The 72089-nt window shown below is 38.6% G+C and overlaps 2 protein-coding genes, 1 long non-coding RNA gene and 1 pseudogene across 7 annotated transcripts; 2 read left to right on the top strand and 2 right to left on the bottom strand.

Moving 5' to 3' along the window:
* Window positions 1-8136: 8136 nt before the first annotated feature.
* LOC311627117 (heterogeneous nuclear ribonucleoprotein H2-like) lies at window positions 8137-9599 on the top strand. Its single transcript, XM_084893360.1, has one exon. The coding sequence runs from the start codon at window positions 8168-8170 to the stop codon at window positions 8912-8914; it is 747 nt and encodes a 248-aa protein (XP_084749486.1). The 5' UTR covers window positions 8137-8167; the 3' UTR covers window positions 8915-9599.
* A 923-nt stretch (window positions 9600-10522) lies between these two features.
* LOC311627508 (PAT complex subunit CCDC47-like) lies at window positions 10523-13050 on the top strand (annotated as a pseudogene). The gene is made up of 2 exons: window positions 10523-11646; window positions 11951-13050. The product of its transcript is annotated as a PAT complex subunit CCDC47-like (transcript).
* Window positions 13051-26407: 13357 nt separating this feature from the next.
* Window positions 26408-50135, bottom strand: DCUN1D5 (defective in cullin neddylation 1 domain containing 5). 4 transcript variants are annotated; one of them, XM_084895176.1, is made up of 8 exons: window positions 49710-50135; window positions 47513-47604; window positions 41205-41275; window positions 40701-40792; window positions 30821-30929; window positions 30627-30731; window positions 27921-28023; window positions 26408-26734 (listed from the first exon to the last, which is right to left on the bottom strand). In XM_084895176.1, the coding sequence occupies exons 1-8, from the start codon at window positions 49793-49795 to the stop codon at window positions 26679-26681; spliced, it is 714 nt and encodes a 237-aa protein (XP_084751302.1). In that variant the 5' UTR covers window positions 49796-50135; the 3' UTR covers window positions 26408-26678. The 4 variants fall into 4 exon arrangements, with proteins under 4 accessions (XP_084751302.1, XP_084751303.1, XP_084751304.1 ...); XM_084895177.1 differs by lacking the exon at window positions 47513-47604 and having other exon boundaries at window positions 49710-49962; XM_084895178.1 differs by lacking the exon at window positions 40701-40792 and having other exon boundaries at window positions 49710-49760.
* A 10888-nt stretch (window positions 50136-61023) lies between these two features.
* On the bottom strand, window positions 61024-70735 carry LOC311627940. The gene is made up of 3 exons (XR_014795952.1): window positions 70658-70735; window positions 62125-68052; window positions 61024-61924 (listed from the first exon to the last, which is right to left on the bottom strand). It is a non-coding gene; the product is annotated as an uncharacterized lncRNA (long non-coding RNA).
* Between the last annotated feature and the right edge of the window lie 1354 nt (window positions 70736-72089).

Raw genomic sequence — 72089 nt, 5'->3', positions numbered from 1 at the left:
TTGACGCACCTCCTTTCTCCTTTAACATTACACCCAACCACTGCTACCCCACAGGCCCACAGGCCTGGGGAAAGAACCAGGCAAGGCAGAAATGTCATTTTAGGTTATGCAACTTCTCATTAATCTTATTATATTGTCTGTGGGGTTTGTTTGTGGGTTTTGTTTGTTTGTTTGTTTGGCATTTTGAACATTTGCATAGGTTACTGTACTCTTTGAAGGCAAAGGACCAAGTACTTAAAAAAAAAAAAAAAAGGTGGAAGGGGCTTTGCCCAAGAGGAAGAGTAGAAAGTAATACACCTACAGTAATACTTACTTAAATTTAACTGTTTACCCAGGGTTAACATTCAAACCTGTAAGGAATGTTTGTGAGTTTATTGGAGCCAAGCTGTCAACAATTGATAGGAAGCAGAATCTCAATGAATTAAGATAATGCTCCAGAGAATGGTGATTATTATTTTTTATTTTTTTACCTAGTTTTATCACTTTCCATCCAAGGAAGAAATGTAAGTGAAGAAGGCATTACATAAAACCTATTGGTGACAGATTAGGGAGGTGGGAAAATTAAAGTAGGAGGGTAACTCTGGGATTGGATAAAAAGTGAAATGATAGACACTTGTTTCTTTTACTAGACTCTTAGGTACTCTGGTTCTCTTATACATGCTTTTTACATACACAGCACTCAAAGAGCTCACAGTTTAATCAGAAAATCTGGATAATTAAATGAAATTAATAAAGCTTCAGTGGTAGCCGAGAGGAAGTACTTAACATCTTTGGTGTGGTCAGGTCCGTACTAGCTGAGATTCTAGGAGTGTGCCTAGTAGTAGATGAAGTCTCTACATCACATTAATTTAATATCTGATTAAGGCAGAACTGATAAGACTGCACTTTTTTTTAACTTTTGAAAAAAACATTGATTTCAGAGAGGAACCAGTGGGAGAGATAGAAACCGCAATGATAAGAGAGAATCATTGATTGGCTGCCTCCTGCACACCCCACACTGAGGATTGGCCCACAATCTGGGCATGTGCCCTAACTGGGAATCAAACCATGACCTAGTGGCTCATAGGTTAATGCTCAACCACCGAGCCACACTCAGCCGGGTAAGACAGTATTTTAAGACTTCCTTTGCATTGCTTTCAGGACTGTCTGATTCATGTATTTTTTTCTACTAATTGAAGACTCAGAGGTTACATCCTGTCATATGATAACTTCCAGATGGGGTAAGTCAATATCCTAAGAGTAAAACCATACATTTCTTAAGTGAAAAATAAAAAAGCAGCACTCAAAATAACTCAAATATGCCCTAGCCAGTTTGGCTTAGTGGATAGAGCATTGGCCTGTGGATAGAAAAGTCCCAGGTTTGAGGGCACATGCCTGGGTTGCGGGCTCGTTCCAACGTGCAGGAGGCAGCCAATCAATGATTCTTTCTCAATATTGATGTTTCTACCTCTCTCTTCCTTTCCCTTCCTCTCTGAAATCATTAAAAATATATTTTTTAAAAATAACTCAAATATAAAACATATTATCATCATGGACAAACTTTTCCGAAAAGCTGGCATATGGATCAAAATTTAATATATTATTGATGCTACCCATGGAATTCCCAGCAAAGATTATTGGTAAAATGTATGAATATATAGAAAGAAATGCAGCTACTAATTACTTTCAGATTAAAATCACATTAAGCCTTTAAGAGAATGACATACTAGTATATTTTCCATCCCAGAAAATATGGCTATTTATGAAAAAACAGGAAATAGCAGAGGATTGTGTATCCAGTTTCAGTAAACAAGAGATTTTCTGAAGCTAAACAGGAATGCTGATCAATGACCTCATTTAACTCTACTGCCAGACAACCAGCCTAAGGCAAACCTGCCTTCTCTTATGACAAAACCTAAACTGTGACTCAAGAGCTAAATGATAATGGTAAATTAAACAGAGTTCACCATGATTTAGCAGAATATTTTAGTCTTCTGAGGGAAACAGAACTAGCCTTACACAATATCACAAATCAAAATTATTCAGAAGGTTCCTCCTTGGATCTTTGTTGATCAGATTGCAGTAAGTCCTCTAGAAAGAAAAAGCTCTCCATCTGAGGACTACCCACTCGTCTGTCCACAGATTTTAAACAAAATGTAATTGCATTTGTTGCAGATATTTTAGTTTTGTTTAAATGAAGAGAAATACAATTCGTCCTTTTATAAAAAATAAAATAGGGGAAGACACAAAATTTTATTTAATACTGTATTTATTCAGCTTCGGTCCAAAGAAGGGAAGAATGTAGGTAGGAAAGGAGAGAGATAAAAATGAGAGAATTAAAGCTAAAAAGAAGCCTATTCTCAATAATGCATTTAAGGAAAACTATTTAACTTGAAAAGATTGAGTTGAGAAAGGAGCAAAAATGGGAAGCAAAGAAGTTGTTAGAGGAGAAATACTTTCATGGATGTACATCTCACAGGGAGTACACATGGTAATTGGGTAAGGAGAGGATGAAGCAAAAGTCTAGAAACAGTAATTAGAAAGAAGGTATGTAAATACTTAGGAAATAAATAGGTGTTAACTATAAATAAGCATGGATGAGTTCACTAGAATCATGCCATTTTAGTGGATCTAATTTCCTTCTATTACAGGGTTATTAAATCAATACATCAAGGGAATACTTCCATTGATTTGGGATATATCTGACTAACTCTCTCCTAAGTACTTTTATACATTGAAAGACAAAAATTTAAATTGGATGTTGGCCACAGTAGATGGGTGGAGACATAGTTGAATTACCATACCCAAAGCATATTACTTAGCAGATTAATGTCAATTCTTAGGTTAAATAAATGAAATTAATAAAGCTTCAGTGGTAGCCGAGAGGAAGTACTTAACATTCATCTATTCTCCAATTAGAAACTCTTATTGAGTAACTACTATGTTTAGCCTTAGAGATACTAAGAAGACCAAGCTATGATCTCACAGTCTATGAAAGGAGAAGCAGTTCTATCGCATATAACTGCTCAGCAATCATGAGAGTAATCAGCATTAGAGGAAAATCTTTAGGGAGAAGACACAGTGTTCTTTGCAAGCCTTATTTTATTCAACATTTTAACCAGTAATTTATCTAAAACCAGAAAGGACTTATCACTTTTATAGATGTCATAAAAAAACTTAATAGAGATAACTGTACACTGGTAGATAAAAGTAAGAAGTCAAATAAATTGCAATGGTTGGAATGGAGGCCTGAAGCCATGATGAAATAAAAAGAAATAAATTCAGTGATTTACATTTAGGTAAAAACTATAATCAGATAAATATAGGACCTGGAAGACCCAACTTGACAGTAGCTCATGTGAAAGGAACATGACTCTTAGTCAAACACAAAGTCAACATAAACTTAGCTGCAAAATGTAATGGACAAAAACACTAGTGTAATTTGAGGCTTTATTATCAAAGCACAGTAGCCAATCCAAGGAGCATTATGATGCTACATTCTGTGGCGGCAAAAATGATTCTACAGTGTGACATATTAGAAAGGACTCCACAGGAAGCAACAAGGAGGAGTTTTTGTAAAAAACCCATTCATTTTATATTTTTTAAAATATGTACGGAAACGGAGCTCTAGTGTCTACAAAGATGTAATGAGACATGTGATTGTTTTCTTTAATAATAAATATTGGGTCGGCAGCTAAGTAATTGCGGGTTTCACACACATATGGCTTCAGTTGAATTTTTAGTTTGCAGACGTAGTACAAATGTAAAACACATTTTGTTATTTGATAGTTGGCTATTCAGCTGTTAATCAGTAAAAAAAGTTTTTTGATCTGTTTTGTGGTTTTCGTTTGGCGTTCGTTGAAAAATGGAAAATCAAAAGGAACATTTTCGTCATATTTTGCTTTTTTATTTCCGCAAAGGGAAAACGCATCGCAAGCTCATAAAAAGTTATGTGCTGTTTATGGTGACGAAGCCTTAAAAGAACGGCAGTGTCAAAATTGGTTTGCCAAATTTCGTTCTGGTGATTTTTCACTCAAAGATGAAAAACGCTCTGGTCGTCCAGTTGAAGTTGATGACGCCCTAATCAAAACAATAATCAATTCGGACTGTCACAGTACAACACGTGAGATTGCAGAGAAGCTTCATGTATCACATACATGCATTGAAAATCACTTAAAACAACTTAGCTATGTTCAAAAACTTGATACATGGGTTCCTCACGAACTGAAAGAATCACAGTTAACGCAACGCATTAGCAGCTGCAATTTGCTAAAGAAACGTAATGAAAATGATCCATTTTTAAAACGACTGATAACTGGCGATGAAAAATGGGTTGTTTACAACAATATCAAGCGGAAAAGATCGTGGAGCAGGCCAGGTGAACCAACTCAAACAACATCAAAAGCTGATATTCATCAAAAGAAGGTTTTGTTATCAGTTTGGTGGGATTACAAAGGAATTGTCTACTTTGAACTCTTACCACCCAACCGAACGATCAATTCTGATGTCTACATTGAACAACTAACGAAATTAAACAATGCAGTTGAAGAAAAGCGGCCCGAATTGACAAATCGAAAAGGTGTTGTATTCCATCATGACAATGCAAGGCCACACACATCTTTGGTCACTCGGCAAAAATTAATGGAGCTTGGTTGGGATGTTTTGCCACATCCACCATATAGTCCTGACCTTGCACCATCTGATTACTTTTTGTTTCGATCTTTACAAAACTCCTTGAATGGTAAAAATTTCAATAATGATGATGATGTCAAATCGTACCTGATTCAGTTTTTTGCTAATAAAAACCAGAAGTTTTTTGAACGTGGGATTATGATGCTGCCTGAAAGATGGCAAAAGGTCATTGATCAAAATGGGCAATACATTACAGAATAAAGTTATTTAGTTCCATGAAAAAATTGTCTTTGATTTTCTTTAAAAAATCCGCAATTACTTACTTGCCGACCCAATATAATGGTTCGATGAAATCCCAGAGGATGAAATGGGAACAACTAACTTTTCTGTTGGGATTTATTCTTTACAAAAAAAACTGTTTATACATTATTGGAGGCCCGGTGCATAGGCGTGCGGGGATTGAGCCAAAACCAGCAGTCCAATGCCGCTTGCCGCTCCTTCTTATCCCGGCCCTGCTGAGGCTGCCACCACCGCTCGGTAGGCTTGCTGCTGTTCTGCTGTGGTCTCCAGGCTGCAGCAGCCAGCCATGAGCCCTGTATCTAGCTCCCATCAGTCAGCTGAGTGGGCTCCACTGTGGTAGTGCGATGACCACCAGGGGGCAGCTCCTGTTTAAACATCTGCCCTCTGGTGGTCAGTGCATGTCATAGCAACCAGTAGACCATTTGAATGGTCAACAGGACTACGATTGATTGCTTAGGCTTTTATAGATAATTTGGTTCTCATTATGACCCTGAGAGTTAGGCCATGGAGGCACAACCAATTGCTATTTTATAGGTGAGGAAAGAGGTTCAGAAAGGTTGGGGCTTGCCTAAAGTGAGCACATTGGTATCCAAATTCCAGTTTTTTAATCCTAGACCTGTGCTTTTCACATAATACCATAACATCCTTCCACTCAGAAGCACATTTCTTCTCAGTGTAAGGAAAGCCTTTCTAATAATATGGGCCACAGAATGAAAAAAAAAAAACAGACTATCTCACAAATTAATGATCTCCCTTTCCCAGAAAAAGACAAACAAGGGCTGGAGGACTTTGTGTTAAGGACATTTTGGAGGTGATTTCTATTCATAGGTACCCGGAGGCTAAAGCAAACAACAGTTAACATTGGGAGGCGAATGGACTTGGATATTCAGCAGGGATGGATTCTTTTGTGATTGCAATGGCCCCAGGTGACTTTTCCAAGCTGATAATCTCTACATTGTATACCAAACTTTACCTTTGATCTGCCTGTATGCATTGCTAAAGGGAAAATGTATATTCAAGTAAATAAAAAGCGGACAAGGCCAGAAGAAGTGTGTGCCTCTTCAGGAAGGAGGTCTCCACCTGGCCCCCAATGCCTTCTAAATTCATATTTCTTGCATAACATTTTTATTTGTGCGTCAGCCTCTCCTTCAGATCCTGAACCTAGCCACAAAGGCCATGGCACATAGGGGAGGCAGTTCCCTAAATCCACTCCAATAAGTGTTTACCATGGGGAAAGAAAGGCAGGCAGGAGGGAAGGAAAGGAAGGAAGGAAGGAAAGAAGGAAGGAAGGAAGGAAGGAAGGAAGGAAGGAAGGAAGGAAGGAAGGAAGGAAGAATAAGAGGGAGAAAGGGAGGAAAGAAAGAAGTAAAGAAGGTTGGTTTTAAAAGATTCAACTTATCCATGGAATCTATTCATTCAGCCAAGATTCACTGACCTCTCACTATGTGGTACTAGATCCTGAAATAGTGATAAGCATACAAGATTTGAAAACAGAAACATTGGTATTAAGTACTAGTTCCCTCAGTTATTATCTGTGTGCCTTTATTAGTATAAATTTTCCCATCTGTCAAGTAAGGGTTATAAAAAATCCACCTCAGGAATTGTAAGGATTGGATGAGATAATATTTCTAAAGTACTAAGTACATAGTAGGAGCTCAATAAATATTAGTTATCCTCCCGCCCCCTTTAAGTATGAGAGGTACCTGAAGTTCCTTAGAGGGAATTTATATGAATTGAATAGAGCAATAAGACAGGACCTGGAAACAGAAAAAGCAGAGGGCAAGCAGAAAACCTCATGGTGTGCACCTGACTTAGCTGGCCTGATGGTCACCATGCTGGCTCAACTGTGTAAGAATATAATGGTGTTTTAATTCATAAACCTAGAGTACAGCATGCTCTGAAACTTTATCTGAGCTTGAATTCTCAATCTCATATTTGTCTTTTTATTGATTTTTGTACAATGTTGAGCAAGTTTTACTAGGTATCTTATTCTTAGACAGTACTGGAGGAAAAGAGATATCTGTCAGTTGGATACTCTTTTTTTTTTTTAATTGATTTCAGAGAGGAAGGGAAAGATAGAAACATCAATGTTGAGAGAGAATCACTGGTCAGCTGCCTCCTGCACGCCCCCTATTGGGGATTGAGCCTGAAACCCTGGCATATGCCCTTGACCAGAACTGAACTCAGAACCTTTCAATAGACAGGCTGACGCTCTATCCACTGAGTCAAACCCACTAGAGCAGTTGGATACTCTTATAAATAAAATGGACACAGGGAGTTTGCTTTACAGTGATTTATGCATCTAAAACATTATCCACCTAAACATGCTTATAATCAAAGAAAAATAAATCATTTGCTGAAAAATGATGAATTTTCCACTTAGTAGATTAATCAGTTGCACATTTCTGTTTTGAAAATCAGGATTCTTGGCTATATCTAGACTGGCTTAGGATGTAATGTTTTGGATAATTTTGCCACCGTCATGTTCTGGCCAGAAATAAGAAGACATCAGAAGACAATGGCTCAGCTGGTTATGTAAGACTTTTGGATTGATACATAAGCTCACCCAGCTACAGAAACCAAGTTTGAAAACAAAGACTTGTTCAGCCTTGCTGAGCTATTCTTCCAGAAATAAGACCAGGTGAAGGCTTTATTTTTTTTCCCCTCCTATTTTGTTTTAATATATAAATTAAATATTTGCCCAGTTCTCATTAACCAAAACTGAATTCTTATTGAATACAGCCTGGTTTACTTACATTCATTTTTTACTATGAACCCAAAAGGGTAAAAGATACCAAAGAAATCTAAGTAAATATATGCTTAGATGTTTCCCCATGGTAAAAATATATATTCAATATACACAAAACTTCATATGTATTAAATAGCAATATAAAATACTATATTTGATGATTAAAACAATAAACATTTACTCTGTACCTCACTTATTATATACCTATGTTTGCTCAAGAAACTATAGCCTGGTGGAAGTGTAGGATGTCAGAAATAGAGAAACTTGTGGTTAACAGTTAATGTAAGATGGGTTTTGTTAAAGTTTGGGACTGGAGGACTATACAGACACACACAGAGAGAAATTTTTAGCTTTTAGAAAAAAAATATGCCTTATTGAGTCAAGCAATAAGCTCTCCAAATAACTTAAAAATCCTATAATGCAAAGTTTAACAAGAAATACAAAATAGGAATTCACTTTCTAACACATTAAGAAGTCAGAACTCACTATGACCCACCACGAAAGCTTATGGCCACGCAGCGGCCAGGTCCCTATGACAGACCTGGGGCCAGCAGAGGGTATAACAGCATTGGCAGGGGAGCTGGCTTTGAAAAGATGAGGTGTGGAACTTATGGTGGAGGTTATGGCAGCTATGATGATTATAATGGCTATAATGATGGCTATGGCTTTGGGTCGGATAGATTTGGAAGAGACCTCAATTACTGTTTTTCAGGAATGTCTGACCACAGATATGGGGATGGTGGCTCTACTTTCCAGAGCACAACTGGACACTGTGTGCACATGCGGGGATTACCCTACAGAGCTACGGAGAATGACATTTATAATTTTTTTTCACTGCTCAACCCTGTGAGAGTACACATTGAAATTGGGCCTGATGGCAGAGTAACTGGTGAAGCAGATGTCGAGTTTGCAACTCATGAAGATGCTGTGGCAGCTATGTTGAAAGACAAAGCAAATATGAGACACAGATATGTAGAACTCTTCTTGAATTCTACAGCAGGAGCAAGCGGTGGTGCTTACGGTAGCCAAATGCTAGGAGGCATGGGTTTGTCAAACCAGTCCAGTTATGGTGGCCCAACCAGCCAGCAGCTGAGTGGTGGTTATGGAGGTGGCTATGGTGGCCAGAGCAGCATGAGTGGATATGGCAGCCAAGGAGCAGTGAACAGCAGCTATTACAGTAGTGGAAGCCGTGCATCTGTGGGAGTGAACGGAATGGGAGGGATGTCTAACATGTCTAGTATGAGTGGTGGATGAGGAATGTAATTGATCCTTATTACTGACTCTTGGTCAACGTTATTTTAAAGAAGAAAAAGAAAAAAACCCACAAAACTTAACAGTTTTGCAATACCAGCTTGTGATTTATGCTTACTCTAAGTGGAAATCAGGATTGAATTAAAGACTTAAAGGTTCATTATTTTTGAACACAAATATTCATCTAGGATGTAACAACTAAGTTGAGTAAACTATAACTGTTAAACAATTTTTAGCTTTTCTCAAGTTGGTTCTATTGTAGGATGTACTTCAGTAAGTATATTTAGGTTAAAGAAGTTGAATTATGTTAAATGTTGCGCTTAGACCACATCACATCGAACACTATTTGTGGAAGCATGTTCAAAAACATGCTTTTTTTTTTTTTTGTAAAACTCAATAAAGGAGCTGTGTCTACAATTAAAAGTGAAACATTTGGCATGTTTGTTAATTCTAGTTTCATTTAATAACTCGCAACGCATGTAAGTTTAAGCTTTTTTTTTTTAAGTTAATGGGGAAAATTTGAGACGCAATACCAATACTTTAGGATTTTGGTCTTGGTGTTTGTATGAAATTCCGAGGCCTTGATTTAAATCTTTCATTGTATTGTGATTTCCTTTTAGGTATATTGCACTAAGTGAAACTTGTCAAATAAATTTTCCTTTTAAAAACTGAAAGAAAAAAAAAAGAGTCAAAACAACAATTCTCAACTTTTAAATACCTAGGACTTACCTGGGAACTACTTCTTCAATCACAGACTCCAAAGTCTTAAAACTCCTTGAACAAGCAATATAAATTCTTATAAAAATATCTATGAAACCCAGCCAGCATGGTTCAGTGGTTGAACACTGACCTATGAACCAGGAGGTCACGATTTGATTCCCAGTCAGGGCACATGCCCAGGTTTCGGGCTCGATCCCCAGTGTGGAGTGTGCAGCAGGCAGCCAATTAATGATTCTCTCTTATCACTGATGTTTCTCTCTCTCTCTCTCTCTCTCTCTCTCTCTCTCTCTCTCTCTCTCTCTCTCTCTCTGTCTCCATTCCTCTTTGTAATCAATAAAAATATATTAAAAAATTTTTAAATCTTTATGAAATAACTTTTTAAAAATCAAAATAATTAGCCATAATCATTATCACATTTCCTCCTTTCATTTTATCTAGATGCTAACATTAACTGCAAAAGTGATGAATTGGGATCATTTCTAAGAGAAACTTTCTGACAAGAGTATAATTTGGATGGTAGAATACATTATTTAAAAAGGGAATCTTTTTTTCTGGTATAGTTAGGTTATGACTACATGGTATCAAAACAACCATTTGAGTGAGGTAAGGTGATTCTACTTAGCGAGCATTTCCTAAGGAGAATCTATTGTGTGTATAATCCTATGGTAGATACTTGATGGGGATGAGGAAAGGAGATGGGGTGATTGCCTGAGTGAGGTCTAAGGCCTTGAGCAACCTCAGTCATTGCCTTAGAGAAAACACATAAAACACATGCATAGGAAACAATAAATGTATGCTATAGACATAGGCATTGGATTAGTCTTTAAACAGACCTTAATGTGCTCTGGATTGATCTAGGAAAAGAGCAAGAGTTGGAACCTGAAGAATAGAATTTGCATGGTTAGAGACAAGAGGAAAACAGTATTAGCAACAGCACAGCACGCTATTTTGTCTCCCAGGCTGCTAAGTGACCAGATTGAATTGAATTGCTGATTTGGGGCCACGAAACCACAGCTTTACTTTTTCAACAGTAAAAACAAGTAAACAAAGGAGGAGGGAGAGAGAGGATAATAAGATATAAAAAAATAATAAAGGGGAAAATAAATTTCCGTATAGAAAGAAGAATTTCTGCAGGTAGGCAGACAAAACATTTCCTCACTGAATACCCCTGAGTTTATTGAAATTAATAATCAGAAGAAAATAGCATACATTTATTGAACACATATCACATATCAGACACCATATTATTCCAAGCACTTATATGCTCTGAGAACACTGTGAGGTAGGAACTCTTTCCACCATATCATCAGGGTTCATAATAGCCCACAACCCTCTAAAACTAGAGATTTTAAGTCAAAGATTAATTTCATTCAGGCATTTTCAGTACTCCCTATTTTTGTGCATCAAAGAAGTTTACTTTAGCAAAATAGACCCGAATGGATGGTAGAAACTACATGAGGTGTGGTGTGGCTGACTGAGCTGCCTGGTACAGCTTATCCTAGAGGTACCAGGGGCAATAAAACTATGGTAATTGCACAGGTGGCAGCAGAGAGTCAAGAGGGGCACAGGTGGTGGCTGCAGGAGCACTGGCCAGTTTCTAGTCCCGGATACAAGTGCAATGAGATCTTGCATGCTGTGTCGTTCTTTGGTGTTTAGGGTGGGGGGAGGGAGTTTCTCTGAAGCCAAGTTTGATGTTTCAAGGCTGAGGAACATGTACTTGAATATGATGACAGTGACTTTGCTGAACTTGAGGACATCACAGAAGATGCTGTCACTGAATCGGAGTTGGGAGGGTCGGATGAAAACCAAGGAGATTTTGAAGATGCAGATAACCAGGAGGGAGATATTGAGAGTGGGTCATCTGACAATGAAGAATTTGAAGGTTATGAAGACAAATAGAAACTTCTAGAAAAATAAAGACCCAATAATAATTGTTGATGTTCCTGCACTCCTTCAGAATAGTTGGGAGAATATTATCTAGAAACTAGAGGCTTGGTGCACAAATTTGTGTACGGGTAGGGTTCCTCTGTCTGGCCAGCAATTGGGGCTGATGGGGGCCAGTCCCAACCAAGGCAATGGGGGCCAGCTGGCTGGGGAGGGACCAGGGGAGGGCTCCTGGGCATGTCTGGCCCTTTTGCCCAGTCCCCATCAGCTGGATCCAGCAGCAAGATAACCTACCAGTTGGAGCGTCTGCCCCCTGGTGGTCAGTGTGCGTCATAGTGACTGGTCAAGTGGTTGACTGAACGGTTGACCAATCAGTTGACCTATCAGTGGGACACTTAGCATATTACGCTTTAATTATATAGGATTTTGATGGTGACCGATCTGCTTCATTGGGAAGAATAAAAGCAGTCCCCTTGCTCAGGCCTGGTTTGACACTCAGAGCTTTCCGAAAGGAGCTTTGCCTTGGTAGAAGCATCAAGCACAGGAAAGCTGAAACAGGGGAATGAGTATATCTACACCCTGGGGCCTTCTGGTCGTGGTGCTGTGAAGGGATGCCATCAGCTCAGGCTCCTGAGGAGACAGGACTTACTGAATGTCCTGGCCCAGATGGTGATGCCCGTGAGTGATCAAGTGCAAACAAAAGTGACCATGAATGATGAGGCCCTGGACACCTAAGTGCTGTTGGCACTCAGAAAGCCTTGGTAAGACTGCGGAACGAGATGGGGTGGGTATTCTGACAAACCTACATCTGGAGCAAAGTATGGATTGCCAGGCTCCTTGGCCATGCTGTCAGGTTGGAGAAGTCACAGGGAATGCCAGACACAAAGGTTCACTTGCGAACACACTTGCTGATCAGATTGAATCCATTCATTTTTCAGACTGGTCCTTGGGTCCAAAAATTATGCAAGAGGAAGGTCAGCCTTTAAAACTACCTGACACAAAGAGGATTACTGTTTGCATTACATGTGCCTGGCTCAGGCGGCATTTACCCAAAGGATACGGGGGCTTTGCTACCTCTGATGAACATGGAGATGTATTCCAGTGACAAAGCCAAAAAGTTCTGACTCAACAGAGAAGGCAAACAAAAATCAGATAAGAACAGAGCTCAAGTCCAAGAGAACATCTAGAAGCTGAAGCAAGTGCAAAGACAAGAAGTGGCACAGTCTCAGTGTGAGGAGAAGAAAAGAGCAGAGAAAAGCAAATCATAGATGAGAAACGGCTCAGGCTGGAGGAAGCTGTCTTGAGTGGGATGTGAGCAAAAGAAATTGGAAAAGAAGCAAATGAAAATGAAACAAATTGAGGTGGAAGTCATGGAAAGTCTCCCCAGAAATCTGAGTCCCGATGCCACATGTAAGCTCTAAATTCACAGGAAACGTAAAAAAATAAATAAAAATAAAAAAATAAAAAATAAAAATACCACTTCATTTCTCATCTTAAAGTTCACTCGCCCTGGCCAGTGTTGCTTAGTGGTTAGAGAGTTAGTCTCCCCGCCACCCCCCCCCCCCCCACACACACACACACCGAAGGGTCATGGGTTCAATTCCTGGTCAAGGGCACATACCAGGGTTGCAGGTGTGATCCAGGCAGGCCCTGGTTGGGGCACATGCGGGAGGCAACCAATCAGTGTGTCTCCTTCACATCACAGTTTCTTTCTTTCTGTCTTTCCCCTTGGCTCCTTCCCTTCCTCTCTCTCTATAAATCACTGGAAAAAATATTCTCTCGTGAGGATTAACAACAACAACAAATTCAAACACTCCTAGTTGCTGAGAAATCCTATTTCCTCATCTGCTACTTTTTATTTGAAGTTATTGGAAGGACATTGTTTCAGTAATTTTTTTTTTCCAGGCAATAAAATTATTTGGATTATTTTGCGAGAGAAATGATATATGAATTATGAGTAGTCTTAAAATATTTTTTAAATTACAACATGAATCATCAGTCCTTTCAGTGTTTAAAACTAGGCAGTTGAAATGGCTGGCTATAAAATTAACTCTAAACAAAGATTCCACAAATAACTGTTGGAATTGCACAATAAACACTGCTTAGTGTTTCTTCTTCTTCTTTTTTTTTTTAAAGGCAAAAATATAACTATTTTTCATGAACAGTGTATTCAATCAGTTGAAATGTAAATTTGGAAATTCTCATTGGAATGTACCATGCAAACTTCACATACATATGCCTTATGTATACATTTAAAAATTATTACTATTAATGAGAAGCAAAGTACATAGACTTATATTTCAGTCTCAGAGAAAGAGACGTCAAGTAATGTGGAATAGAGGAAACACAGAGCAATATCAGAAAAAAGCCATTTAAGAATTGAACAAGCAAGGCCAAGCATAGTGAACTAGTGACCTAATGCAAAAATGTATCTATTGCCATTATACATTTATGGTAACAATTCATGTGGATTCAGGGGTTATAGCTTCTATTACTTAAACTTCAGCAGTTAAACACACACACCACCACCACCACCATCACCACCACCACCACCACCACCACAACAGATTTTTGCAGTGGAGTTTTTGGGTGACTCTTTTGGATAATATTAACAATTCCAAACATCTCTGATCTTTCCCCAAATTTGCCAAGCAAAAAATTAATTACTTAAATGCCAATTCCACCCCTTTTTGTAATTACAAGTTTCCCACTAACATTAGCAAGACTGTCTTCTTGGAACATTGGTTTCCCCACATATGTACCAAGCCAGTTGTTTCTTCATCAACTGACGAGATTCAAACGACCAATTGGCTTTTTAAAGTTGAAGTTCATTAAATGGTCAGTTATGTGTGAACCATAGTTGTAGAAATTTTAAGGTGACACATGCATTAGACTAGTTTCCAATCACGTTTTAACAATCAATAAATTTGGAATTCTATGAATTCAGTTATGTATTTCACACGGTTAATCATTGCAGTATTGACGTTAATACCATTTAAAAGTACTGAACCACATTTTAGATTCTATGGCATGCTTTGTCATGCCTTATCTTATGGAATTCATGAAACACTGGGATCCATCCAGGTAAATCACCTGACTTCGAACCCAGAGCTCTTTCTACTGCTAATAGGTAAGGGTTATGGGAAGGCAAAGAGAACAGTGGACTCTCAGTTACTAATGGACAGATTTTCTAGTTTATAGTGAACTGGTCTTCTCCAGCCTGACTTTTGGAAGGGTCAGACCCACAAATTAGACGTAGACTGTCAGCTGATTTTCAATAGAAACTGTGCAAGCCAGAGGGAGTGGCAAGAAATATTCAAAGTGGCTGAAACCGGTTTGGCTCAGTGGATAGAGTGTCAGCCTGCGGATTGAAAGGTCCTGGATTCGATTCCGGTCAAGGGCACATACCTTGGTTGCGGGCACATTACCAGTGGGGGGTGTGCAAGAGGCAGCTGGTCGATGTATCTCTCTCATCGACGTTTCTAACTCTCTATCCCTCTCAATTCCTCTCTGTGTAAAAATCAATAAAATAATTTTTTTTAAAAAAGGAATATTCAAAGTGATGAAAAGCAAGGACCTGCAACCAAGATTTCTTTACATAGCAAATCTAATATATAGCAAATAATAGTAAAACTATTACTTAGAATTGAAGGACTTAGAAAGATCTTCCCAGACAAGAAAAAGCTAAAGGAATTCACCAACACCAAACCAATATTACAAGAAATGTTAAAGGGTCTTTAAGAAGAACAGTAACGTGGCAATAAATACATATATCAACAATTAAAACAAAATAAACAAGCAGAACAAAAGTTATTACAGGAATAAACTGTTTTTGCATGCTCACAACTGTAAATGTACTTTTGCCCACCCCTGTATGTCTCTGTATTGGGATTGTACCTAGAATTGCATTTATCTTGGGAAACTCCTTGGAACACTGCCATATCATGAAGATTATCTATTGTTACAGAAGTACAAGAGCATGGTCAGTCTATTCTTATTGGGTGTGTTGTTGATGTTATTCTTATCTCCTCTCCTACTACATTTATATTACATAGTTGTAATTATTGCAAATTTTAAAAATGAAATAAAAAAATAAAGACAACACTGTGCCAGGTCTATGAGACTACTCTGGTACTACTCAAACTTAAGTTCTATTCAGTCCTACAAACATTTCTGACAACCTACTATGAATCAAGCACTATGCTAAGAGCTGAAGACATGGTTTCTTCCTTCACAAAACTTAGTCTAATGGGAATGTAGATACAGATGGAGGCACAAGTAGGTTTATGCTTCTTCACATGGAAAACAATATATTAATGAATAATAATATAAGGATAAACTCCTGTGTCTTGTGTACTCACAACTGTAAACTTACTTTTGCCCCTCCATGCACATACATTTTTGATGTACATGTGTGTTTGGTTTTTTGTTGTTGTTGTTCATTTGATGATTTGTTCAGTAAGCAAACTCTGATTTACTGGCCATGTGTGCCACTGGGCACAAAAAATTAAGCGAAACATGCTCCCTGTCTTTCAAGTAACTTGCAGTTTAGGAGAGATGACAGACTTGTACAAGTTTTCATTCATTCATTTATTCATTCATTCAATAAACATGTTAAGGCCTTATTATGTAGTGGACACAGAGTAAGGAACACACAACTAACATGATCCTTGCTCACAGAGCTGCTTCCCCTTTGAGGATTGTATCTCAAAGGTTGAGCCTGGAAACTAGCGTATTTTTTATCCTTTGTAGTAAGTAAAGACTCCATCCATAGACTTCATTCATTCATTCTTATAACTATTCCAAATCTTTCTTGGCAGTTATTTCATATCACCTTTCCCAGACCAACTCTAGATAATAAACTCAAAACAGAATTACTACAAACTTTCTAGTATAAAAATGTAGAATGATAATAGAAATTTTCATCTCATCTTATTCCATACTAAAATGTCAGGGGTTTTTGGTTTGGCTTTCATACAAAGTAAAATATATTTCTAAAGAGGTTTAGAATTTTCTCCCTCTATTCCTTTGTCCACATGTTTGATAGGCCATGGTGCAAATTTGGAAGCAGTGGTTTTCAAAATGTGCCAGTCAGAGAGCAAGGGGTTCCTTTGAGGATTCTCAGAAGTGACAGTAGCAGTGAGGGTGGTGAGTAGGGAGGAATTAGAGCATCCTACTTTAACCAGAGCATGTCAGTTATCTTTCTGTGTTAAATATTGCACTTCTAAGTAAAACTCCTTTTGGAAAAGAGTCCTGCTATTAAAAAAAAAATTAACAACTGGTTTAAGAGAATCAAACAATGTAATAAAACATTATAGTCATTTGGCTTTATAATTTTTAAAATATTTGTTTTTTAAAAACAACAGAAATCTTTGCACAAGGTCAAATTGACCCACTTTTAAAGGCAGCTATAGCAGCAAATGCTATTGAGCAGTTATTATTTAGCGTAACTGCACTCTAAATTTATCACCTCGTTTATATTTAATATCTTTTTTAAGAACCATTTCATTATACTTCTCCATATTAATAGAGTGAATAAAACAAATCAGTTTATATAATTGACATTAAAGACTAATTTCCTAAGAGATTTGTAATTCTAGGTATATCTGATTTAATGAGTCGGTCTTTTGCCAATGGTTTGATTTTACTATGTAAGAACACTTAATGAACACAAATCCATTCTACAAAGCCCAAATTGATGTTTTTCCAGACTGCACATAGCTATTATTTACTGCATCCATTATTTCATTTTGTCCTCAATCTTACCATGTTAGGACCATTATTCTCATGTCATAGATAAGGAAACTAAAGAACTATCATGTAGAAGTAGGGATCCGCCTGAGCTGGCTTGGCTCAGTGGATAAAGCATTGGCCTGTGGACTGAAGGGTCCCGGGTTTGATTCCGGCCAAGGGCACATGCCTGGGTTGTGGGCTTGATCCCCAGTTGAGGGCATGCAGGCGGCAGCTAATCAATGATTCTCTCTCATCATTGATGTTTCTATCTCTCTCTCTCCTTCTCCCTTCCTCTCTGAAATCAATAAACACACACACACACACACACACACACACACACACACACACACACACACACACATATCCTATATAATAAAGGGCTAATAAGCAAATCAGCCAACGGCAAAATGACTGGTCACTGTGATGTGCACTGATCACCATGGGGCAGACACTCAATGCAGGAGCTGCCCCCTAGTGGTCAGTGTGCTCCCACAAAGGGAGTGCAGCTCAACCAGAAGTTGTAAGCCTTAAAGTCAGTTGGACATCCCTTGAGGGCTCCAGACTGCCAGAGGGCACAGGCCGGGCTCAGGGACTCCCCGGCCCCTCAAGTGTACGAATTTCATGCACTGGGCATCTAGTAAATATGTAAGTAGTGACTCTAAAATGACTAAGGGAACAGAAGAACCATGTATAGACAAACTTTCTAGGTGAAGTGGGGGAAAAAGAAGGGTGCCTTCATTCCAGAAAGCTCCATTTCATCTCAAACTTCTCAAATTGATACAAGCAAGACAGGAAAGGTGTCCATCTTTTACCTTTATCTTTCTTCTCCACTTCACTGACCACAAAAGGTAGAGCAGCCAACATTTATGGATGCTAATAGGTTATCTCTACTAAATGCTCTTAATTGGGGGGTGTAAAGACTATTAAAAAGAGCAGTGGGAATGAAGATGGAGAGTTGTAATCATCCCCATAACCACTTTTAAATTATTTTAAACTTTTAAAATGTTTTTATGTTTGTTAATCATCCCCATAACCACTTTTAAATTATTTTAAACTTTTAAAATGTTTTTAAAGTTTGTTAAACTTTTTAAATGTTTTTATGTTTGAACCTTCCTGCAAGGAGAAAACTGTAAAAAGGTGTTTACGAAGGCCCTAATTCCCTGGCTGTATAAATACCTTTTTCTTCTTTTTTCTTTTTCAATCATTTATTCATACACTATAAACTAATTTAAGAACCGGGTACTGTGATAGGCACTTAGAGGTACCAAAGATAAATGAGTTAGGATTTCTAATATTGAAGGAACAAAAGACATTTAAATAGATATAGCACAAATATTGAGTGCTGCAAGGTAGTACACCAAAGCTTATTTAGGCAGGAACTATATTTTACTCATCTTTGTAGCCTAATTCTTATTGTAATTGACAGTTCAAAGTTAGCAACTCAATAAATTTCCTAAATAAGTGTTTTCATGTCCAAGATTTCTTCTGACAGGCTTCAAATTTTCTTATGTGCATATCTCTGTATCGGATATTAAATGTAGTGCTACACTTGAGTTTCCCTGGACTTCATATGCAAATGTATATTAATATCAACCACCAGTTCTACATATACTAAAATCAACCATTAGTCTTATTTTATGCTTGCCTACCAATAGGAATACACAATAGAAAACTTGTCATTTGAGAAACTGGGATTTAATATAGGTGCTGTTTGGCTATAAAGCCATTCACTACTCTTGCCTCTTGCTTCTAGAAGCAAGCCTGCCCTCTAGTGCTAAAACTGTCTAATGGAACCAGAATAGCAATTCCCAACCACTAAAAAACAAACAAACAAACAAAAAACCTAGCACTTCAGATATATATATTTTTGCCACCTCTTTAATTTACTTAAAAAGTTATCTTTATTGTTGAAAGTATTTGAAATGTCCCCTTTTTGCACCCACTGACTCTCCAACCAGCACCCGTCCCCCTGCCCAAGGCCTTCACCACACTATTGTCTGACACACTATTGTTTGTTTTTTAAGAATATATGCATATCAGATATATTCTTAAAACCTAAAACTGTATGATCTCAAAACAAAATGCCATTCCATCTTTAAATTTTCCATATGCTTATATTATCAATCATGTTTTTTTTAAAGCAATCATAACATTATAGAAAGCAATTTTTGTGTAGAGAATGTTAACATTGCACTTGTATTTGAAAAATCACATTAGTCCTAATTATATTAATAATTATCTTTTCAATTTAGTTCTATTTCCTGACTTAAAATAGGGCAATACACTGATCACACACAGACACACACACACACACTCACACACACACACACACACACCCATCTCCCCTGAACTCCAGACTCAAATATATGCAACTGCATACTCTACATTTCCTTTGGGACATCTAATAGGCCTATTTACCATACATGTCCAAAACTAAGTTCTCATTCTTCACCCCACAAATCTGCTCCATTGTGTCTCTTCTATCTTAATCAATGTCACCTCTTCCTTGGAGTCCAAATCAAAAATCCTGGAATCATTCTTGATCCTTCTTTCTCATGCCCCACATCCAATCCATCAGCACATATTATTGGCTCTATCCAAATATACTGAGAATATGACTACCCATTTCCATTGCCCTCAGCCTCGTTCAAATTACACCATTTCTCACCTGGATTACTGTGTTACCCTAATAGTACTATCAACATCTAGGCCTGCTTTGCTCAAAACCCTAACAGCTTCCCACCCCACTCAAAGTCTAATCCTTTAGAAAGGCCTACAATGCCCTATATAATTACCTACAACCAGGCACAATCATTATCCCTTCTCTCTCCAACTTTACTTTCTAATTCTAGCAATATTCTTCTCGTTCATTATAGTCACAGTGACTGCCTTGCTGTTTGTTTTTTAATATATTTATTTTTTACAGAGAGGGAGAGGGATGGTTAGAAATATTGATCAGCTGCCTCCTGCACACCAACTGGGGATGTGCCCACAACCAAGGTACATGCCCTTGACTGGAATAGAACCTGGGACCTTTCAGTCCACAGGCCAATGCTCTATCCACTGAACTAAACTGGTTAGGTCTGTTTCTTGAGAACACCATGCACACTACCAGCTCAGGGCTCTAGCATGGAATAGTCCTTCTGCCTGCAAAGCTCTTCTCGCAGATATGCATATGGCTAATTGTTCACTTCATCAGGTCTCTGCTCTATGTCACTTTATCCGTGTTCACTCTACTTATAATAGCAACACTACAGACCCCTTCCAACCATGTTACCATATGATAAACTATGTATTTTACTTATTAAAATGAAAATCCCATAAGGATTAGAATGACCTATTCTGTGCTCTAAGATACTCAGGCCTATAACACCCCCTGGCATATAATATGTGGTTGAGCTTTATTGAAATACTTAGTCCAAGAGGATTATGAATAAGTCTGATTATAAAAATAAGTGGTAGAAAATAGGAAATGCAAGATATTTCAGTTTATATAAAAAGTTTTGTTGAAAAAAGGGAATATTAGCTATCGTTTTTACTCAAAATATCGAGGTGTATTCATTTAACATTTACTAGGTGGTGTAGATACAGATACAGAACTTCCTAACAAGTCTGGTAGGTATTACTATTATACAGATGATGAAACTGGAAATGACAGCAGTCAAGTGACATATCTGAAAGTCACACAGCAAGGATGGTGCAAAAAGGAAACCAACTCAGGTTTCTCTGATATTTAAACTCTCAATATTCATAGCTTCAAGGAATGATATAAATCCAAAATAGGAAAGAGTTCTACATCTGTAGATGAAAAATGTTATGTATGCATTTGCTATAAGCCATTTCATTTGTATGATAGGAAAATGCAGGTAAAGTACTAAGTAAATAAACTTCACTTAATTCAATATTCACAAAAATTAATTTTCTAAGTTTAATAAGATACTAAGTCTCAAATAAAAAATTGTTCAAGTAGGTATTTTAGAACCATCTTTCATGGTTCAAATGCAATTGGTAGCAATAAAACAAAAGCAAATTTTCTTCTCACCTTCAAAAATTTAGCCACAATCTATTTTCTACATGGAAAAATGTTATGGGTAATACTCAGTAATAGTTAATGTACACACACACGAGTTATAGGTAAATCTGGCGTGGCTTATTTCTATTAGCTTTTAAAAACAATTATTAAGATGGTTATTAAATATTTCATAATGTCCACTTTAACTTTTATTTTTATTGATTTCAGAGGAGGAAGAGGGAGAGATAGAAACATCAATTATGAGAATCACTGGTCAGCTGCCTCCTGCACGCCTTCAACTCGGGACTGAGCCCACAACCCAGGCATGTGCTGAGAATTGCAGTGACCTTCTGGTTCACAGGATGCACAACCACTGTGCCACACTGGCTGAACTCCAATTTATCTTAATACTTAAAATAAGTATTAAATGTTTTCATGTCCAAGTGTTTTCATATTCCATGAAGTATATAGAACAATTTTCATATTTTAAAGCTGTAAAAGCCAAAATGCAGAAGGGTAAAACTTATTTAAAATGAAAGAAGTGTTTTTTTGGGGGGGAAAAACTAAGAAATGTTTAGTAAAACTATTTATTGTAACTCAGCCATTTATGAATCATATTTCCATAAAATATAGGAAAACTGCAGTAATATTGGCCTCATAAGACAGGATTCTGTATTCATATTAAAATCTAACATTATTATAAAACGTTCTAATATTTTGTAAACAAATTACACAAAAGTCTAAAAAATGGGGTGTATGCCTTCTCTGAGCACTGTCTGCACCTTTACCCCTTGCATCCTTCCCCCAGGCATGTTCTCTTTGCCTTTGTTTTCCCTTGAGCTCCAAGGGTCCTTCTTTCGCCTCTGCAACTTGTCTCCTGAGTCCATGCAGCCCAGCTGGTTCACTTGTTCTACAGGCTCCCTTCTACCCGTGTGACTTTCTAAATAGACTTTTGCTTGCATTTGAAAACAAACAAACAAAAAACGTCAAACCAGTAACAACCAGAAAAGAATAAAGGAAGCACTATCTATAGAGGATACAAAAGATTATAAGGTGAGAATAGCAAATGTATGATTTTTACTAAGATTGGCATTTGGAGCACAGCCAGTGTAGCTCAGTGGTTGAGCAACCACCCAGCAGAACACATGCTTGGGCTTCTGGGTTCCATCCACAGTGCAGGGGCTGGCTGGAGGATACCAATCAATGTTTCTCATCATTGATGTTTCTCTCTCACCCCTTTCCCTTCCTCTCTGCAATCAATAAAAATGTATATGTGCGTGTGTAAAAAGATAAATTGTGCTTTAAAAACTTAAGGATTTGCTCTAGTAAAAGTAAACATTCACTAGAACAATTAATGAGTGAATTAGTAATAATTCCCCTAAGGCTTGGGCAGAAATCCACCATTCTACAATCTATAATCTATATAAATTTACCATACAAGTTAGACTGCCTTTTTGGTTTCCACTGTACTATTCAGAGGTTAACTAAGTCTTGTTAACCAAAAAGAACATCTTAAACAATCTTTTTTGTCTGGTAGTTACAAAATATCTATAAAGTAATAAAACCACTTTTACTTAAAAAATTATATGATCTAGAATATTTAATAATTCAGACTAGCCTTTTCTATTGAGGAAATCAATATTTTGCTGTTATCTTTTTTACTGAAGAGAAAAATGAATCCTTCTTGAAAATGTTTTCTTGTAATAATTCCCAGGATCACGCAAGAAGTAACACTTCCTCAGGCAGGAAGAAGTCCTCTTTAAGAATAAGAATTCTGCTATAGAAATGAGATAGAGATATTATTTTGTCTTCCTTTTAAGTCTAACAAAATGCATTTAAATCATTAAAATGTTCCCAATTTATATGATGCTTTAGACATTTGGTAAGCACATGATGTGCTATAAAATTTTAGTCCCCCAAAACTTGATCACACTATAAATTGTCACAAGAGTTTTAAGAACACTTCTACAAGACTAAGTAAGATTAAGTGAACATTCTACTTCCTTCTCAAGCTGAGCACATCATTTCTATCAATCCTTTCATAATTTTACATTAGGCAGGAAGAACATGTCCTGTTGAAGAAATCCATAGTTCAAACTAAATGTTTTATTGCTAATACACTTCATGTTCTGAATCCAAGTTATCTGTAATAATAAAAGTGTACTATGCTAATTAGACCAGACATCCTTCTGGACGTCCTTGCAGATGAAGCTGGGGCTTCGAGGGAAGCCCACTTCCCAGGTGTCAGAAGGAAGCCAGTGCTGGTAGCTGGGGGAAGGCAGGCCTACTCTTGCACAAATATTGTGTATCGGGCCTCTAGTGCTATATAATTTGTATGCTTTAAGAACTCGTTACCTTTAAATTCTACTTTCTTCCTTCTCTCACCACACAAATTGATGACAAATATTGTTAAAGATAAATTTTAGGTTTACTAGATGAAAAGGCATTTGTGCTTAAGAGAAATAATCCTGAGTCAATCTAACATCCCATGGAAGGCCCTCAAATTTCAGTTTCAGAAACACTCGTCCAGAGTACTTCAGAGTAAAACCCAAACCGATAAACTCTATCTGTACATTACACACAAAAATACTGCTACTGTCAAAATGTTTTATCAAGAATTTTACTGACAGCATTTAAAAAACAAGAAATTATTAGACAATAAAAGACAAACATTGTAACACAGACAGGTCAGCACACAATACACCATTTTTTAATGTCCGATTCAGGACATTAACACTATGTTACCTGTATTCCTTGCAACAACTTCTCCATCCTCACATTTAAGAGTCAACACCTGGTTCTACTTTCTTCAAGTAGTATTATTACATTTAAATGCTATTCTAAAAGAAGCAAGTTGTTTTCAATATAAGCACCATGGAGTATCTCAACCCACACACAGGAAATAATCCTAACAAATTTTAAGGGAAGGCACTTAAAGCTAACTAATTAAAGAACCACAACATTTAGATCTCTTTTATGTAATGCAGGTTCCTTAATACTGTCCTCATATTTCCCAATAGATCAAATGCTGTTCAAATGTAAATTAAGAAAGCTAAGACAAGAAGGGACAGCAAACAGTCTGACTGATACATGAGGCGGAATAAATTTGCCTCCAAAGTAAGTGAATGTTATGACTCTAAGGAGGTAAGAGAACTAGAAGGAGCAGAGAGTAAAGCAGGCATGACCTGGGTAAGATTAGGCTCCTGACTTAAGGGAACAAAGTTTCATTTTAGTTTTCAGATTCAAAGAGTCTTAAAGGTATCTTTGGATAAGTAAGCAAAGTAAACAGTTTCATATATATGTACTTTTTTAAAGGTCATCTATATAAGTTTTAAGTGTTTCTTTACTCAAAGAGTGAAGATGACAAAGACATTACCATTAGTTCAGGCTATAAAATAACAACTTGTATGATTTCACTTAAATTATGCATTCTGGAACTCAGCAAAAATGGGCAAAATTCTTCAAGTTCAGCAATTGTTCCTTGGAGATAAGAGTCAAATTATAAAGACTCAAATGATTAACAATCCAAGTTATTTACTTATAATAAACCTGATATTAAAGTATCAAGTATGATAAATCATAACACTGTTGGTATACTCAGTTCTAGTGCGTGATTCTAATACTTAAAAAAATTGTTTTCCGGTCCTGGCGGGTGTGGCTCAGTCAATTTGATACATTGTACATCCCACGTACCAAAAGGTTGCCAGTTCTATTCCCGGCCAAGGACACACGCCCAAGTTGCAGCCTCAATCCTGGGTAAGTGTGCAGGAGGCAGCTGATTGATGTTTCACTCTCACATCAGTGTTTCACTTTCTTTCTCTCTCTCTCTTTCTCTCTCTCTCTCTCTCAAAAAAAGGTCAATGTGTTTTTTTATTTTTTATTTTTTTATTTATTGTTTTCCACTATTACATCAGTGTTTGACAAAGTAATTTCATTAAGGCAAGTAAAACAGCAATTAGTTTCTCCCAGCTTATTAACGAAAACACAAACCAACTATAAAAATCTTTAAAATGCTAATATTTTCCCTTAAGCAATCAACACTAAAAATCACTCATTAAATAAATTCACCACCAAAAATAAACCTTCAGCTTAAATCCCAATAGAAATGGCCTTATGAAAAAATATTCTGTTTACTACTCTCCACTCATACAAAGAAACTAGAAATGTTATTGAAGTTGTGACTAAACTATGAATGTGAATAATTTTCATATCACCGAGATATTGGGATGGTTTGAAATGGAATGTACCTCTGTTCTGCTACTAGTGCAAAACAATGCCTTTTATGTGAATTAGAAAAGACTGTCCTTTCGTCAAGACACTTTACTGCCAACAGTCGTAAAACTGTGGTTGTTAGCAATACTGACTGTACTAATGTAAATGGAATCCTTGAGTTGTGCACAATTATGTTCTCTCATAATTCCTTATTCTGTTATCTTCTTTTCCTATATCTGTCTTAAATAGATCTACAACATCAGGGCTATGGTTCTCTTTAAGAGAAACAAAAAGGGCCCTCAATACAACTCCCAATAACACAAAATGACAGTTAAAGAGATCATACATGTGCCATTAATAGCAACAATAATGATGATAAAACTTCAATACTGATCTTAATTCTCACTTAAGTCTATCTCATTTGTCTGATTCTGAGACCATTAATATATGAGCCTTGCTCTTTCAAATATAAATGGTAATTTTAAACTGACATTATACAGAAAACTTAAAATTCACAGTAAGAATAGACAGGCAATGCTGATACGCTTATTGACAATACTAGCTGATGATTGGAAAACAAAATAACTGGACATCATCTTTTCAATTCCAAACTTTTCGGATAAAGTATGTGCATAGGACCATGGCAGCTTTCACAGAAAACCAGAACTGAAAGTTGAGCACTTCCAATATCCAAAAATGTATTAGCTGCATCAGAAAATCATTATCCCAGAAGTCAAGGCCAATAAATATTCTTCTTAATTGTGCAGAGAGGAATACATTAAGCAGTACCATCAGATTACATCGCCAAATATTAAGGTTATTTAAAATCTTTATAATTCCACAAATTCATGGTGAATAGAACCTCTAAAATTCAAGAATTAAAATTTACAAAAATAAATACCACTCTGACACTCAAGGGACATCTTCACTTTAAGGCCTTTATCACAAATCTGAATCTTTATTGTTCTGAAATAAATGTTATCAACATAAAACAAAAACTCCAATATTCAGTCTCAGAAGAGGTGTGGCACAAAGGCCCATCACATGTAACAAGAAAACTTCCTTAAAAAAAGAAAAAAAAGAAGAAGTACTATGAGAAGTCTTTCATATGAATAAAAATGCACCCTTGGAGTTTTTTTCCTCAGCTCATCAGCTTGTATGCATGTAGGAATCAAAAGGTTTGCATTTTCTTCACAACAGTTCTTGCTATGATATTTGACGGACTTTTTGCCACTCAACAAATTCATCAAGAAGAACAGGCCCTAGAAATAAAGAAACAATTTTTGTTAGAATGAGCTCTGTGATAACAAGGAACTGATCCTTCCCTTTTTGGGGAGGTTTTGGTTCCAACCTCCCTCTTCTACTTAATAGTGCTGCCTTAGCTTTTTCTTTTTTTACATAAGGGACTTTTTTCACAACTGATATCTGTAGCACTTCCTTCTCAAGGATTGTGTTTCATGAACTCTATAATAACTAAATCAGTGTTAACCTCGCCCTTTTCCAACTGCTCAGAGAATTTGCCATTTAATTATTTAAAAATCTAAACATTGTTAAAAGTAGCATTTCTATGCTACCTCAGCAAGAAGTATATGAGCTTGTTGAAAGGATAGCCATACTACAGACTTATATGGTTCCAGTAACAGGACCTGGAATAAATCTGCATACAAAGTAAGTGCCTAATAAACACCCGATCTAAGAACTATTCTAAAAAGACAGTTTTATAATACAGGGGGTTCAAACTCAGTTATACTCAGAAGCCAACCAGGGAGGCAATGGAAACGAGCTCAGTGTTTACTTTATTAGAAGTAGGAAAACTCACTGCCACAAGGGATCATGATTGCCCTCTTTTTCTGAAAATGCACAACCCTATGGTAGTCTCTATTTTTCTCTTGCTTTTCAAAGATTATAAGATAAATAGCAAATAAACACAATCATAAATGGCAACTGAAAAGCACCCTAGTTGTTGGCATAGCAAGAAAAATGGAAAGCAAATCCAACATAAGCCACTACTTGGCTCTAGCCACTAATTCCTATGAAAGTTTTGTCAGATTTTAGAAAAAGTTTTCAAGTAAATATCATAAGCTTTTTCTATTATAGCTGATATTTTGCTTTCCTAGCTTTTAAAATCATAACTGTACTTTTCTTCCATAGAAAAATGCCAAAAAGGCAGAATGAAGCAGAATTTTAGCTTCTAGATACAAAAATTACAACTTAATTAAGCTTTATAATGCTGTGAGAAATTAAAAATATTTCATTTATCAGCATAGATTTTAAAATACTGCTCAACCTAAGCAGTCTGCCTACCTTCTACACCTGCCTCCTCCCACATGGTTAAATACTAAAAATTACTGCTACGAAGTTAAAATCATTTACGGTAATGCTACACAAATGCATATTCTCATTTAGTAGTTTAAAAATTTTACTTTCACAGGAAAACATTATACTTACAAGCACCATCTTCATCGTAGTTACTAAGATCAGCATTGACTGTTCTGCTGAATTCTAATACATTGTACCACTGATCTTTATTCATAACCCGATACTTTGATTGCTGAAGAAAATAATATAAACATTTGGATTATAGAACATGCATTATTTATTAGGGCTTAACTCAATAAATCTAGTTATAATATCTTTTGTAATTTGTTTTTTTTCTAAAACATTTATTGTGTTCTTTTAGATTGTGTTTTTAAATCCTCAGGGCCTGGCTTGTGTTACAAGTCAGTGGTCGGCAAATTCATTAGTTAATAGAGCCAAATATCAACAGTACAACAATTGAAATTTCTTTTGAGAGTCAAATTTTTTAAACTTAAATTTCTTCTAATGCCACTTCTTCAAAATAGACTTGCCCAGGCCGTGGTATTTTGTGGAAGAGCCACACTCAAGGGGCCAAAGAGCCTCAGTTTGCCGACCACTATAATAGGTGGTTAGGGCATCAGCCTGAGCACCACAGGGTTACAGGTTCAATTTCCAGTCAAGGGCACATACCTGGGTTGCAGGTTTGATCCCTGGCCCCAGTCAGGGATGTGTAGGAGGTAGCCAATTGATGTGTCCCTCTCACTTCAATGTTTTTCCTTCCTTCCTTCCTTTTTTCCTCCCTCCCTCCCTCCCTCCCTCCCTCCCTCCCTCCCTCCCTCCCTCCCTCCCTCCCTCCCTCCCTCCCTCCCTCCCTCCCTCCCTCCCTCCTTCCTTCCTTCCTTCCTTCCTTCCTTCCTTCCCTCCTTCCTTCCCTCCTTTCCTCCCTCCCTCCCTCGCTAAAAATCAATGGAAAAAATATGCTTGGGTGAGGATTTACAAAAAAAAGAGAGATCACCAACTTATTTTTCCCTTATTTTTCTTTCATTTTTGAAGAATACAAGCACATCAGGGTACTGATGTTTATCTATGCATATACTTGTAAATGAGATCAAGATATACAACATTTTCTACAACCATTAAGTTCCCTTGTGTGGCTTTCCCTACTAACTTCTTTCTTTGCATGAGATTTATTAAGTCACATTCTGAAGTTGGCACCTTTGGAGGCAGTGGAAAGGCATGAGTTCAAATCTCACTTCTGCCACTTATAAGTGACCTTAGAAAATTATGTATCTTAGAAGATACCTCCTTATTTGTTAATGGGGATAAAATGTAATTCAAAACGGTATAACAAAGATTATAAAAGAGCCCTAGCTGGTGTGGCTCAATTGGTAGGAGCATCATCCCATATACCAAAAGGTGGTAGGTTTGATTCCCAGCAAGGACACATGACTGGGTTGTGGGTTCCATCCCTGGTGAGTGTGTGTTCAGGAGACAATGGATCAATGTTTCTCTCTCTTTTTCTCTCAAATTAAAAATAAATAAGCAAATAAGTTAATAAGTAAATAAATAAAAATATTTAAATATTTAAAAAGATAGTATGGGAAGCACCCTCCACTGTATAACAAGTGTTTGAAAATATTTAGTTCTTTCAGTTCCCTTTATAGGTGAGTATTCTTATATTTAGTTATTTTTATTTTTGCCAAAACTACTGACAGGAGGGAGATTGATAACATCCATCAAAAACATCAACTTTATGCCGAAACCGGTTTGGCTCAGTGGTAGAGCGTCGGTCTGCGGACTGAAGGGTCCCGGGTTCGATTCCGGTCAAGGGCATGTACCTGGGTTGCGGGCACGTCCCCGGTAGGGGGTGTGCAGGAGGCAGCTGGTCGATGTTTCTCTCTCATCGACGTTTCTAGCTCTCTATATCTCTCCCTTCCTCTCTGTAAAAAATCAATAAAATATATTTTTAAAAAAACAAAACAAAAAAAACAAAAAAAACATCAACTTTATTAAGCTTAAAGATTTTAAGTATGTAAAAAACCAATTCATATAAGGCCTTTTTATACTATTATTTAACACAAGTTTTAAACAAAACTACTTTGGGGAACTTGCTATGATAAACAATTAGCTTCTTGAGAAATTATTTTCAAAGCAAAAGCAGAAGGATCTATATTTCAAGAAATGGCGAGAACCATATATATATATATAAAAAAAAACACACTAAAATTGAACAGGCACAAAAACAGAAAAGCAAAGAAAGCAATGAAAAAAAGAATAGTATCTTCTTAAAACACTTCCTATCGTAGATACGATAAACCTTCTAATATAATAGAATACTTTCTTCATAAATTCAGCATACATTTTTAGTAATCAGCACATTTCAGTATACCATTATAGCCACTCTCATATTTATGGACATCAAATATTAAAAGCTTTATTTGAATTTTTTAAATTGAGCCTAAATGAAAAGTTATATTACTATACTTGGTTCTTATGTGGATTTTAGTCTAAGACCCTGTGTAACAGAAAGAAACCTGATTTAGAAGCTTGAGATTATGCACTAATATCAATTTTCTCCTGCCAAAAGTCTGAAGACTGCGATAAAATTATTTCTTGAAGGTTTATTTTTTAATGGAGAGTAGGAGAAAATAACTATGTACAGAATATATTATGAACATGAACTTGGGTCTAAAAAAGACAGTAGATATGTAAACATTTTAACAAATTTTCTACTATAGCAGATATTTTTACAAGTATAATATTAAAAATCTATTTGTTTTTCCCCAATTAAAGGTATGTTTTTCAATAAGATTAAAATTTAAAATAATATTTTAAAAACAAAACAAACAAACATACCTCCAGGTATTGGTAAAATACTGAAAATAGTGGCCATGTCCTTCCAAGCAGAAGAGCTAACATAGATTTAGCAGTATCAATGTCAAGGCTTCTCTGATCTTTATCCTAAAATATATAAGTAAAAATATTTTTCCTAAATGTGAAGTCAAGGTTAAAAAAATATTAAAATTACAAAACACGGATATTGCACTTACCCTTGCAAAATCAAAGGCATATCTGTAGATATTCTTAAATGAAGAAATGTCATTCAACTGTGAGCGCAAAAAGTCAAATTTGCTCTGTAATTTTTCTGTGCAGTCACACCTTAAATTTAAAAAAAATCAAACAGATTATGTAATAAAGAAAAGTAAATTAAAAAGCACCTTTAGAAGGTCTAAAAGAATGCATGAAGAAAAAAAGTAAGAGCAATACAATATGAAGTTATTAACTTAGGTTTACAATTCTCTGATTCAAAATTTACTACAGCAAACAAACAACCCTGTTGCCTTGTATCTACCAATGCAATAAGAAAACATACACACACACACATACCTGGAAACCAATAACAGTTCAATTCAAGTAACATTTCTTTAAAAAAAAAAAAAAAAAAAAACTCAATAAAATTACAATTGTCTCTTAGAGAGTATTAAAATGTGCTTTTACCATATAAAGTTAGCAAATGGCAGAACAAATGAAATTAGTCAGGCTTCTGTCACATATTTCACCGGAAAGTTCTTAGGCACCATTTGGTTAGAGATTAGCCATGAGTGGTTTCAAAAGTTGAAGACATTACATTGAGGAAATTAATACATTATGTTAGTGGTTCAGTCATAAATTTAGATTCCTAAAATTTTAATCAACAAAAAATTGAGGAACATCAGTGGCAGCACCTGCAGTACATAACAAATGTTAATTTGTTTTGATAACAAATGAACATCAAGTGTAGTACATATATATGCAAAAGATGCAAAAGTTATGTTATTTCTAAAAATAAGATATTAAATATAAAAAGCTAAATAATTTTTTGAATGCTCAAAAATCTTTATTGACTTTGATTTTTGCTGGGTTGATATATCCCACTATTTTGCAAGAAACAAGGAGACAAAGCCTTTCACAATTGGCCCAAATTTCCTGTTACATCACCTGGCAGGTCCCAACATCTGTATTGTGCTCTAGATATATTTCACTTATCATTCCCAAATGCCACAGCTATGCTTCAGTACACATTATTTCCCTCTACTTGATACCTTTCCAACATTTTCACTAAATATTATTCATCAATACCCCACTCACATTTTGCCATACCTGAGAGACCTGACTTCCTTCAATCAAACTAGTTGTGCCATCTATTGTGACCCAGAGTTATTCCACTCAAAACTGAAATTTTAGTACTCATCATATATATAGACAGGTAGCATTCTCATATTAACTAAGACTTTCACTACAGTAAATCAATAAGGTGATATGGTAAGTTATAATTCTGTTAAGGTATATATATTTTAAATAAACTTATATGTTGCTTAAATTTTGCATTCCTAGAATAAGCCAAAGTTGATCGTGTTACTACTTAATACATTGCTATTTTTTTTTTTTTGCTATGTTCCTAAGTGAGACTTGCTTACAAATTTCATTTTAACATTCTCCTTGATACTTTTGATAACAAACTTATAACTTAAGCCTCAGAAAATAAAATGAGTATTATTATCCTTTTTTTCTGTTTTCTGAAAAAGTTTATTGAACACTGGAAAACAGCATTTGTTCAAACTAAGGTGAAAAACAACCTGGGCCTTTACACTGAAGAAAGGATTTTTAACCACTAAATCAGCATCTTTAATGGTTATAGGACTATTCAGATATTGTATTTCTTTTTCAATCACTTTTGGCCATTTATATATTTTTCTGATAACTTGTTTATTTCACACAATTTTATTTAACCCTTTGCACTCCGCTGTCCCCTCTCAGGGGACATTGGAATTCTAGCATATCACTCGGATGTCCCTCTCAGGGGACATTGCAGTTTATTAGTGATTACGGGGAATTGAGTTAATTCAACGCACGTTTCCGCCGCAAAGTAGCGTCGAGTAGCTGGTAGCCAATGTCCAGAATGGTTCGGAGTGCAAAGGATTAAATATGTCAATTAAAATTATTTACTAAAATGTTTTTTAAATATATTTTATTGATTTTTTACAGAGAGGAAGAGAGAGGGATAGAGAGTTAGAAACATCAATGAGAGAGAATCATCGATCAGCTGCCTCTTGCACACCCCCCACTGGGGATGTGCCCGCAACCAAGGTACATGCCCTCGACTGGAATCAAACCCAGGACCTTTCAGTCCACAGGCCGATGCTCTATCCACTGAGCCAAACCGGTTTCGGCTATTTACTAAAATGTTCAATGTATATTATGATATACATAGTTTTGCCTTCTCTTTGATTTTCCTGACCATCTTGCAAGAATTTCTTAATTCTCTCAATTTTAGCATTGCCTTTTATTTTACTAATATCTGAACATCTCATCTCTTTTTGCTTCTTTCATTGGGTTCTTTTTCTAAATTTTTAAATTAGATATAGCTCATTTGCTTTCAGGCCTTTTCTCTCTTAAGGCTATAGATTTCCCTCTAAGTATATAATTAGCTTCAGCCACAGTTTTGATAAATACCATTGCTTTGATTATTCATTTGTAAATGACACCTTGCTGAGTGATTTCAGAAGAGTGGAATAAAAAAGTCTTACTAGAATAGATTTAAGAGAGAATAAGAGAAGAACTGCAGGAAGTAAGTATAGACAAATACTTTCAGAGAGTTTGATTCTATGATAAAAGGGAACTGAGAAAAGAAGAACTAACTAGGGTGGGATTGAGAGGTTGGAGAAGAGGGGAAAGGTAAGCATAAGGTTTTGCTTAAAAAAAAAAAAAAATATATATATATATATATATATATATATATATGAATGAAATAACTTCCACTTCCAGCAAGGTGAAATAAATGTGCTTTTCTTTATCCTAACTAAAAGTAACAGATGTTATATATAAAAACAAGCATAAGAAGATGTTTGAGGAACACTACAATAATGAGTTCCCTTTCTGCCTCATGTATCCCAAACTTGGAACTAGTCAGCAAACCAAAAATGCCAATGGGCAGACAAAAAGCAACAACAAATAAAAATACACACACACACACGCACACACACCTGCTTTCCCTCTAGCTAAACAAAAAGGAGCCTAGCAAAGCAAAAACCTTTTAGGGAGAAAAAAAACCCACAAAACCAACACATTATTTTTCAGTCAAACATCATAGTAAAGTATGGCTCAAGCCCCACCAATGCCAGCAAAGACTGAATGGTCCACTCTCACTCAACTCCTGCAGTGCCAATGGAAGCCACACGGGGAACATGAACTTGTACTCCTGCCAGGTAATCAGGAGCAGCCAATCCTCCTCTGCCTGGGGGTCAGAGTCAGGGCTTTCACCATCACTGCAGGAGCAAGGCCACTGCCCTCGCAGTGTGACTGGGGACTTTGTGGGGTACAAGAAGGTATCAGTGAAGCCCTAGTGGTGACCTGGAACTCTCAGGCCTGCCAACACTAATGAGGCCTTTCTTTCTCAGCTGTCAATGGAGCAAGAGTAGGGAACTTCAATTTCAATCTGCACCTGGAAGTAGTAAGGCAGTGGTCCCCACTTCTGCCGAAGTGTGTTAAAGGAAGCTAGCTAAAACTGAGAGTTTAAATAAGATCCAGAGTTTCATGAGTATAATAGTAAACATTTCCAGGTTTCAATAATCAATTGTGAACACAATAAGACAACTGAAAATAGAAAGCCTCAGCAAAGAAATATAAAGTCTAAAGAAAATATGTAAAAAAGAAGCAAATGGTAATTTTTAATTGTAAAATACAAGACAGACTTAAGCCCTTTACAAAAAATATTAAAATTAGAAGACAGGAATGGACAGAATTCATTAAAACACACACACACACACACACACACACACACACACACACACACACACTATATGCTATCTAGAAAAAAGAAACTGACTTCAAATATAACAACATAGGCTGATCGAAAGTAAAAGAATGGAAAATGAGATGAGCCCTGGCTGGTTTTTCTCAATGGTTAGAGAGCATTGGCCCTCAGACCAAAGGGTCTCGGGATCTATTCCCAGTCAAGGGCACATACCTCGATTGCAGGTTTGATCCTCAGCCCTGGTTGAGGCCCATGTGGGAAGAAATCAGTCAATGTGTCTCTCTCACATTGATGTTTCTCTCTTTCTCCCTCTCTCTCTTCCCCTCCTTCCTCCTTTCCACTCTCTCCCTCTCTGAAGATCAACGGGAAAAAGAGGTTCAGTAACTTGCCGAAAGTCACATTAACCTTTTTCAGTCTGTTTCCTCATTTTAAATCAATAACACTAATAGACAATCCACAGATTAAATGAACATATATGTGTTAAATGCCTAACACAGTTCTGGGCACAATATACTCCTTTTGAGGCAAAAATCACCTATTCAGGGTGACTCTCTCTCCAAACTATTTCATACTATTCCTAATGGCATATCTAAATCTTGAGCAGAGAAAGATTCTAATATAATAACTGGCAATTAATGTTTTTTTATTGGAAGAGTGAAAAGAATAAGAGCACAAACTTCCACATTTGTTATCAATATCACACTGTAAACGAACCTAGCAATACCAGTGAACACAACCCTTACATTGAATCTAGTCCAAAAACAGACTCAGTACGGTAGTTAATATCAATACCTCATAACTTGGAAAGCTTAGAAATAAATGTTTCCCCTGAACTAAAAAGAAATAATGCATAATTATGTCATGGAAAGCAAAAGATAGTCTTATTGAATAAAAACAAAACACAGATTTTAAGAAACTCTAGCACAATATGTTACCCCTCTCCAAAATTATTGCAATTAAAATGAGTGGAAATGGATTTAAATTTCAACATTAGGACTTGAAAATTGACTTCCTGAATACAGGTATCTTGCTTTTCAAAAGTTTTCACATGAGAAAAGTTTTCCACTCTACTAAGGTATGCCAGAACAAAAATTTGCAAGTATCCTTGGAATCTTGAATCCAAGAATGCAAGAAAGAGCTTCGAAGACCCATATGCAATATTTTGGGTGTAGCAACATTTGTGCATCTTAATGGGGAAAGATCCACAGCTTACATAAAGTTCAAGAGTCATTAAAGCAACAGCTGTGTTTAAAACTATCCCCAAAGCCGGGACAAGTTTGGCTCAGTGGATAGAGCGTTGGCCTGCGGACCGAATGGTCCCGGGTTCGATTCCGGTCAAGGGCATGTACCTTGGTTGCGGGCACATCCCCAGTGGGGGGTGTGCAGGAGGCAGCTGGTCGGTGTTTCTCTCTCATCGATGTTTCTAACTCTCTGTCCCTCTCAATTCCTCTCTGTGTAAAATCAATAAAATATATATATATATATATATATATATATATATATATATATATATATATATATATATATTTATATTTATATTTATATTTATATATATAAAAAAAAAAAAAAAACTATCCCCAAAATGATTCCTGTGCTCAAAAATTTCTAATGGTTTCCCAATATCTATACATATGCTTTAAACTCTCAACATGTTAGCCAAAGCCCTCCAAAGTGTAGCCATTATTATCCCAACTATCTGGAATTTAAACCTATTCTATTTTCTTTATGTACCATTTGACTGTAACTAACCAGACTACTTCCCCCTCAAACATATACTTTGCTTACTCAAAGCTCTGATCACAATTTCTTCTTCAGAAACATTTTCCTAAATCCTTAACCATTAAAATCCTAATCATTCTTCAGGGTCCAGTTCAAATGCCACACCTATAAAGATTTTCCTGTCTATTCAGCTAAAATTAACCTATGAGCAGCTGTACTTCCACAGTATTTTGTATCTTTAATCTAGCACTTGTTACATTTCACCTATATTTATGGTTATAGTATTACTAGAGGCCCGGTGCACGAAATTCGTGTATGGGGGGGGGGGGTTGTCCCTCAGCCCAGCCTGCACCCTCTCCAATCTGGGACCCCTCAAGGGATGTTAAACTGCAGTTGGACATCCCTCTCACAATCCAGGACTGCTGGCTCCCAACTGCTTGCCTGCCTGCCTTCCTGATTGCCCCTAACCGCTTCTGCCTGCCAGCCTGATCACCCCATAACCATTCCCATGCCAGCCTGATTGAGGTCTAACTGCTCCCCTGCCAGCCTGTTTGCCCCCAACTTCCCTCCTCTGTTGGCCTGGCCACCCTTAACTGCCCTCCCCTGCAGGGTTGATCGCCTCCAACTGCCCTCCCTTGCAGGCCTGGTCCCTCCCAATTGCCCTTCCCTGCTGGCCATCTTATGGTGACCATCTTGTGTCCACATGGGGCAGGATCTTTGACCTCATGGGGGCAGCCATCTTGTGTGTTGGAGTGATGGTCAATCTGCATATTACTCTTTTATTAGGATAGAGGCCTGGTGCATGGGTGGGGGCCATGTGGTTTGCCCTAAAGGGTGTCCCAGATCAGGGTGGCGGCTCTCTTGGGGTGTGGGGCGGCCTGGGCGAGGGGCCTATGGTGGTTTGCAGGCCCGGCCACATACCCCGGCGACCCAAGCAGAGGCCCTGGTATCTGGAATTTATTTATCTTCTGCAATTGAAACTTTGTATCCTTGAGTGGAGGCCTAGGCCAGCTATGGCAGGCGCAAAGCTTGGCTTCTGTTGCCAGGGGAACCCAAGCCTCTCAACTACTCTCTGTGGCTGGGGTTAGTTAGTTGGGGTTAATTTGAATACTTACTCTGATTGGCTGGTGGGCATGGATTGAGCAAAGTGAGGGTTAATTTGCATATTACTCTTTATTAGGTAGGATAATATCTTCTTTGCCCTATTAGAATTTAACTAGCAGGCAAGAGCCATGTTTTATGCCTCACAGAAATCACCAGTGATACAGTACTTTATATAATAATGATGTTTATAGCAAAATACCTAGAAACAATATGACAATTATATCCCCTAAAACTTACAAAATGGCCATTCTAATATCTATAATAATAAAAGCATAATACACTAATTAGACCGGACATCTTTCTGGACGAAGACAGGGCTGAGGGGAGCCGGGATCCAGGTGCCTGCTGGTGGCTGGAAGATAGCCGAACCAGTGCTGGCAGCCGGGGGAAGGAAGGCCTATTCTTGCACAAATTTTGTACATCTGGCCTGCACTCTACACTAATAATAGCCTAGGTGGTCATCACACCCTGACACCATGGTGCCCTCAAGCTGTCACAAGATGGCTGCATAGAAGGGGCCTGGGGGGTCCCGTGGCTCCACGCAGCACAGAGGAGGCCAGTCCTAGCGTCTCCACTGCCTCTGCTGCCTCTTGCTGAGGAGGCGGGTCGCAGCAGAGTTGCCACCACCTCGCAGTGGGGGCGGGTCCCGGCGGCTGCTCTGTGCAGCTTCCGCTGGGGTTCCTGTGGCCCCGCGTCTGCCACAGAGGCGGGACCCCTGACTCCAGCCTACCTCTTTGGGGCAATCAATCCATCGAAGAGCCCCAAATGGGTGGGCGGAGCCTACCTCTTTGGAGGAATGGATCGCAGGGCTCCCGCACTATGAGAGGGCACAGGACAGGCTGGGGGACTACCCCCACCCACGGAGCGCACAAATTTTGTGCACCAGGCCTCTAGTTTAATATGCAAATTGACCGAACAGCAGAACGACCTTCTGTATGGAGGCAGTCGGGGCTGGGAGGGTGGGAGGTAGGTAGGAGGCAGCTGGAGGGAGGGGGGGACCAGGAGAGTGGGAGGTGGTCAGGAAGCAGCCCATGTTGGGACGCTGCGAAGGCAAAAGTTATACACAGATTTTTTACTGCACAGGGATTGATGCTCCCAACCTCTATGCTATTCAAAGGTCAATGGCAAAAAACCCTATTTTCAGTCAAGTGTGCTTGCCTAATTTGAATAGCTTCAAGACTATACAGCAAAGGGTTCTAGGCTAATGGACAGGAAACACTGAGTGAAACACAAACATCTAATTCAATGTTAAGTGCTATATAATTGCTTTTATTTTGTACTAGAGGCTTGGTGCACAAAATTCATGCAGGGTAGGATCCTTAGGCCTGGCCTCTCCGCCTCCTCCTTTCCTCGCTCCCTCAGTGCCCCACCAACTCTGGTGGTCATCTGCCATGTTCTATACCGCCCCTTGGTGATCAGCTGACATCATAGCAAGAAATCAAACTCCTGCTCTCCCAGTCGAACTCCCGAGTGGATTATTTGCATATTAGCCTTTCATATATATAGAAGATAGCTGTGAACTGCCTATAAGAAAGATGTGCTAATAAAAAAGTATATTCATGCCCTAACCAGTTTGGCTCAGTGGATAAGAGTCCCAGGTTCAATTCCAGTCAAGGGCATGTACCTTGGTTGCAGGCACATCCCCGGTAGGGGGTGCACAGGAGGCAGCTGATTGATGTTTCTCTTTCATCGATGTTTCTAACTCTCTCTCCCTCTCTCCTCCTCTCTGTAAAAAAAATCAATAAAATATGTACATTTTTTAAAATGTTTATGGGTTAGTCAATTTCTATCCTTGGACACAAGGGCATATGTTGCTAATTATTCAAGAGTATATTTTAATATGGCACGTTATGACATCTAGATAAATTGCAAAATTTTAGTTTGGTTGTAAATACTATGATTTAAAAAGTTAATAATGGCCTTCTGTTTTAAAAAGAATGCTAACAGATATACAAAAGAATGTCCAAATGAAAGTACAGTATGATAGACTGGTAATGCTGAAATTTAAATTCTAGGTCCTTGCTCTGCCACAAATGAGCTATTTAAACTTTAGCAAATATTTACCTCTCTGAGTCTCAGACTCTTGTTCTCACCTATACCTAACCTAATGGAAGTGAGAGGGTTGATTTTATGCTCTACTAGAAGCCCAGTGCACAAAAATTCATGCAGGAGTGGTAGGGAGAGTCCCTCAGCCCGGCTTGCCCCTCTCACAGTCTGGGAGCCCTCGGGGGATGTTCTATTGATAGCTTAGGCTGCTCCCATAAGCCAAAATCTAGCCTCCCTCTGCGAGAGGCAACCAGGCCGATCAGGGGAAGGCACTGCCCCATCACCCTGCCTCGGCTGTCTGCCCCCGCATCGGCTTTGTCCAGGAGAACATTTGGCTGTCTGGTCTAATTAGCATATTATGCTTTTATTATTATAGATTATTACATATTCTAGAAATTAGGATTTGGTTCACATGAGCAAGGTTTTTTATCTAAATATAATCTGTATGTAAATACTGGTTAATGTGTTAATAAACGCATAATTGGAACAGAAAACCATATGGCTAACAAGTACCCCAGTTTGTGGCTCAAAGATATTGTAAGTTAATGATTCCTCTATTTTAGAATGTTGATAGTTAGCAATATATGCATTAACATTAGAAGCATGATATAAAATTACCACGTAATTCCTAACTGATTCTGAAACAAAGTCTACTTTAACTTTGGAAAGACAAAATCAAATTATTTTTATAAAGAAACAATTTTATAGCTTATGACAGTGTTCCAAAGGCAGCATCCTAATACTACTTATAATGGCTACAGGCTGTACAGGAGCCATACAGCATTTCTACTTTTGTCCTTCATGAGATTCACTTGGCAAAAAATAATTGAGAGTGCTATACAACTCTGCCTTCAAATTTCATCTTTAGATCAAGTATAAAATTGATGAGGAAAGAGAGGAGGCCTCAGAGCTTAGAACTGCCCAAACAGCAAACTCTGTACACAGATTTCTATATTCGGAGAAGGAAATATTTTATTGCTCAAACAACCTGTGAGTAAATAACATCATGGACCTCTAATTCACCTAAAAAAAAGAGTCAGTGAATTTAAATAGGACTGTACTAAGGTTCTTTAAAAGACAATATGAAAAATGGGGTAACTGTTCATTTTGCCAAAACATAGTATACATTTTGTCAATCCTAAACTGATTATTATAGATCAAACCAATTTGATTACATAATGTGAAACTTCTGAAAATTGCAAAGCACAAAATATCAATTAAGATCTTCAAATAGCCCATCAAATTTGTTTTTTAAAAAAATATCTTACTGTAATGAAGTCATGCCCTTTAACCATTCTTCCTTGGTAAAAAATCCCATGCTTTCAGCCTCCAATTTCCACGCTAAAACTAACATAATAATCTGGAAAGAACAGAACATAAAGGATAGGGGAAAAGTCAGCATAGAGATAATCATGTCTATATTTATCATGGAGAGCATTTTTATACAACTATTTCCTTCCTTCAAATATTAAAGAGTACAACCTCTGGATTTATTATCTATAAAGAAACTTAGATGGGACCAATTTCTTAAAAGTAAAAAGTTCTAACAGTTTCTGAAGGTAGAATAACCCTCACTCTATTACAAATGGCACTTGTATCAAGAAAGAAAACTTGGGCCCAAATCAAATTGATTAAAAATATACTAAGTAAAAATTCATAATAAACATGAAGAAACAAAATCTTCACATAAGATTAAGGTGTCCAAATTTTTAGAAATTTATGAATATGCTATCCCCCACTTATATTCCATTCTACTTAGAAAAAACACATACATTTTCAGGTTCAACACCAATGTCTTCACAAAATTTTTCCATTCCTTCTGGCCCTACAACTTCATCAGGACCTTCAAAGACAAAAATAATTTATATATTTTATTATTATAATTTAAAATCAATATAAAACATAAGCCATTATTCTAAAGATATCTCTGAATATACCATAACATTTTTGGAAATAAATTATTTTGAATTTTGACATATTTTTGATAAAGTAGTATAAACATTTGCTATAGAATTTAATATTTTAATTTTTTAAATGCTCTTAAAATACATTACAAAATAAAAACATTAAAAATGAAGCAGCATCAATATCAATCACTAGTTTGTACTATAACTTAAATCCTTCTATTTAAAAATTATTTACTGAGAGCTCTAAAGATAACTATTGTGCATAGATATAAAGTAACCTAAGAAGGTTTAAGCTTCTTACTGTACTAGAATGTGCCAGTACCAATCCACAATTTCAGACAATCAGAAGAGAATGTTTAGTTACTAAAACAGAAGATCATTCACTATCCTTTTGAAATATTCCAAAATAAAATTTAACACTTTAATAAAAAGATACACATATAAAAATACGACTTAAGGGGATTACTACATTCCAACTCCAGAATATTTTCTTATCATCTTGGTTCTTGAATAGACAGTAAAGCAATAGTTAGGTAGGGACAAAAGTTTAATCCTTCAATTAATTTGTCTATCATTTGTTCAAAAATTATGATACGTTTGTTATTTTTCTACCTTAGCAACACTAAATGTAAGTCAATATACCAATTCCCATATTTTCTCATGTTAACAGATTCCCAAAATATAATAAAAAGATACTATATGACTGATTAACTTATATGTGGACTATACATTAAAAAAAAAAAAAAACACATACTACACAGATAGTCAAAAAAAAAAAACACAAAAAACACACACACACACAAAAAAAATACCCAAACTCATATAGAGAACAAATTGGTGGTTGCCAAAGGTAGGCAAAATGGGTAAAAGTAGTCAAAGGCACAAACTTCCAGTTATAAAATAAGCCCTGGGATGTAATGTACAGCATAGTGGCTATAGTTAATATTACTGTATTGTATACTTGAAAGTCACTAAAAGCGTAGATCTAAAAGTTCTCACCGCAAATAAATTTTTTGGTAACTATGTGGCGATAGATGTTAACTAGACTTATTTTGATAATTATTTTGCAAAACATACATATATTCAATCATTACGTTGTACCTGAAAGTAATGTCATATCTCAACTTTAAAAGGCTAACACAATATGAAATATGATAGAAATATGTTTGCCACACTTGATTTTTGAAAATATAGTCTTGCCAATACATGCTTGCTGTTTCAGATGAGATCCATGCTGCTAAGATGATGTGATTTTAATTAAACACTTGCAAATTTTTTGGTCTAAACTTTTTTTGCTGTACAGCCCTAGCTGGTTTGGCTCAGCAGAGAGAGCGTTGGCTTGATAACTGAGATGTCCTGGGTTCAATTCTGGTCAAGGGCACATACCTCGGTTGCAGGATCCCGGCCCTGGTTGGGGCAGGCAGGAGGTAACCAATCGATGTGTCTCTCTCGTACCAGTGTTTCTCTCTGTCTTTCCCTCTCCCTTCCACTCTCTCTAAGAATCAACAGGAAAAATATCCTCAGGTGAGGATTTTAAAAAAAGTAATGCATTTATTTATTCAGTAAGGTGTTAAAAGATGAAGAGGGTGACAATTATAGGAAACTTTTCTTCCTAATATATATCTGGAGGACTTTTTTTTAACAAGATGTGTTAAGTAATTTAAAAAGCACACATCTTTATATAATAAAAGGCAAGTTTGCAAATTGACCAAACCGTGGAATGACCCATGGCTATGAGGCGCACTGACCACCAGGGGGCAGACGCTCAACACAGAAGCTGCCCACTGGTGGTCAGTGCACTCCCACAGGGGAGCGCCATTCAGCCAGAAACTGGGCTCACAACTGGCAAGCACAGTGGCAGTGGCAGTGACAGGAACCTCTTCCGCCTCCACAGCAGCACTAAGGATGTGTGACTGATGGCTTAGGCCCACTTCCCGAGGGCCTAAGCAGTCAGTCAGACATCCCCCGAGGGCTCCTGGACTGCAAGAGAGCTGAAGGACACCCCCCCTTCTCGCTGAGTGCACAAATTCCATGCACTGGGCCTCTAGTACACAATAAAGTTATTAAAAATATATCTGGCCCTAGCCAGTGGTTAGTGTCAGTCCTTGGATTAAAGGGTTGCAGATTCAATTCTGGTAAAGAGAAGATACTTCGTTTACGCGCTTGATCCCTGGCCCAATGGGGACATGTGCAAGAGGTAACCAATTGATGTGTCTCTCTCATACTCGCATAATCAATGTCTCTCTCTCTCTCTCTCTCTCTCTCTCTCTCTTTCTCTCTCTCTCTCCTTCCCTCCCTCCCTCCTTCCCTTCCCCCTCTCCCTTCCACTCTAACAATCAATGAAAAAAATATCCTTGGGTGAGGATTAACAAAAATGTGACTCAATGATTGAGTATCGAACTATAAACCAGGAGGTCCCAGGATTCCTGGTCAGGATACATGCTAGGGTTGCAGGCTCAATTCCTAGTAGGAGGCATGTAGGAGGTAGCTGATCAGTGATTCTCATCATTCATGTTTTTATCTCTTTATATGTATAGTTTTACTCTGAGGCGAGTGCGACAAGGAACCACCAGACGAAGGAACCGCTGAGCTAAAGCCAGCCCTATATGTATAGTTCTAAATATAAACATATATTTAAAGACTAGAGACCTGATGCACAAAATGTGTGCAAGAGTAGGCATTCCTTCCCCTGACTGCCGGCATCGGCTTCCCTCTGGCACCTGGGACTGGGCTTCCCTCACAGCCCCAGCTTCGTCCAGAAGGTAGCCTGGAAGGATGTCCAATCCAATTAGCATATTATGCTTTTATTATTATAAACATATATGTCTGAATATACATCCTTGTGGTTTGAAAGTAAACATGAGGTAAAAAATGTAACAGAAGAAAACAAAAGTATTTTAAGGTATGATAGGAATATAATTTAAATTTTTCTACGCAGCAAGAAAGCTGACTTGCTCTTGAAGCTGCCATCATTAGTAACTAGAAGAGACAGCTGAAGAGTTTGTAAAAAAATATCAGTTACAATTATAAAATATAGTCTCTCTAAATACTGTGAAATCAGTGATTAAAATTCTATTAAAATCAAGTTAAATTGTTATACCAAGATATATAAGATACATATTAGTTCTTTTTGTATAAGGCTTTCCCAAAGTAATATAAATAGTAACAAGATCTAAATCTAACATAAGGTCTATACTCAGATTCTTTTCCCAGATTGCATAATGTTAATTCTTCTTCTTAAAACATACTCTTCTAATAAAACTACTCCCAGGGAGCTGAATTTAACTAACTTTAAAACAAAAACCAGATTTCTAATCAATTTAAAAAGCTATGGAAATGAACCAGTTAGATACTTTACTAGGATTATGTAATCCTATCCCTAATTTTGATTCTTTATAAGACTTTAAACATGCCTTTCACTTGGCATGCCTTTTGTTTTGTAACAAGCCTAGTATGTTACTGAATCCTTGCTAATTTAAATATCAGTCAAGATGAGGTCTTATGAAAGGGCAAAACCATCAGGCTTATCGAATATAATGTATTGATATTATGTTAATAAAATTACTGGTGAAATATTTTAATAACCATAAAGAAATGATTCTGACTACGTATGTAGGTATAAAACCATGTCAGCCACAGCAGATCAGGAAAAACACTATGCTAAATGAATGGCACAGCATCTTCTACATAGGAACTATACTGGAACTGTACTGCAAACATACAACCAATAAATCTGATGCTCTAATACTATTACTCATTTAATAATAACTAACATTTATTGAATTCTAATTACGTACCAGTTACTGGACTAAGAGCTTTACAAGTGTTACCTCAATTGGCAATTATTGTTTCTATTTTAATAAGCAACACTCCCATTTTATGATGGAATAGTAATTGTTTATTGGACTAATAACTGGTTCCTCCTTGTCAATTGGTTCTCTGCCTATTACAGCCTCTAGAGAGGCCTTTCCTAATCTATTTGAAAATCCAAAGTTCCTACTTTCTATCCCTGAACTTTCCCATATTACCTTTATAACCCTCCAAAATCTGTAATTATCTTGCCTACTTACCTATTTACTGTCTGGCTTCCCACTAGAAGACAAGTCCTCCCAAGGAGAAGGGCCTATCTTTACTTGTTCACTATTACATTCCCAGCATGTAGAGAGGGCCTTATACACAAGTGCTCAAAAAATGTTTAATGAGTGAATCATTCCATGAATGACAGAAGTTAACCTCAAGTGTACTTACTAATATTTTCTTTGCAATAGGAAAATTAGTTGCCACATATATATTTAAAAAGCAAATAAACATGAGATAGTAGTAGTTAAAAGCATAGGATCTATAATCAAAATGACCTAGGATTGCATTTTGGCTCATCAGTGCATGACCTTAAGCAAATTACTTAATCTAAGCATTCAGTTTTCTCATCTGTAAATGGCTAACACTGCATATTTAACAAAATGGTCACTAGGGAAAGCTACATAATTAACATAATTTTTGAAATAAAGATAGCAAGTATTATGCTATTATAAAAATGCTAGTATAGGAAATAAATGTTTAAATAATTAGAGTCTTATGCTAAACAGGAAAGTCACTACAAGAGGTAAAACAAGTAAGCATGAAAGAAGAAAATGATCAAATAATTTTATAATATCTAGTAACCTTTATAAGTAAAATGAGTGACCTTTTGATTCTATATCATGCATACTAAAATGGCATTTTGAATAATGGGTCAACATTTTAAATGGAGGTCAGTAATCAAATGAATTTCCTTCATTTAATTTGGGTTAGTGGTTGTCTTGGGATGCCAGTAATAGCAGTTTTTCTGGTCTAGAAAGAATCTGTTCTGTTTCTAAACAATTTTTAAATTATGCTTTTGAGATCACTCAGCTGATCCCAAGAGTGAAGTTATTGTTCCCTACCCTGAGCCTAAACTTATATCTCAAGTTCAGAGTTCACTTGAAGCCTTAACTTGATTACTCTACATATAATACAATGACTGCATATACACTGCTTTATTTTAAACAAACACTCTGAGAATGATAATGATAAAAAAAAGGGGGGGGGGGGGGACAGGGAGGCAGGTAAGAGAAAGAAAAAAAGGGGGAGGGGCACTTTAAAACCAGTAGTTTCAAAAGACGAAAAAATTCTAATGGGAAAAAATTTTCATATATGCTTAAAAAGAAGTTAGAATAGCTCAGCTGATATGGCTCAGTGGTTGAGTGTTGACCTATGAGTCAGGTCACGGTTCAATACCCAGTCAGGGCACATGCTTGAGTTGCATGCACCATTCCTAGTAGCCGGCAAGCAGGAGGTAGCTGATCAGTGATTCTCTTTCATCATTGATGTTTCTCTCTCCCTCTCCCTTCCCTCTCTGAAATCAATAAAAAATGTTTTGTTTTGTTTTTAAAGTAGTAATAAATGGGAAACAAGTATTGTTTTTTATATATTTGCTTAACTCTTCAGCTTCATCCCTGGCTTTGACTTTCACGCCACCCAGGCCCAAAGCTTTATATCTACCACTGCAGGATTTGGTTTGAATTAGCTTCCTCAAGAAGCCTTCCCTGACATTTCAAGGCTGGGTTACATATTCCTCCTATAAAATTTCACAGTGCATCTTCCTAATATGACATTTATCACACTGTATTAATATCTTTCTGTTTATTTATTTATTTATTTTTTGCATCTTTCCTAGAAGTTAGTGGCTAAATAGCAATTATTAAAGGGTGTTGTGCGATGACATGTCTGTTTTAAATCTTTTACTATGGCTCCCAGAAGTTTCAGAAAATGTCAGTCTCTGGTTCAGAAAAATTTCGAAAGAATATTAAAGAAAAACAAAAGTATGTATAATATAAATGTTTTATTACATACTTTGTTTTCCAGAATATCAACTCTATTTTCGCTAATGGATGTAAACCAGTAAGTAAATCTGTCTGTTTACAAATTGTATTTATAGAAAATGAGTTTTACCCTCTCACTAAATATATACTTAAGTATATATTTAAAGACAGCCTGAAATTCTTAACCTACCCACAATTCTCAGTCTTGACCCTGATCCCAGCACACAGCACTAACGCACAGCAGGCCTGAAATAAATAGTTTGTTAAATGAATAAACACCCCCCCAAAATTTTAAAGCATGTGACTGATATCTTCTTATATTAATTTCATTACCTGCATACTCATAAAACCAAGCCAGGCACTTCTTGCTTGAAAAATGTTCCTCTCCACTTATTAGTCTAGCAGGGGGTTGGGATCTGCAATAGCTTAGAAAACACACAAATGCCTAAGAATTTTATAGTCTCAACTTGTAGTGAAAAGCTAAGTTCAATACCAACTATGTCAATTCAAACTAAACAAAGTATTTTTTTTTTTTTTACAGCTAGTGTAATGGGGAAAAAATAGAGTTAAGTATTTGCAATTTGATATAGTAGTCTATACATAAAAATGTATGGCTAACAAAACCCAAATGCTACTTTGCTCACTATCAAATTCCAAAAATATCAACAAAAACTAATTCCCCAAATTTCAAGACCACACAGAAGTTCAATCTAATGGTCTCAATGCAGGACTAGTATTTGGAAAGTATTAATCTTTATAATGATTCTTCTGAATTGCATGGAAACCATATTTTTGTATAATGGTTATACATTTGAAAACAAAACCTTAGAAAGTATATTTTGATAGTTAATTTATCAATATTTCAAAATAAAACTATGTATTTAGAGTTGCTTATCATCTACCAAGTTTAAGTAGAGATTTAAAGATAAAAGACGATTTAGGACCTAAGGATATAATTAAATTCTACACACACACACAAAAAAAACCATAAGGATAACATTAATACAAATAATTGGGCCAAAGCTATTTAATCTTATTTTTTCCTTAAATGACTTTATGGAAAAAGAAAAAAATATTAAGTTCATAGTAAGTTCATAAGTGGCCTCTAGGATATAATGAACTTCAGAGAACCTTTTCTTGAGGAGGTCAAATAGTTACACTACCACAATGACATAGAAATGCTATAATTTCTGCAACTGACTAATGTAAAATAGGGTACCATATTTAAAAGTTTAAGTTGATAGAGCAAAGTATCACTTGAGTTATAATGGCTGCTTAGCTTTTTTAAATAATTACTTTAAATCATTTTGATACACTATATACTTAAGATACCTACAAGTTAAGAGTAATACAGAACTATTAGTAATTTGCATGTTCTGTAAAAATTGAGCTAGTGGAGTAACCATGTCAAATTCTAGTATGAGTTACCAAGAGGCATTAAAAAAAAAAAAAAAACATCATCTTTCACAGAATTAGCCCAAGAAATATACTTAGGCTCTGTTTTCCCAGATTAATGAAGGAAAAAAAACCGAACCAACCAGAAAAAGGTGCGGACAAAATAAGTTACCTACCTCATATTTTAAGCATAACTAAGGAGAGTTCTATTATCGTTATCATCTCTCGCCTTTAAAATGCTGGCTACAATCTTCTTTTAATGGCAGCACCTGAAGTTGTCACATCAAGTGCCAACCACAGGTACAATCAGACACTCCATAAGAATTAAAAACCCCACTCCTCACACCTAAATGGCAGTCATCTTCTGCATTATATAATGTTGCGGGGATGCCTCGATGACATGTTACAATGAGATCAAAGAGCTACCACTTGCAGCTCTGCTTCGTTTTCTTTTTCCTTCAAGAGCATAGAGCACAATAGCTCTCAATTATTAATATTTATATTGGGAGCGAACAGCATCCTGGATGCCGGAAAACAAAACGCATGCAGGGGCTTCCCCATTTGGCACGCAGGGATTGGCGCAGGTGGAGGCACTGTACTTCCGGAAAGGGGGCTTCTGCTGTTACACAGCCTCCTGCTGGGGTCCTCCGGGTTAGCCCGCTACATCTGGAGGCCAACTGCAACTGGGGGGGGGGGGGGGGGGTCCCCTTCCTATCATTCCCATGGCAGTTGGCAGGTCGAGATTTTTCCTGTTTTGCTCCTTTCTTCACTCTACAAAGAAATTCTAGACGTGACCCGCGGCGGATCAGTTGGGAGAGAAGGCGGAGGAGGGGTAAGACCGCGGGGGAGAGAGAGAAAGAGCGCAGTGTACGTGCGCGCTCGTTTCCCACCCTCCGCGGCACGCAGGCTGCCGCGGGGCCGCTCCGCCGACCCCGGAGCTCCCGCACCGGACACGAGGGGGTCCGGCGCAGGCTCGCGGCGATCGGCGCCCACCACGAAGACTTATCGGGGTTGGGGGTGGGGAGGGAGGCCTCTGCCCAGCTCGAGCCGGGGAGACCCGACCCGCCTCCTTCTCCCCTGGCCGTCCAGCGTCCAGCGGGGGAGGGAAGGCTGAAGGGTGGGGGGGAGGTGGTACCTGGAGATTTTACACTTTTTGAGGCCTCCGTCTTCCGCTACTGCCGCTGCCACGCCGGGGGATTTTCTCTTCTTCTTCACCGGCATCTTCCGCCCTCCCCGGCAGGGCGGCCAGGGGAGCCGGGGGAGGGGGTCGCGGTCCGCCGCGGGCTCCTCGGCGCCGGCCCCCGGGTCCCAGAGACAGCAGCAGCAGACGTAGTAGCAGAGCCTCCAGCCCGCGCCGCTGCCTCCCAGCCCGGCCGCGGGCCGCCCCCACGCCCCCTCCCGGGCTCCCTCCGCCCGGGGCAGCGGGTCCCTTCGCGCCGGTGGGCACTGCGGCTCGGCCACTCCGGGGAGGGAGAGCGCCGACTGCGCGGCACGGCCGCCAGTCACAGACTCCGGGAGCAGGAGGCTCAGCCTGACCCGGATGCGCCTCGCCGGTGGCCGGAAGTGACGCAACGCGGAGCTGGCCGCCGGGAGGGGAGGGGCGGGGCGGGGCTCCGGCTGCAAGGCCTTGCAGCTGCACTGGCTGAATGACGCCCAGCACCGGCCCTGGGGAGAGGTCCGGCTCTGGGGGCCCTTGGACCGCCTTGGTGGTCCAGGGACTTCCATCTCCCCTAATGCTGGTAAGTCACCTCCAAGAAATGTTTTATGAAGCCACTGGTGCTTTGGCCTTAAGTTAAAAATAACTTGGTAAAGGAAACCAAACTTCACTTCTGAGCTCTCCCATTCGGTAACCTCACGTTCACTGTTACTTCTGAAACGCACATTTTCTTTTGGGGCTGGCTGGCTATCAGCCGCCCACTCTCAGACCCCTTCCTTGTCCCTCACCTCTTTGCCTTGTTAAAACTTAGCTTTACCATTTCTCACCTGTCAGGTAAGAAACAGTAGGCAGTCGCTGACCTAGCAAAGAGGAATTTGGGGAGCATTTCTAAGGGGCCTTCCTTCAAACTTTTACCCCAAACACTTTAATGACTCCACCTTCACTTCAGAGAAAATATTGTTTATAAATGAAGGTTGTTGCATATAAAGATTATATAGTGGAAAGTCGTTTTAGTCAATATATACGTAGAATAAGTTAACATCTGTAAAGCAAAGTGAGATTATAGAGAAAGTGTCTTTAAATTCAGTAACAGCCCATGTGGTCCTAGTGAGATGACTTCCACCTGGACACTCTCATTTGGACAATAAGAATATCCTGTTTCCTTGGTGCCATTAATTGGTTCAGAAGGACACATGATCCAAACCAGGCTGGTCAGCACCAATGACATGAAACTGAACCATCAGGAATCAATTTATTTCCTATGGACTTGAACCTGAGAGGATGTAAGAATAAGTCAAAACTCAGAAAAGACCAGAATCAAGTAGAAAAACAAAAGAACAAAAACAAATGATTTTATGATACAGGGCCTGAGTCCATGATATGCCCTGAAAATCAGTTACAGGAGCCATTAAAACTCACTGTTTTGCTTATGCAGTTCTGATACTTACAACTAAAAGAAGGTTGTTCCGAATGCTACTGTAATTCTTCAACTCAATTAAAAATGCATGAGACCAAAACTTCAAATCTGAATAAAATTAAGTTTCTAAAACAAAAAATAAAAAAATACCATCTGTACGTAGGGATAGTGGAACATGTTAACACTCAATGCAATCAGCAAGATCTAGCCTGTCAAATTCTACAAGAAAAATGACCCAGATTCTGCAACAAGGTATTAGAGAAGGAAATTTTCAAGGATAATTAATCATTTTCCATATTTGAATCTTGAGTTAAAATTTTTTTAATAGTATGACATTTATAGGACAATTGGAAATTTGAAAACTAGCTGAATATTTGATGAAATTCTAGACCAAGCAAAACTTACCTATGGGGCAGTATAGCAGCAATGCTTGGGGACTGGGATAGTGTAGTGATAGAGGGAAAAGACGGTAAAGAGGCAAAGGGAACTATATTGGTTAATAGACATTCTGTGTCTTGTTGAGGTAGTGATATATATATATATATATATACACACACACACACACACACACACACACACACACACACTTGTCAAAGTTCATTGAACTGTACAATTAAAATATATGCCCTTATTATATGAATATTATTTCTCAATAAGTTGATATAAAAAATGCAAGTAGCCCAACCAGTGTGGCTCAGTGGCTGAGTGTTGACCCAGGAACCAAGAGGTCACAGGTTCAATTCCTGGTCAGGGCATATGCCCACTTGTGGGCTCAATCCCCAGTAGGGGGTGTGCAGGAAGCAGCTGATTGATGATTCGCTCTTATCAATGTTTCTATCTTCAAATTTCCAATCCTCCTATATAATAAAACCCTAATATGCAAATTGACCAAATGGCAGAATGACTGGTCGCTATGATGCACACTGACCACCAAGGGGCAGATGCTCAACGCAGGTGCTGTTTGGGGGCAGCTCATGCATTGAGCTTCTGCCTGTGCCTCCTCCCTCCCCCCCACCCAGAGGGTGGCAACCAGTGGTGGCGAGGGATGGGGCCAGCTGGGGGGCAGGGCCAGCTAGCTGGCAGTACCAGGCCACCAGCCAAGGTGGGTGTCAGTCCCCCCCACCCCCCATCACCCTGCCTGCCGCCTGCCAGTTGCCCCACAGATCAGCCCTGATTATGGGCCAGGCCTAGGGACCCTACCCTATATATTGGAAACAGTCTCTTAGATTTCAAAATTAAAACCTGGCAAGGCTACTCTAACACCGAAAAAACAGGATGATGCAGTAATGACATGCATGGACTCTGGCTTGAATATTTTTGTGGTCAGTCCTGATTCTGACGCTTATAACTATGACAAAGCCAATTACTGAACTTCTCTCTGCTTCCGTTTTTCCACCCATAAGATAGGGAAAATGCTACTAATGCCTCAGAAGCATCATGTTATGTACTACTTTTTATAATCGGCAAAAAAAATGTAGCCGCCCACACAACAGCAAGCTGCCTTTCACCTGTATGAAAACTATGGTTACTGGTTCATGCAGCGTCCTGGATTGCAAGAGGGATGTCCGACTGTCAGTTGTTGGATACCCCCCTAGAGGTCCAGGATTGCAAGAGAGCACAGGCCGGACTCAGGGACCGCCCCCCCCCCCCCCCACAGTGCAAGAATTTCGTGCATCGGGCCTAGAGTTGTCCTATAAATGGCATAATATTCAATGTTCCTCTCCCTTTAAAATTCAATAAAAATATTTTTTTAAAGAACAAACAAAAATACACCAAATATACTATTAGACATTAACAAAGCTTATTTCAAGAAGTGAGCTACAAAAACTAAATATCCCTTTTCACGAATAGAAAAAAGAAGTGGAATAAAAAATCTAAATGAAGACAGACCTAAGAGGACAATGTTCAAGAGATATCCTTCCAGAGAGCAAAATTAAGGTTGAATCAGGGGGTAAGGAACCCTTATAAAGCCTATCTAGCAGGATACCAGTATTGCTATGACCAGTGACTATGTATATCCTCCATTCTTTTCTCAATAGGAATTTTTATTATGATTATGTCCCTTCTCCACTGTTGTTTATTATATTAGAGTGGAGAGGCCACTTCTAGATTAGAAAGAACCACTTCTAGACTAGGAAGAAGACCCAACTACACCTGGAGACTAAAGATTTAGCTGAATGCAATGACTGGATAGGAGCCTACTTGCATCTTTAGAATTCTCTGGAAAAAAGGTAAAATACTGGTTCTATCTGGTATTTATTCTTTCAGTCTATTATTCAAACAGTATTTAATGATCACTTAAAATTAGGAACAGTTATTTGGTTGAGGAATATAAAAGATAGGTATGACTCTTGCATTCATAAAGTTTACCATCTGGAGAAGGAAGTATAATATATGCAGCCCATATGCATTTGAAAACAAAGAATAGGGTCAAAAATCTATGCTTATCAATGATTACAAAGGGATGGTGTTTTCAGTCACATAGATAGTTTTCTTTATTGTTCTCCCTGATCAATACCTGCTGTCACCACCACACCTTCATTCTCAAAATGGAGCATACCATTACCCTAATTACGCTCACCGAAGGGGCCTATCCATAGCATTGCTGCCTGTGAACAGGATAGAAATGCTTGGTTATGTGGTTTTAATCTTACCTGGTGCTCATCAACACACAAATAGGATATTATTTTCCACCAAGAAGGCACCTATAAATGGGGAAAGAAACTGTGACAGTACTGTAGTTGTTTGTTGTATAGAAGAATGTTTTAATGAAAGTAATGAGAAGGGAGGGATGAAGCATTTACTTTAAGCAGAAACTCAAGTGTTCTGGTTTCATATCCAAAGAAGATACTCAGTGATTTGATGTTAAGATACATAACTTTTTTTATCCCTCATTTTATCCTACAAGAAGGATGTAGAAAAAAACGTATATTTATGCCAGACAGGACATGAGGTGGAAGAACTGAGACTGAACATAGTTTTGTCATCTATTTGATATGTTGGTTATTCCTTAGCTTTTGGGGAGGGGGTTATCAAATGAAATTATGAAAAAGATCTTTTAAAGTAGTTGTATCTGTATCAAAGCAATCAAATATAGTGCCGTAAAATTTATTAATTTATATATTCTATACATAGATTGTATTTTCTTAATACCTCTTTAAAATATGGCATTTCTTGCCGGAACCAGTTTGGCTCAGTGGATAGAGCATTAGTCTAAGGACTGGAAGGTCCCGGGTTCGATTCCGGTCAAGGGCATGTACCTTGATTGAGGGCACATCCTCGGTGGGGGCTGTGCAGGAGGCAGCTGGTCGATGTTTCTCTCTCATCGATGTTTCTAGCTCTCTATCCCTCTCCCTTCCTCTCTGTAAAAAAAATCAATAAAATATATTTAAAAAAATAAAAACGAGTTCATGGGATTAAAAAAAAAAAAATGGCATTTCCACTTGCCAGAAAAACAGGCAACACAGAATTTCAATGATATATGGAATGCCATGTTATGTGGTCCTGAATTTATACAAATACTTTCCATATATTAACACTGATTTTCAAAATAACCCTGGTGAAAACTTTGTAAAATATTCCCATATATAATACATAAACCCTGAAAATGAAGAGTGAGAGAACAGTAGAAATGGGATGTTTTGGAGCATTAGTCAAGTCCACAGGAATTCCTATGTTTTAGAGTAGCTCAGCAGTGCACAACTATGTAGCACACGCATCTATTGCAGCCTGACTGTGGCTGTGCTTCACACTGGGACCCAGACTGAGGGAGTGGCTACTCTCTGGAACATGGCTTGTTATTGTGATGAAGGGCAAGGAAAACATGGTGAACCCCATGCTGGCTGTTAAAGGTTCTGTTCTGAAATGACACATTTCAGCTCTACATCCAGTCAAGAGAGGAATGTATAATCCTTTTGCAGAGTCAGGCACCAAATAAAGACAAATACAGTCCACCATAGTATGGGATTGGAATGCAATTTTATTGAAGATCCAGGGAAGAATGAGTTCACAGAGCAGTTTTAAAGGGAAGTATGGAAAATTATAAGATTATACCTCACATTAACACATTGTATTTTCCAAAGATGGTCACAATGATCTTTCAATCCACTTTTTCTTCTAGAACTTTACCACTCCCTCTCAATAAATGGAGTCTTATTAATAATAGTCATCATCATCCTTTATCATCTATGTTGGTTCATGAATTGTGAGTACTGTACCATACATATGTAAGATGTTAACAGGAGAAGCTGGGTGTGAAATATATGGTAACTTTGTGTATTATCATTGCAACTTTTCTGTAAACCTAAAAGTATTCTAAAATAGTTTATTTTTAAAAAGTCAAAGTGAACAGAAATAAAAAATTAAAAAAAAGAAGTAGTAGAGTGCAGGAAGAAAGAGTAGTAACTCAAGAAAGCCACCTCTGTTGGGTGCCTTTGGAAAGATCAGAAGTCATAAAATTCTGGATGTGGGATCATAGATAGGAAGCATTGTCTTGTACATTAAGTGCCCAACAACAAAGCTGAACCCTTACCAGGAGGACTAAGAATTACTGCTGGACACCTGATTTTCCTTGCAGCATATGAACATATACCCCAAATGACAAAAAGTAGTTCACAGAATCAAATTACTACTAGTAGAGTGCAATGTATTGATGACTTGCTGCAGAGGAAAATTGTTTTTAGATGAGTGGTAGGACAAAAGTGAGTGCAGTTTGTGTTTAGGTGGGGTTTTTTTTGTTTGTTTTTTGTTTTTTTTTTGTCTTAATATATTTTTATTCACTTCAGAGAGAAAGGAAGAGGAAGAGAGAGAGAGAAATAACAATGATGAGAGGGAATCATTGGCTGACCCCAGTATGCGCCCACTGGGATTGAGCCCACAACCCAGGCATGTGCCCTTGACAGGAATTGAACCTGGTACCCTTCAGTCCACAGGCTGATGCTTTATCCACAGAGCCAAACAGGCTAGGACAGGTGTGTTGTTTTAAGAATTTTCATAGCCTTAGACTTAGATGGGTGTTGTTTCTGTCACACTTTCCAAATAATATTGGAAAGATGACATTGTGGAAAAGGTTTTTTTTTTTACAATAAAAAACTTTATTTTTGATAACAGTTTCAGATTTACAGAAAAATTACAAAGGTAGTACAAGTTTTCATATACCTTGCACCTAGTTTCCCTTACTATGAATGCCTTCCATCAAAAATTTTAAGATTGATGGATTTACCTTTAAAGTTTTGCAACCTTGAATAAAACATGTCTTACCTTCTGTATAATGTGATAAAATATATGCCTTAGCTAGACATACAGTACTGTATAGTTGAAAAAATAGTAAATGTGAACGTGTTATCAAAACTAACTGCTAAGGGGTATATAATTATGTATCAGCTAGAATCCCTGGGGTTCACCCTAAAGAAGTCAAGTTCTTCTAGTCTAGAAAGAGTTTATTTAAGGTTATTCACAGAATCAAAGGATGGAATTGCAAAGAAGGGGACATGTAAAATAGGTGACTTACTCTGTATTCCATTCCCACCCAAGTTCTGGTAATGGGGCTTTCCATTCCTATCACTACTACCTTTATTAAATGTCAATGGCCCTGTCTTTGTTTCCAGGGATCTTAACCAGATGTCTATACAGGCCAGTTTGAATGAGACTCAGCAAATTCTTAGGTCATAGTTAGGCATTACTTGTTTGGAAAATCCAAAGGTGACACGTGGGCAGTTACTGAAGTCTCTCACTATGCAGCACAAAGCAGATTAGTTCACCGGACTGTAGCAGAGACAATGATTCCTAGAAAGAGAGTAAATGATCTGCAAATCGTCTTATTTATTCAGCTGTGGTCACTGGCAATAGCAACATTGGCATTTCTTAATGCTGAGTCTGCTCTTGTCCATGTGTTCTTTTGCAGATCTACTCCCGCATCTATAGCTTCACAGAGATCTCTGCCAAGTTTGAGCCCTATCCAATTTGAACCCCTTCCTAGCCAAGATAACATTCAGTTGTTAGGGCATAAAGGTATGCTCTGTTTCTTTCAGGACCTGTACTTTTTAAAAATTTTAATATATTTTTATTGATTTCAGAGAAGAAGGGAGTGGAAGAGAGATTCATGGGCCCAGACCAGGGCCCAGGCCCGGGAGGAGCCTGAAACCGAGGTACGTACCCTTGACCAGAATCTTACCTGGACCCTTTGGTCCGTAGGCCGACGCTCTGTCCACTGACCAAACTGGCTAGGGCAGGGCCTGTAATTTAACTTGCAAGAGCCTTCTCATCTCCAAAGAAAATGTGGCTCATGAGAATCAAATGTTTTGGCTTTCAATTGCATTTTTTAAATAACATGGGGTTTCAAAGTATAGTTTTATAGTAAACAAAACAAAAAATTAACAACTATTTTTCCTTTCTGATTTTACAGTCAGTGCTTGAGGTAATGAGACTGGCACTGACTTTAAAGATCATGAGTAAGAATGTGCAGAAAAGAAAACCACACAAATGTTTTTAAGATATTTTCTCCCTATGGGCTAAACAACAAGGGAATTCTCATTCTTCATGAACTCTTCCACATTCTATACTATATAGGTAAAGCTTCCATCTGCACATCCTTCTGGTATAACCTACACCTACAACCAGTAACATAACTTGTAGGGCCCTGAGCAAAATGAAAATGCTGAATTTTGTTCAAAAATTATTGAATGATCTGTGAGAGTAGATCATTAAACCTAGGGCAGGGACTTGCTCATGAAGCCACCCCTGCTTCGGTGAAGACACACCGTAAAAGCAAGTCAAAGCCTGAGTGACCCACAGTTTCATTCAATGGCGCCCTAGGTTTCTGTGTCAGAGAGTGCTGTGTGTTCTAAATGCATTCTTTCTTATTTTAGAGACACGTTATATTTCCCACTCTTTATCTGCCAATCAGCCAGATTCAAAATAATTCGGGAGAGAATTCTGTCATTTTAGAGAATAGTGAAGACACAAAATAGAAGAGGTCTAGATTGCTGAATCATCATATGGAATACTGCCTGCCAAATACTAGATTCAACTGTCAAATAAAGGAGAAATAAAACCAGTGAAATCTTGGGGTTTATTGTAATGTTTGACATACCTTGACTATACCTTGACATAACTTGGCCTCTTTTTAAATTTATCCTGAGCTACCCTGTTAAATGAATTTGTGCTACCAATATTTTAATGTTCTATTTGTCAGGAGTAACCTGTTAAAATAACAAATGACACCAAAATCTCAATATCTTATAACAAAAATTTATTTCTTATGATATGCCATCCAGAAGACTATACTCATAGCTAATCAGGGAACGAGGCTGATGAAATTTCACCATGACTTATGCTTCCCTGATCATCACAGCGGTGGGAAAAAATCATGATTATACATTGTGAGGTTTTTGAGCATACTGGTATGTAATACATCATTTCTACTTACATCTCAAAGACCTTAATTCAAATGCCCATGCCTATCTTTAAAAAGAGTGAAAAAGCCCAGCCAATAGGGCTCAGTGGTTGAGCATCGACCTAAGAACCAAGAGGTCACAGTTCAATTCCTGGTCAGGGCACATGTAGGAGCATGCAGGAGGCAGCCCATGGATGATGTTTCTCATCGATATTTCTATCTCTCCCTCTCCCTTCCTCTCTTTCTAAAAATAAATGAAAACTTAAAAAAAAAAAAAAAAAAAAAAAAAAAAAAAAAGAGCAAAGAAGTATAATCCCATGTGCCAAAAGTGAGAATCCAGACGTATTTTGGAAAATGACAGCCCTGACTACCACATGGTTATAGATATTGATTTTTGGAAGGACAGTGTTCCATACAGAAATTTAAAATATGTTGTACAGAATGAGTAGGCAGCAAAACAAAACAAAACAAAAAACAAACAAAACAAAAAGCCTTTAGTATAGGCTGATTAGCTGGAGAGCTCTAGTGCAACTTGGTAAAATATTTAGTAAAACTGTCCTCTGAAGTAGAAGGTAGACCATGAGCCTAATAAAACTCTTAACTGTATGGAAAATAGATAGAGGGAGGGGAATAGTGTAAAGTGAAAATAATTTTGCAGAAATCAGATTAAAGGTTTTAACTTTGCTATCCAAGCCTATTGCTTCAGATAGCGTCAAGAGGGGAATTTGTGGGAGGAAGCAAATAAATAATTATTGATAATTACATATAGGAAAGATCTAGAATGTGAAATTTAGAATATGAAATTAAAAGAAAATATATCAGAAAGTCTACTAAGTTTTTAAGGGAATTGTATTGTTCATGAAACCATGTGCCTGGACTGAAAAAGACTTGAGCAATCATCAAGCTCCCAGAGTGTCCCCAGCAGGAGCCCAGATAGCTTATCTTTATGGCTTACAGGTTGTACCCTGAGGACCCACATTTGAGCCTGATGGAAAGGCCTGTGCATCACATGAAGCTGTGATTCACTGACTTCACAACCCTATTCCTGACATGTACACTAGACCTGTGATAGGAAGAACTTTAATTGGTTTCAGTGAAAATGTTTCCTGAAGGTGTAAGTTTTCAAATTTCCTATTTGTTAGTTATCTTTAAGAATTAAAGGAGCCAAGTCAGTACTTGAAAAGTGGGAATTATAACTTGGCCTCTTTTCCTTTAAATTTATCCTGAGCTACTCTATTAAATGAATTTGTACTACCAATTTTTTAATGTTCTATTCTCATAGCAACAGGCTGTGATATCAGAGGGTTATTTATCACAAAACTGATTTTAAAAAATGCTAGGCTATGAAGCAGAAAGCTCCGATTTAATTGCATGTTATTCAACAATCATTCTACCTAATAAAGAGGAAATATGCAAATTGACCCTCACGCTATTGCAAAAGATGGAGGCACCCACAGCCAATAAAGGAATATGCTAATTGACTGCCCTGCCCTCAAAGATAGCGATGCCCAGCCCCTCCAAGCGATGCCTCGAGAGACCCCCAGCCGCCCAGGGTCAGCCCGACGGGCAGGCAAGCCTCTGATGGTGCAAGCAAGCTTCGGATGGTGGCTGCCCAGCCACCCAAGGCTGCCTGAGGTGCAGGTGACCAGGGCCAGCAGTGGTAGCAGCAGAGGTGTGATGGGGTGTTACCTTTCCCTGATCATCTGAGGGCTCCCGGACTATGAGAGGGGAGGCAGGGCTGAGGGACCCTCCTCCAATTCATGAATTTTCATGCGCTGGGCCTCTAGTGGTCTATATTCCCAAAGTGGTCTATATTGACCCCCAGGGGTCTATGACAACCTGCAAGGGGTCTACGTCAGTGAAAAAAAAATTTGGGGGTCCATGAAATGAAAACGGGGGTCCACGATAGTGGATCTCAACATACACTGATAGTACCTATTTACTTACATCATATTATCTTATAATATAAAAACATATAAATTATTTATAAAAGTACCTATGAAGTAAAAAATTTATTATATATGTTTATAAAATTGTGTAAGTTGTAGGATAAAAACCTGCACATAATGATATACCCAGTATCATCTTGTTACAAGCATACGCGCAGTAAACATTCTTGCCAATTTTTGTCTCAAAACTTCGCGAACTTGCACCGACTTGTTCAATTCGTCACTCTATAAATATGAATGTGAGAAAAATACGTTCATTCGTTTCCTGAATCTTGAATAGGAAAGTGCTGAGAAAATATTTAAAAAAATATAAACTGGTAGTTTATCATACAAATTATAGTGAATCAGTGTTATTTTGTTTGAGAATGCCGGAGAAAAGTAGGTACATTATTTTTTATTAAATTTTAACACTAAACTTCACTACAGTTAGAAATTTACAAAAAATCAATATCAGGTAAGTAGGGGGTCTACCCAAAACCGAAAAACATGGCAAGGGGTCTACGGCACAAACAAGTTTGGGAACCTCTGCTCTAGTGTTATGCAAATAAAAATGGAAACATCAAAAATAAAAGACTCAAAGTAACAAGTTTATGTGAACATTTTTATTAATAGTTGCCATAGTATGAAAAAAGCTTGCCCTTCAGCACTTTTTATCAGTGCTTATTTATTTTTTTAAAAAAATACTATGAAAAAGCATTCAGTTACAAGTCTGAGCATTATTTCCTTCAAATTAAAGGTGAGCTAGATCATGCACACAGTAAAGAAAGCATCAAAGCATCTAAAAGAATTACTATTCAGGGAAAGATTACCTATGAATTTTTTATACTATTGATAAAAATCTAGCATACTTCATTATGCTGAAAGGCATAATTAGAAGCATTATATCAGACAAATAATTATCACATAATTTGGTATAGGTGCAACAGACTTCATTAAGACAGCATTTTGCAAAGCACCTTTACAAAGTTACATGCCCACGGGGTCTGGTAGGTTATGTAAATTAGTGAAATGACCTGGGTGTGAGACAGTGGGGTGGGTGAGTACATGTCCTATCTATGGCAGTTTAGATGGGCTAGGTTAGGTCAGAACAACAAAGAAGACAATAGCTTAGTTGTTGAAGACAAAATTTGTTTACTTGCTCAAGCTACATGTGGTCAAGGATCAACTATCAATAGGAATTCTGCTCTTTGTCATTAGAGCAGCCACTATGTAGAACATTACAGGTTACCATGGCAGAGGAAAAGAGATTCCCCTCTCTCACACTGCACAACTCCAGTAGCAGCTTTATAGGGCATTATACAAACTGGTATTTGCATTAAAAGTGGCCTGTTCAAAATAATGAATTAAATAACAAGCAAGCACCACCTTATATTAATAAGCTCTTATGCTCATCTACACTAATAAAAGAGAAAGATGCTAATTGACTGTACCTCCGCTATGGCATAGCCCAGGGGTCCTCAAACTTTTTAAAGTGGGGGCCAGATCACGGTCCCTCAGAGAGCTGGAGGGCCGGACTATATGAACTACTAATTCCTACTGTAACACCTCAGCTGCGCTCACTGCCCAAAAAACCTGGCGGGCCAGATAAGACTCCTCTGCGGGCCGCATGTGGCCCGCGGGCCGTAGTTTGAAGACCCCTGCCATAGCCAATCAGGAGTGATATACAAATTAAGCCAACAAAGATGGTGTGTAAATTTGCATATGCAGATGGCTCAGGTAGCGCCTGATGCCACCAGCTGGCAGTGGGGGCGATCGCAGCTTGGATCCGGGCCGGCAGTATCTGGGTCCAAGCCTCAGGGACCTAGGCAGCCCCTGCCAAGGCCCACCTGTGGGGTCCAGCAGGTCATGAAAGCTTGCGGCTTAGAGGGCATTGCTCCCTCTGGAGCCCCAGCTTTCTCATCCCAGCTATGGAAACTGACAACAGGTAGGAGGAAGTCCCACCCCACTGAATCAGCTGTTGGTCACACAGCTCTCAAAAGACCTGACAGCCAGGACTCTCACTCACCTGTATCTCAGACTGTAGCAGTAGAGAGGTGGGACTATGTCCAAGGAAAAACTGTTGATACAAGGTAGCTCTGCAGCAAAAACATGCTGATGTTATTGACAGAATATGTCTGAAGAGCAACGTACAAGTGATCTTGAAAGAAGGCGACACCTGTGACAGAATGTATCTGAAGAGCAGCTATTGGGAAAACATCACTCTGAAGCTGAAAAACATTGGCATCATTGACAGAAAATGTCTAAAGAGCAACATGCCTTTGAAATTGAAAGAAGGTGGTGGCAAAGACAGAATAAGTCTAGAGAACAGTCATCAACATGTACTAGCAATACTGGTAGGAACATTTTCAGCGAAAATGAAGTACATGAGGATGCAATTCTCAAACATAGTTGTGGTTGGAATGACTGTTAGATGTGAATTTCGCCTATCACTAAATTTCTCTGATGAAAAACCATCCGATGGGAAATTTACTGGACGCTGTATCAAAGGGGAAGTCTGTCCAAATTACATACATTTTCCCGATTACCCAGCATATCTAAAGAAATTAATGACAAACTAAAATTCTGACAGTAAAAATTTCATGGGAAATATTCGATCCATAAATAGTTCTTTTGCTTCCATGGGTGCAACTATTGCATCGCCATCAGGGTATGGGCCATACTGTTTTAGAATACACAGACAAGTTTATCATGGTACTGGAACTTTACATCATTCGGATGATGTTCCTCAAAAGTTTACTCAAGTCTGTATTTTGGATACAGCTGTAGCTACAAGTAAAAGATTAGCAATACCAGAAAACCAGGGCTGCTCAGAAAGACTCATGATCAATATCAACAACCTCATGCATGAAATAAACGAATTAACAAAATCATTTAACACGTTACACTAGCTAGAAAAGGAAGCCCAATTTGAAACAGCAGCAAAAGGTATAATCCCACGGAAGTAAAAATGGTGATTAAATACAATCGTAACAGTAATTCTCCCCGTGTAACCGAGGTTGTTGTCATATTCAGAAATGGAGATGGAGAACCTCCTTTTGAAAGAGACTTACTCATGCATTGTAAGTCAAATCCCAATAATCTGAATGCCACTAAAATGAAATGAAACAGTATCTCATTTCCTATATTAGATGTAATGCATATCCTATTCTTTTTCCACATGTTGATAAAGGCTGGGGAATGGATACTGCATTAAAACTCAGAGATGACAGTGTAATTGACAATTACACTAACAAAATGCAAGGACACAAGTCACACAAATTGGGTATTATGGATTTTATCTTTCCACCTGGGACACTTCAATCCTATTCTAAATGCAGGAAATAATTCAATCACTTTATCAGTCATTATCTGCATCAATGTTGTTTTCATATCATGAGTTTGTTGTTGTTATATCATTTTGTTATTTATAAATAAAATTATGTATTATTTTCATATACATTGTACTCATTTCCTTTTATCTCTCACACTTTCATTAGAGAAAGGGCAAATAGCAATATTAAAATATTTTCTCTAATTAATTCCCTTTCAATGTGCACAGATTTTGTGCACTGGCCACTATTATCCATAAAATGTAAAATTTAATCTTTGTAAACAGACTATGAAATAAATGCATATCTTCACCTTCATTATACAGAAAGGAAAACTTGGAGTTTAAATAACTCAACCAAGATTGCACAATTGTCAGGGTATAAATGAAGAGTTAATACAAAGAAGTGCACTCTCCTGGGGAATGCACTCCTTTCACTCATCTGAAATAAAAAGGGATTCATATAGCACCATTCTTCAAAAACATAAGTGTATTTTTCTATTCTGTTGGTGGATATTTAGGTGTTTTTGGTTTTGGACAACTAAAAGCAATACTATTATGAGCATTCTTTTAGGTTTAGGTGCATCTTAATATATCTATATATATGAAAGCCTAATATCCTAAGTGTCTGACTGATCAACCAGTCATTATGATGTGCACTGACCACCAGTGGGCAGACGCTCCAACTGGCAGGTTAGCTTGTGCCCACTGCAGCCTCACAACCTTTCAGGTGCACAAATTCACCTATCCTATCTACTAAAGATTTAACATGCAAAGTGACGACAAAGATGGCGGCTCCCACAGCCAATAAAGAGGGAATATGCAAAAAGAAAATTGACACAAGGTAAGAGGCAGAAGGTGGCTCTGGCTGGAGCGAAAGGGGTGCCGGCAGCCAGGGGAAGGAAGGCCTGTTCTTGGATGAATCTTTGTGCATCAGTCCTTTGGTATACATATAAAATTCTAATATGCAAATAAACTGAACTGCAGAACCAGTTGCTATGACGTGCATGGACCACCAGGGGGCATGTGCAGAACATGGTAGGCATTGGCAGCAGGAGGCAGAGTGCAGAACACGGTGGGCATCAGCCACACCAGGATGGTGAAACAGGTGAGCGGGGCGCGGGCCAGACCAAGATGGGTGTCAGTCACTATCATTGGGGCAAGCCTCTCTGGTGGTTATTAAAAATCCTTTGCTCCTGTTTGCTATGGTCCTGTGGGGTGCTTGCTGCCAGCCCCGCCCCAGCTCACACCTGCTGCCGGTGCCTGGCTCCTGCCCCAATTGCTCGGCACCATTAGTGGTTGCGAGTGGCGGCTACCAGCCTTGATCGCCCCTTAGTACTTCTCCACCTCCCTCTGCTCCTTAGGGGCGACTGTGCCTGGCAGCCACCTCTCATACCCACTGACGGTGCTGGAGCCGCCGCTTGCACCCACTGCTGGTGCCTGGCGAAGGTTGCAATCACTAGGTGCCATCCGCAGGTGTAAGAGCAGCGGCTGCCGGCCCAGATCATCCCTCAGGGCTTCTCCACCTCCCCCTGCTCCTGCGAGGCAATCAGCACAGCTGCTGCTTGTATCCGCTGCTGGCGCTGGCCAAAATCGCTCCGTGCCATCAGCACATGGGAGCAGCAGTGAAGGGAGCAGGGCTGCGAGGCAGGGCCAGGCAGGGTGTGGAGAATGGGCAGAAACCCGCCTCTGTGCCCACCACAGCCTTGTGGCTCACAGTTCTTTCAAAATGCACTAATTTATGCACTGGGCCCCTAGCGTATATTAATAATAGCCTAAGTGGTGGTCACGCCATGATGCCCTCACGCCGTCACAATCCCATCAGCAGGAGGCTGCATGCACAACAAGCCCATACCAGAGAGCAGGGCTGCGTGTGAGGAGACAGAATAGGCCCTTGACATGGGGAGGGTGGGACCATGCTCTTGGCGTGGAGGGAACATGACAGGCTCTATGGGAGGGAATGCAGAGCGGAGCTGCGAGTGGGGCTGGTCATGTTCTAGCGTGGCAGCTCCTCTTCAGGTGTGGCAGGTTGCAGAGGCCTGGCTGAGAGGGAAGGGGAGAGTGCGGTGCTCTGAGCACAGTCACCACAGACCGCCCAAACGAGAGGCCTCCTGCCAAGGCCCACCGCCTGAGCAGCTTGGAGCCCTGTCAAAATGACTTGCCGCTGCCACCTCCGCCACCACCAGCGCTCATGTGACTGCCCCTGCCTCCACCAGAGCAGCGCCCGAGGCTCCGAAAGGAAATGGAGGCAGCACAGGTCCTGGCTGACATGAGTGGGGTGGGATTGGGCCCCACTCTGCCCCCGCCATTCTCCAGGAGGGGGGAGTGCACACATACTTCACCTGGGTGCGGGTGTTTCTACTGGGAACCTGATTTCAAGTCTGGGTATGGGGAGGGGCCTCCTTCCATGGAGAGCCTAGAAACATTCTCTCCTGAGGAGGAGGCTGGGGGAAGCCTGGAGATCGACATTCAAGTTACCGAGCCAGAGCCAAGCCAGACCCTGAACCAGAGCTAGAGCCAGAGCTGAGCGGCTTTGGTGGAGAGGCCCGAGACACCTGTAGCATAGGGGGACGGCAGTACCAGGTATTAGCCGGTCTACAGGGGAGGGAAGAGGCCATTATCACAGTGGAAAATGATGATGAGGAGGAGGTGAAGGAGAATGTGAGCAAGAAAAGGAGGAGGAGGAGGAGGAGGAGGAGGAGGAGGAGGAGGAGGGGGAAGTGAGGAAGAGGCCTGGAGGACCACAGCTTCGGCCTTCCTCTTTGGGGCAATCCATCGAGAAGCACCAGTGTCCCGAGTCTCACGTGATTTCACTGGTCGGGTCATTAGCATATAATAAAAGCCCAATGACCGTTACCGTATAATGACCAGAACAAGCAAGGACCAACCAACCAGCTGGTAGCTATGACGAGCACTGACCCAGACCTTGCAGTTAGCACTCTGACAGCCCCGAATCCCATTCACCTGCACCCCGAACTCTGATTGAAGGGCGGAGGGAGCTGGATACCTGCACCCCAGACCCTGACAGCAGGGAGGCAGGAACCCCATTCCTGGCACAATCGACCACTGATCAGTTTGCTGTCCATGCCCTGACAATCCAGATTCCCTGTGGAGGGCCAAATGGGAGGACACCTGGACATTCTACAGATTGTTGTTGACTGGGCCCGGGATAGTGGCAGAATCATGTCAGTTGCACTCCCCCCTGGGTGTGCGGAGATGTTCTTAGTTCCTGACTAATCTGATTGTTCATGAGGAAGGAGTGGGTGGGACCTGGGCTCTCCCAGGCTCCTTGTTTTCCTGTGAAACCCCTTGTTGGATTGGAGAATAAATAGATGTGCTGCGTGGCTCAGGAGGTCGTCAGTCTGTCTCTCCAGCAGAGAAGGTCAGTGGCCCTCCCAGCTCCCAGCTTGAAATCTATTTCTGTCTTCTCTCTTTATTTCTAATATTTCTCAATCAATCCCTGGGCACCTCCACTTAGAACCGGTTCGTTCATCTCGCTTTCCATGCGGGACATGGAAAAGGGAGATCCCCGCAGCTTCAGGCCCCCGCAATTCCCTTTCACCCACACCCTGGACCCTGACGGCAGGAAGGCGGGACTCAGATACCCACACCCCCAAACCCTGACAGCAGGGAGGCGGGAGCCCATTCCTCACAGAATCGGCCATTGGTCAGCTTGCTATCCATGCCCTGACAGCCCAGAATCCCATTCTCCCACACCCAGGCCCTGACAGCAGGTATTAACAGGATCTAAAGAAGGAGAGGTTGTTCTGATTCCAAGAAGTTATTTGTCCCTGTCTGACACTGGTTCCCATTTAAATTAGTTTCCCATGATGCCAGCATTTGCGATGACGTGCACTGATCACCAGGGGGCAGATGCTCAATGCAGGAGCTGCCCCTGGTGGTCAATGTGCTCCCACAGTGGGAGTGCCGCTCGACTGACCAGGATGACCAGCGTTCCACCAGTAGGAGGAGCCGCTCCAAGGGCAGGTCCACAGCCACTTGGCTGACTGAAATGAGCTGCGCTCCCACTATGCACGAATCTGTGCACCAGGCCTCTAGTTACATGGAAGGCTCACGCTGGCGCTTGATCCAAATGATCCAATTGATCCAGTACATAACTTCCAGTTCTCTGTTGCTGCTGGCATTGGCTGCCCCAACTGTCCCACATGTTCAGGAAGGACCTTCCATGCTCTTCAGCTGCTCTTTGTTTGCATAGAGAGGTTTCCTGTGCCATCTGGTTTTCTTGCAGCATCAGACTAGGTTTATAGCAAAAGAGTGATTGAGTGGCATGCTGCATCTGTATGATTCATTCATTGTGAAACTGTGGTGTTTATGCTGTTTATTTTTGTTTGGTTAATTAGATTGTATCTTATTCCATAAATGGCTGAAGTAGCTTTAAAAGACAATACTACAAAAAAAATATTGCATGTGTGTACTTTCATCTGTCATTGTCAATCAAATGTGAATTTGGTTGACACTTCTATTATAGAGAAAGGGCAAATAGCGATATTAAAGTATTTCTTCTAATTAATTTCCTTTCAATGTGCACAGATTCAAAGCTAGAGGGAAGCCAACTATATTCCCTGAAATATTATTAGAAAATAATTGAATTTACTACAAATTTTTTTTCAAAACTATAGAAGTGTATTTATAATTCCTCCTTTTAAAAAATAACTAAAATTAAAGATAACTTTTTAATATATATATATATATATATATATATATATATTATTGATTTTTTTACAAAGAGGAAGAGAGAGGGATAGAGAGTTAGAAACATCGATGAGAGAGAATCATCAATCGGCTGCCTCTTGCACACCCCCCACTGGGGATGTGCCAGCAACCAAGGTACATGGCCTTGACCAGAATTGAACCTGGGACCTTTTAGTCTGCAGGCTGACGCTCTATCCATTGAGCCAAACTAGTTTCAGTTAAAGATAACTTTGAAAGGACTGGAGACTTTTGCTTTTAATCAAGATGAAGTAACAGAAAATGAACTTACTCTCCTGCCTAAAGCAACCCTCTCCTCCCAACAAACAAAAAAGAGAAAAATATGCAAGACACTGGTTTATGAAACTGCACATCAATCAAACTAGGAGAGTGATTGTTGGAAAAAGTGAGTAGGCCACAACATAATGAGGGGAAATCCAGGCTGAGCCCAGCAAAGACCTTGAGTTGAAGAATCAGAACTGAGCCCTGGCCGCTATGCCTAAGTGGTTAGAGTATCGGCCTGCACACCGAAAGGTTGCAGGTTTGATCCCCAGGCACAGGCATTCGAGAGGTCACCAATAGATGGATGTGTCTCTCTCACATCGATGTCTCTCTCTCTTTCCTCCTCCCTCCCTCCTTCCTTCTCTTTCTCCCTTCCACTCTCTCTAAAGAAAATATCAATGGAAAAATATCCTCAGGTGAGGATAACAAAAACAACAAAAAAAGAGACAGAGCTGAGAGTCTAGAAAAAACAAGACAAATAGAGGTTCTTATGTTATATTGTGAAGTGCTAAATATTACTTGAAAGTACATTGTAAGTTAAAGACTTCCATATGGGTATTCATTGCAATTCATGTGAAATAGCCAAATACTGAAGCAAACTCAGTCTATCAACACATAAATGGATAAGCAAATTGGTATATATTTATACAATAAGATCTACTAATAATAGAAAGAAATGATATGTTCATACTACAACAAAAAGAAAAATCTTAAGCCTGTCCAGCATGGCTCAGTGGTTGAGCATTGAACTATGAATCAGGAGGTCACGGTTCAATCCTGGTCCAGGTACATGCCTGGCTTGAGGGCTTGATCCTCAGTGTGGGGTGTGCAGGAGGCAGGGACCGATGATTCTCTCTCATTATGATGTTTCCATCTCTCTCTCCTTCCCCCTTCCTCTCTGAAATAAATGAAAATATATATATAAAGAATCTTTAAAAAAAAATCATACTGAGAGAAAGAAACCAGACAAACAGCACATATAGTATTACATTTATATAAAACTCTATTAAGACAAATTAATCTGTAAAGTCAAAAAACAGCTCAATGGTTGCCTGGTGGAGATGTGGAACAAGATAGATTACAAAGGGCACTAAAAAGCTTTTGAGAGTGATAGACTGCAGTGATGGTTTTTACATATGTAAAACTTTAAAAATTATACACCTTAAAATATGTGCAATTTATTGTATATAAACTGTTCCTCAATAAATCTATTTAAAAAACAATTCTGGACTTACATTAGGTTAAAAACCAAAAAAATTTAGACTACCTATAGTGCTCTGGCTCCACAGAATAAAAATAAAAAAGATGAAAGCTAGAATAAAATATCTATAGTTTTTAAGGGTTAGAATAGAGAAACTACTCAAATACTTTCTTATTAGAAATAAAAGAAGTCCCAGAAAAGTATAGTGACTTGCCCAAAGTGTAACAGCTGGAGTTAAGGCTTACTAAACTGTTTAAGATCCATAATGGTAGGGATTGTTACTTAGGTCACCACTGTATCCCTTCATACCTAGCACAATGCCTGGGACATAGTGAAAGCTCAATAAATATTTATCAAAAAGGAGAGTAAAAAGAAAGATAAAAGGAAAGAAAATCTCTCTTGCGATATGACTGAACATTTCTCCCTAACTTCAATTCTCCAATTTCTAACACAGATGAGAAAATTAAGCACTGCCTTTAATATCATAAATATATAAGAGAATAAATTATATTCCATATTTTTAGCTTACTGGATATTTTATTATATTATAATGCATAAAAATTTCAAATTCATGTTACCAACTTTTAAACAGGCAGAATAATAGAAAATACTCCATTCTGAAGATTAGTGATATTTCAAATTTAAGAAAATTAAGGAAAACTACTTACCAAAAAAATAGCTCAAGTTTTGGCATATTCTGTCACAAGGTACATGTTTTTGGTCCCCATTAGCTACTGAAAAATAATTCCATATTAGTCTGACAGGAAAGAATTGCAATTTGCCACAACATTCTAGAGTAAAAATTACTAATAAAAATGTCAAAGCTATGAACAATTCAGAAGCTGGCAAAGTTTACTAAAGACAGTATCTTTATGCTAACACTTTGGTGAAAGATCTAGATTCCTTGCTCTTTCAAGTGTGGCCCACGGACCAGCATCGGCAGCACTGCCCAGGTGTCTGTTAGAAATGTAGGATCTCAGGCTCCACCCAGACCTACTGACAAAGATCTATTTTTTAATGAACTCCCCAGGTAGTTATTATGCAAAGTCAAGTTTGAAAAATGCTAATGTAGGTAACAGGCATTATGAAGATCAAGTGTTTCACCTCCTCATTGACTTCTCCAGCCCTGTGTTATCTGGTAAACTCCGGCCAAGGGAAAGAGAATAAAACACAGCTCAGCTATACCTGTAGCCTAGCAAGCCAGGCACAATGTGATATTCCTCCTATGATACTTTAATACTGTAACATAGTATTATTATTTTAAAACACTGCTCAAAAGCTCTTCGTAACTCCACTGCTATATACATTTTTATTTAAATCAGTTTTCCTAGGTTCAGAAAAGCCTGTCATTGACATAAACTTGAGTTTTCAAACTATACTGAACCAAAAGGAAATGAATTTACAGACTCAAAAGGAGTGAGTTCTAGATTGCTTCTCTGTAACTATCTGTAGAGAGTGCCTGGGAGAGCACCTGAGCAAAGGCCGTCAGCTGAGTCCAGTGGCGTCAGCAAAGTCAGGTCCTGGAAACACACCTTGCCAAAGGCAAGAATGTTGTCAGTCCTGACCTATAGCTCAGTCAGGCCTGACAATTAACAAGATGGCTCAAGGATGAAGAAGTGCAGCTTGACCTTTAAGCATGGTTTCACATAATTTCCTTTGTCTTAAATGCTAATAAAACTTCCTGATATCATGCTCTATATAATAAACTAGCTCTGGGTCACTGCTCTCCATCAGAGAACAGTGTCCCACCTGGTGCCAGCTTTACTTACTGTCTGTGTCTGTCTCTTTTCCTTTATGCCCAGTCACCCCTACTCAGGACTTGTTTGCTCTCTAGCCATGCTGGTCAAGGCTGAAGAACCCCCATAAATATCTACTGTTTTATAGACTGACACATGCTAATAGCATAAAATTGAACTGCTATCTACTAAAAGGCTAAAGCAAATTTGCTCTAACATGTAGGAGGAATAGGACTTCATAGGACAGAAGACTAAAAGCTACCTACAATTTAGGTCTAAACAAATCAAAAAGCAAATCATTTTAGTTCAAATTAAACAGAATTACCATGTGAAGCCTCATGTTTTAACCTCAGTTTGGCTTATG

The sequence above is a fragment of the Pipistrellus hanaki genome, assembly GCF_964339955.1.
Source record: "Pipistrellus hanaki genome assembly, chromosome: 9".
NCBI lineage: Eukaryota > Metazoa > Chordata > Mammalia > Chiroptera > Vespertilionidae > Pipistrellus > Pipistrellus hanaki.
The sequence above is the reverse complement of the archived record's forward strand: the minus strand, read 5'-3'. Positions and strand labels throughout refer to the sequence as shown.

Coding starts and splice junctions, on each gene's coding strand:
- LOC311627117 (XM_084893360.1), top strand. CDS start 8,168: ATGGCCACGCAGCGGCCAGGTCCCTATGACAGACCTGGGGCCAGCAGA.
- DCUN1D5 (XM_084895176.1), bottom strand. CDS start 49,795: ATGCCGGTGAAGAAGAAGAGAAAATCCCCCGGCGTGGCAGCGGCAGTA. Junction 47,605..49,709: donor AAAAAGTGTAAAATCTCCAG/GTACCACCTCCC, acceptor GTGTTTTCTAAG/CTATTGCAGATCCCAACCCC. Junction 41,276..47,512: donor TTGGTTTTATGAGTATGCAG/GTAATGAAATTA, acceptor TTGTCTTTGAAG/GTCCTGATGAAGTTGTAGGG.